At 48.5% G+C, this 72,089-nt stretch overlaps 1 protein-coding gene and 1 pseudogene across 1 annotated transcript; both read left to right on the top strand.

The window, feature by feature from the left end:
* The first annotated feature begins 8,019 nt into the window (after positions 1 to 8,019).
* BMP4 (bone morphogenetic protein 4) lies at positions 8,020 to 22,012 on the top strand. Its single transcript, XM_038756641.1, is given in 4 exon segments — positions 8,020 to 8,092; positions 14,278 to 14,413; positions 14,415 to 14,730; positions 20,925 to 22,012. Coding segments are annotated over 3 exon segments (1,332 nt in total). The 5' UTR covers positions 8,020 to 8,092; positions 14,278 to 14,284; the 3' UTR covers positions 21,812 to 22,012.
* A 14,602-nt stretch (positions 22,013 to 36,614) lies between these two features.
* On the top strand, positions 36,615 to 36,711 carry LOC119937395 (annotated as a pseudogene).
* Positions 36,712 to 72,089: the final 35,378 nt, after the last annotated feature.

The raw sequence follows: 72,089 nt of genomic DNA on the forward strand, positions 1-72,089 counted from the left end.
TAGAGTAATAAATCCGTATAAATATATACAAGTGCTGTGGGGAGGGGAAGGAGGTGGTGGGGGGTGATGGGGAGGGGAGGAGGAGGCTTGATTCATTCAGTCGTATTTATTGAGCGCTTACAGTGTGCAGAGCACTGTACTAAGCGCTTGGGAATGTCTTCTAAGAAGTCAGGGTATCTATCCCCAGCTTGTCCCTAGCGTACTCAACACAGAAGCCTTTCGCGGGCAGGGAACGCGTCTCTTTATTAATAATAATAACAATGATGGCATTTATTAAGCGCTTACTATGTGCCAAGCACCGTTCTAAGCGCTGGGGAGGTTACAAGGTGATCAGGTTGTCCCCCGGGGGGCTCACAGTCTTCACCCCCATTATCCAGATGAGGTAACTGAGGCCCAGAGAAGTGAAGTGACTCGCCCAAAGTCACACAGCTGACAGTCGGCGGAGCCGGAATTTGAACCCATGACCTCTGACTCCAAAGCCCGGGGTCTTTCCTACCGAGCCACGCTGCTTCTCTCTTTATAGCCGTACCGTACTCTCCGAAGCGCTCAGCAACACAGTAAGCGCTCAATAAATACGCTGGAACGATGGAATGAACGACGGAGCAAACATCCCCCTCCGCCTGCCTTGGGTCACACCCTGCCAGGACCAAATGCACTTGTCTATATTTATACGGATTTATTACTCTATTTTATTAATGATGCATATATAGCTATAATTCTGTTTATTCTGATGGCATTGACACCTGTCTACTCGTTTTGTTTTGTCGTCCGTCTCCCCCTTCTAATAATAATAATGATGACGGCATTTATCGGGGGCTTCGCGATGGGTGGAGAAAGTGGCGAGGGCGGGAAAATCCTACGAAAGATGGTCAATTAGCCCGAAAAGAATTCTGAGGGGTAATTAGCTGTAATAACCGCCTCAAAGGTAGTTAGAAGGATCATGGGGGATTGCTCTTCTCTGGGAGAGGAATAAAAATGGGCTTAGGCGGCAGCAGTGTGGCCTTGTGGACCGAACGCGGGCCTGAGTTCTAATCCCGGCTCCGCCACGTGCCTGCCGGGTGACCTTGGGCGTGTCACTTCACTTAACTTGTCACTTGTACTTCCCGAGCGCTTAGTACAGTGCCCTGCACACAGTAAGCGCTCAATAAATACGATTGATTGGTTGATTGATTCTCCGGGCCTCAGTTCCCTCATCTGTAAACCGGGGATGAAGACTGTGAGCCCTCTGTGGGGCAGGGACCGTGTCCGACCCGATTAGCCTGTAATAATGATGATGGTATTTGTTAAGCGCTTACTACGTGCGAGGCACTGTTCTAAGCGCTGGGGGGATGCAGTGTGATCGGGTTGTCTCACGTGGGGCTCACAGTCTTCATCCCCATTTTCCAGATGAGGTCACTGAGGCACAGAGAAGTTAAGTGGCTTGCCCATGGCCACACAGCTGACAAGCGGCGGAGCCGGGGTTCGAACCCATGACCTCTGACTCCCGAGCCCGGACTCTTTCCATTAGCTGCTCACCCTTATGTAGCTACAGTGAAAAGAGCCCGGGCTTTGGAGTCAAAGGTCATGGGTTCAAATCCCGGCTCTGCCGCTTGTCAGCTGGGTGACTTTGGGCAAGTCACTTAACTTCTCTGTGCCTCAGTTACCTCATCCGTAAAATGAGGATGAAGATTGTGAGCCCCACATGGGACAACGTAATCACCTTGTATCCTCCCCAGCGCTTAGAACAGTGCTTTGCACATAGTAAGCACTTAACAAATACCAAAATTATTATTATTACCTTATATACTCCCTCCCTCTAGACTATAAGCTCTCTGTGGGCCGGGAATGTGTACTAGTGCTTAGTACAGTCTTCTGCACACAGAAAGCACTCGATAAATTTGATCGATTGATTGATTGACTGTTCCTCCAATCGTGAATTTATTTAACTTTCTGTTTCCCCAGATAGATTGTAAACTCTCTGAGGGCAGGGATCACACCTAGTAACTCTGTTGTACACTCCCCAGCCCATAACGACCTTAAAGTCTAGAGGGGGAAGATAAATTGGGGATATAATATCCGTTCTCCGTCCTGGATCCGCCTAGATTCTCTTGAATCTACCCCCGCGCTTAGTTCAGTGGATGACACAGTAAGAGCCCGGGCTTTGGAGTCAGAGGTCATGGGTTCAAATCCCGGCCCCACCAATCGTCAGCTGCTTATTATTCTCTGTGCCTCAGTGACCTCATCTGTAAAATGGGGATGAAGACCGTGAGCCCCCCGTGGGACAACCTGGTCACCTTGTAGCCTCCCCAGCTCTTAGAGCAGTGCTTTGCACATAGTAATCGCTTAATAAATGCCATTATTAAAAAAACCCAATTATTATTATTAGTCCGACTCCTTTCTTCCACGTCCCTGTGTGTAAATGGGGAGGAGGATGCTGTCTCTTTCCGCAACAGCAGTAGCAGCACGGTGTGAATTCCTTCATGTCGGTCACTGATTCCGAAGCCTCGAGTTCCGCCCAACTGCTAAAATAATTAACCTCCTCCTCAAGCCCCTTATAAAATCCAAGGGGGTGGAAAAGCATGGGTGGTCTGTCCCTTCACCCATATCTATTCTATTTATTTTATTTTGTTAGTACGTTTGGTTTTGTTCTCTGTCTCCCCCTTCTAGACCGTGAGCCCACTGTTGGGTAGGGACGGTCTCTATATGTTGCCAGCTTGTACTTCCCAAGCGCTTAGTCCAGTGCTCTGCACACAGTAAGCGCTCAATAAATACGATTAATTGATTGATTGATTGATTGATTGATGTCTATCCCCCCGCCCCCAAACCATCGGGGGAGGCTCTGGCCTTGCCCACCACGCTGTCGGATGCCGACTCTGTTTCCTGCAGGCCTCGATTGGGAGATCTGAGGCCCCCACCCCACCCCAAGACAACCCCACGGCACCCCCTCCTCCTCCAAGAAACCCCGGGAAGTTCGGGAATCACCTCCGGGAACCTTCGGGAACGACTCACCCACCAACCATCTGCGGAGGGCCGCTTCCCAAACTAACCAGACTGCTCCTTTCTCCCTAACCTGAGTTTTAGAGATGTTTCATTATCTCTAATTACTCTGGGCAAATTGGGATTACTCAGTGTTTTAATCATGGGTTTGGGCAGTAGTTACCCTAAACCGGGAGAGAGGGGGGTGCCCAGGCTCCCGTGGGTATTTGGGGTAAGCAGGGAGACTGGTCCCGGCATGCTTTCCGGTAGTATCCCGGTCGATCCCGCCAGCCCGGCCGGGGCACGGGCCGGGAAGCTGGGGGACGGGGCTGGGGTTGTTTGTTTTTTTTAATGGCATTTGTTAAGCGCTTACTATGTGCAAATAAATAAATACGATTTATAAATCAATAAATACGAGTGATGATGATGCAAAGCACTGTTCTAAGCGCTGGGGGGATACAAGGTGATCAGGTTGTCCCGCGTGGGGCTCACAGTCATCATCCCCATTTTACAGATGAGGTAACTGAGGCCCAGAGAAGTTAAGTGACTGGCCCCAGGTCACACAGCAGACATGTGGCGGAGCCGGGATTCATTCATTCATTCATTCAATCGTATTTATTGAGCGCTTACTATATGCAGAGCACTGTACGAAGTGCTTGGGGTGTACAAGTTGGCAACATATAGAGACGGTCCCTACCCAACAGTGGGCTCACAGTCTAGAACCGAACCCACGACCTCTGACTCCAAAGCCCGGGCTCTTTCCACCGAGCCACGCTGCTTCTCTGGGGTTTCTGGGTCCTGGGGGGCCGGACGAAGGGGCTCGACAGGAGAAATGGAGAGGAGGAGGAAGGACGGGGTGGGAGAGAGACACAGAGACACAGAGAGACACAGAGAGAGAGGCAGGAGGGAAGGGAAGAAGGGAGGAGAGGCCTAGAAAGAGAACTGGAGAGAGACAGAAGGGAAGAAAGGGAGAAAGGAGGGGGAGGGAAGGAGAGGAGAGAGTGAGATAAGGAAAGGGAGGGAAGAAGGGAAAGAGGAGGGAGGGTGGGGGAGGAGAGGAGAGAAAGACAGAGATGGATGCAGATAAAGGGACAGAGACAGAGAGAAACAGAAGGGAGAGAGACAGGAGGCGAGGGAGGAAGGGAGAGAAAAGGTGGGGGGAATAATAATAATAATGATGGCATTTATTAAGCGCTTACTATGTGCAAAGCACCATTCTAAGCTCTGGGGAGGTTACAAGGTGATCAGGTTGTCCCCTCGGGGGGCTCACAGTCTTCATCCCCATTTTCCAGATGAAGGAACTGAGGCCCAGAGAAGTGAAGTGACTTGCCCAAAGTCACCCAGCTGACGATTGGCGGAGCCGGAGTTCGAACCCGTGACCTCTGACTCCAAAGCCCGGGCTCTAAGGGGATGAGAGGCAAAGAGAGAGACAGAGACAGACAGAGATAGAGACAGAGAGAGAGAGAAAGGAAGGGAGGGAGGAGAGGAGAGACAGAGAGAAAGACAGAGGTGGACAGAGAGAGACAGAGAGAGAGAAAGGAATCAATCAATCGTATTTATTGAGCGCTTACTGTGTGCAGAGCACTGTACAAGTTGGCAACATATAGAGACGGGTCCCTACCCAACAGTGGGCTCACAGTCTAGAAAAGGAAGGGAGGGAGGGGAGGAGAGACAGAGAAAGACAGAGATGGACAGAGAGAGAGAAAGGAGGGGAGGAGAGACAGAGAGAAGGACAGAGATGGCAGAAAGGAAGAGAGGGAGGGGAGGAGAGACAGAGAGAAAGACAGAGATGGACAGAGAGAGAGACAGAGAGAGAAAGGGAGGGAGGGGAGGAGAGACAGAGAGAAAGACAGAGATGGACAGAGACAGAGAGAAACAGAAGGGAAGGGAGGAGGATGAGAGACAGAGTTAGAGACAGAGAGGGAAGGAAAGGGGGAGGGAAAAAAGGAAGGGGCGGTAGGGACCGTCTCTATATGTTGCCGATTTGTACTTCCCAAGCGCTTAGTAGAGTGCTCTGCACACAGTAAGTGCTCAGTAAATACGACTGAATGGATGAATGTGAGGCACAGAAAGACAGAGTTAGAGAGAGACAGAGAGAAGGGAAGGGGGGAATGAGAGGCAGAGAGACAGAGTCAGAGAGAGACAGAGTTGTGGGGGGAAGGGGGGAGAGAAGGGAGAAGTGGAGGGGAAAGAGAGGGAGAAGAAGAGGAAGGAGAGGATGAAGGCATGGAGAAGGGGAGGTGGGCAGGCCCAAAGAGAACCTGGGATCCTTAGCCCCCGGCCTGGGGGGCAAGGCCCCATGGGGCTGCTACAGAGGGGAGAGGAGCGGGCCCGGAGGCCTTGGGGGGGTTTGGGGGCACCAAGACTGCCTCTCTCCATCTCCCTCCGCAAGCCCAGGCCCACTCAGGGGGTCAGTGAGGGGGTCGGGAGAGGAAGAAGGACGAAAGGAGAGGAGAAGCCCCCCAAAGTCCAGGGTCAGATGGTGCTTCACACCACCCACACTGGACCAGTGGCCGAGCAATCTGGGCCGGGTGCTCCGGTGAGGGGGTCAGGAGAGGAAGGAGGAAGAAAGGAGAGGAGAAGCCCCCCAAAGTCCAGGGTCAGATGATGCTTCAGGCCGCCCACACTGGACCAGGGGCCGAGCAATCTGGGCCGGGTGCTCTCTGCCCTTGGGGAGGCCCTTGGGGGGTCTCCGGGGGTAAGGGAGTGAGGGGCAAGGGTTGGGGGGATCGTCCTGCTCTCTACTTGTGGAGGGTCAGCTGGGGGAACAGCAGGTTGGTTAGCCTGGGCCCTGGGGAACAAGCGTGGCTCAGTGGAAAGAGCACGGGCTTTGGAGTCATTCATTCATTCATTCATTCATTCATTCATTCATTCATTCAATCGTATTTATTGAGCACTTACTGTGTGCAGAGCACTGTACTAAGCGCTTGGGAAGTACAAGTTGACGACATCTAGAGACGGTCCCTACCCGACAGTGGGCTCACAGACTGGAAGGGGAAGACAGAGAACAAAACAAAATATATTAACAAAATAAAATAAATAGAATAAATATGTACCAATAAAATAAATGAATGGAGTAATAAATGCGTACAAAAATATATACATATATATCAGTCAGAAGTCAGGGGTTCCAATCCCGGCTCCGCCAACTGTCAGCTGGGTGACTTTGGGCAAGTCACTTCACTTCTCTGGGCCTCAGTTCCCTCATCTGGAAAATGGGGATGAAGATTGGGAGCCCCCAGGGGGACAACCTGATCACCTTGTCACCTCCCCAGTGCTTAGAACAGTGCTGTGCACATAGTAAATGCTTAATAAATAACATCATTATAATAATAATTTCCTCCTTTTCCTTCTCTTCCTCCTCCTCCTCCTCCTCCTTTTCCTCCTTGTCCTTCTCTTCCTCCTCCTTTTCCTCCTTGTCCTTCTCCTCCTTCTCTTCATCTCCTCCTCCTTTTCCTCCTCCTCCTCCTCCTTCTCTATCCTCCTCCTTCTCCTCCTCCTCCTCCTCCTTTTCCTCCTTGTCCTTCTCCTCCTCTTCTTCTTCCTCCTCCTCTTCCTCCTCCTTCTCCTCCTTCTCTATCCTCCTCCTCCTTTTCCTCCTTGTCCTCCTCCTCCTTCTCTATCCTCCTCCTCCTCCTTTTCCTCCTTGTCCTTCTCCTCCTCTTCTTCTTCCCCCTCCTCCTTCTCCTTTTCCTCCTTTCTCCTCCTGCTCCTCCTCCTTGTCCTTCTCTTCCTTCTCTTCTTCCTCCTCCTCCTCCTTTTCCTTCTCCTTTCCCTCCTCCAACCTCCTCCTCCTCTCCTTCCTCCTCCTCCTCCTCCTTTCTCCTCCTGCTCCTCCTCCTTGTCCTTCTCTTCCTTCTCTTCTTCCTCCTCCTCCTTTTCCTCCTCCTTTCCCTCCTCCAACCTCCTCCTCCTCTTTTCCCTCCTCCTCTTCATCCTCCTTTTCCTTTCTCCTCCTCCCTCCTCCTCCTCCTCCTTTTCCTTCTCTTCCTTCTCTTCTTCCTCCTCCTCTTTTTCCTCCTCCTCCTCCTCCTCCTCCTCCTCTTTTTCCTCCTTCCTCCTCCTTTTCCTCTTGTCCTTCTCTTCCTTCTCTTCTTCCTCCTCCAACCTCCTCCTCCTCTTTTTCCTCCTCCTCCTTTTCCTCCTTTCTCCTCCTGCCCCTCCTCCTTTTCCTCCTTGTCCTTCTCTTCCTTCTCTTCTTCCTCCTTCTCCTTTCCCTCCTCCTCTTCATCCTCCTTTTCCTTTCTCCTCCTCCCTCCTCCTCCTCCTCCTTTTCCTTCTCTTCCTTGTCTTCTTCCTCCTCCTCCTCCTCCTCTTTTTCCTCCTTCCTCCTCCTTTTCCTCCTTGTCCTTCTCTTCCTTCTCTTCTTCCTCCTCCAACCTCCTCCTCCTCTTTTTCCTCCTCCTCCTTTTCCTCCTTTCTCCTCCTGCCCCTCCTCCTTTTCCTCCTTGTCCTTCTCTTCCTTCTCTTCTTCCTCCTTCTCCTTTCCCTCCTCCTCTTCATCCTCCTTTTCCTTTCTCCTCCTCCCTCCTCCTCCTCCTCCTCCTTTTCCTTCTCTTCCTTCTCTTCTTCCTCCTCCTCTTTTTCCTCCTCCTCCTCCTCCTCCTCCTCCTCTTTTTCCTCCTTCCTCCTCCTTTTCCTCCTTGTCCTTCTCTTCCTTCTCTTCTTCCTCCTCCAACCTCCTCCTCCTCTTTTTCCTCCTCCTCCTTTTCCTCCTTTCTCCTCCTGCCCCTCCTCCTTTTCCTCCTTGTCCTTCTCTTCCTTCTCTTCTTCCTCCTCCTCCTTTCCCTCCTCCTCCTTCTGCTCCTCCCGCCCCTCCACCTCCCGCTCCAGCTTTTCCTCCTCTTTTCCCTGCTCCCGGTCCTGGTGCTCCCGGCCCGGGGGTGGGGGGCGGTTCCCGGGGGTCTCACGTGAGCCGGAGGGGCTGGGAAGAAAAGCCCGTGGGCCGGGAGGAGGAGGAGGAGGAGGAGGAGGAGTCTCATTCAGTCCCAACGACCGAGTCCCCCCCGGCGGAGCGGAGGCGAGCCAGGCTGAGCCGAGCGGAGCCGAGCCGAGCCGAGCCGAGCCGTGCCGCCCTCGCCCAGCCCCTCGGTGGCCGACAACCATGGACTGTTTTTCTGGGCCTTGCTTCCTGCCAGTGAGTAGCCCCGCTGGGCCGGCGGCGGGCCGGGGACCAACTTGGGCGGCTAGGTGACCTTGCCTTCGGCTTCTCCTCCTCCTCTCTTCACAACCCCCTTCCCCCCCTTCCTCAGTTCCGTTTCCAGTCCTTCATGGATTGAGCGCTTCCCGTGCGCAGAGCACCGGACTGAGCGCCTGGGAGAGGGCAGTTGGGACGGTCCCTCCCCACCAACGGGCTCACAATCAGTCACTCAGTGCTATGTATTGAGCGCTTCCCGTGCGCAGAGCACTGGACTGAGAGCTTGGGAGAGGACAATTTGGACGGTCCTTCCCCAACAACGGGCTCACAGTCAATCAATCAATCAGTGATATTTATTGAGCGCTTCCCGTGCGCAGAGCACCGGACTGAGCGCCTGGGAGAGGGCAGTTGGGACGGTCCCTCCCCACCAACGGGCTCACAATCAGTCACTCAGTGCTATGTATTGAGCGCTTCCCGTGCGCAGAGCACTGGACTGAGAGCTTGGGAGAGGACAATTTGGACGGTCCTTCCCCAACAACGGGCTCACAGTCAATCAATCAATCAGTGATATTTATTGAGCGCTTCCCGTGCGCAGAACACCGGACTGAGCGCTTGGGAGAGGACAATTTGGACGGTCCCTCCCCACCAACGGGCTCACAATCAATCACTCAGTGATATTTATTGAGCGCTTCCCGTGCACAGAGCACCGGACTGAGCGCTTGGGAGAGGACAGTTTGGACGGTCCCTCCCCAACAACGGGCTCACAATCAATCACTCAATCAATGATATGTATTGAGCGCTTCCCGTGCGCAGAGCACTGGATTGAGTGCTTGGGAGAGGACAATTTGGACTGTCCCTCCCCAACAACGGGCTCACAATCAATCACTCAATCAATGATATGTATTGAGCGCTTCCCGTGCGCAGAGCACTGGACTGAGAGCTTGGGAGAGGACAATTTGGACGGTCCTTCCCCAACAACGGGCTCACAATCAATCAATCAATCAATGGTATTTATTGAGCGCTTCCCGTGTGCAGAGCACCGGACTGAGCGCTTGGGAGAGGACAGTTTGGACGGTCCCTCCCCAACAACGGGCTCACAATCAATCAATCAATTAATGATATGTATTGAGCGCTTCCCGTGTGCAGAGCACCAGACTGAGCGCTTGGGAGAGGACAATTTGGACGGTCCCTCCCCAACAACGGGCTCACAATCAATCAATCAATCAATGGTATTTATTGAGCGCTTCCCGTGTGCAGAGCACCGGACTGAGCGCTTGGGAGAGGACAGTTTGGACGGTCCCTCCCCAACAACGGGCTCACAATCAATCAATCAATCAATGATATGTATTGAGCGCTTCCCGTGTGCAGAGCACCGGACTGCGCGCTTGGGAGAGGACAATTTGGACGGTCCCTCCCCAACAACGGGCTCACAATCAATCAATCAATCAATCAATGATATTTATTGAGCGCTTCCCGTGTACAGAGCACCGGACTGAGCGCTTGGGAGAGGACAACTTGGACGGTCCCTCCCCAACAACGGGCTCACAATCAATCAATCAATGATATGTATTGAGCGCTGGCTGTGTGCAGAACACTGGACTAAGCGCTTGGGAGAGGACAAGTCGGCTACAGATAGAAACGGTCCCCACCCAACAATGGGCTCACAGTCAATCAATCAATCAATGGTATTTATTGAGCGCTTATTGTGCGCAGAGCACTGGACTAGGCGCTTCGGAGAGGACACTTTGGACGGTCCCTCTCCAACAACGGGCTCTCAGTCAATCAATCAATCAATGGTATTTATTGAGCGCTGACTATGTGCAGAGCACTGGACTCAGCATTCATTCATTCATTCATTCAGTGGTATTTATTGAGCGCTGACTATATGCAGGGCACTGGACTAAGCGCTTGGGAGAGGACAATTTGGACGGTCCTTCTCCAACAACGGGCTCAGAGTCAATCAATCAATCAATCAATGGTATTTATTGAGCGCTGACTTTGTGCAGAGCACTGGACTATTCAATCGTACTGATTGAGCGCTTACTGTGTGCAGAGCACTGTACTAAGCGCTTAGGAAGTCCAAGTCGGCAACCTAGAGAGACGGTCCCTACCCAACAGCGGGCTCACAGTCTAGAAGGGGCAGACAGACCACAAAATCAATCAATCAATCAATCAATCAATCAATCGTATTTATTGAGCGCTTGCTGTGTGCAGAGCACTGTACTAAGCGCTTAGGAAGTCCACGTTGGCAACATCTAGAGACGGTCTCTACCCAGCAGTGGGCTCACAGTCTAGAAGGGGGAGACAGACAACAAAACATATTAACAAAATAAAATAAATAGACTAGATACGTACAAGTAAAATAGAGTAATAAATACGTACAAACATATATACATATATACAGGCATACATATACAAAACCAAAAGGATGCCGCACCAAGCGCTTAGTCCAGTGCTCTGCACACAGTAAGCGCTCAATAAATATCATTTAATCATCTGTTTATTTTATGGCATTTATTAAGCACTTACTATTCACTGTTCTAAATGAAGGAACGACTCTTCTTCCTCCTCCTCCTCCTTTCCTCCCCCTGCCCACTTACCTCCCCTCGCTGCAGAAAATGGGGGGTGGAGAAATTGGTTTTAAGCCCCCCCACCCCACCCCCAAGGCACATCCAAGCGTTTAGCACAGGGCTCCGCATACTGTAAGCGCTCAATCCATCCGATCATCATCATCAATCGTATTTATTGAACGCTTACTATGTGCAGAGCACTGTACTAAGCGCTTGGGAAGTACAAATTGGCAGCATCGAATAAAGGTCTAGCCTGTGAGCCCACTGTTGGGTAGGGACCGTCTCTAGATGTTGCCAACTTGTACTTCCCAAGCGCTTAGTACAGTGCTCTGCACATAGTAAGCGCTCAATAAATACGATTGATGATGATGATGATGATTGATTGATTGACACGTTCAGTGCCGGTGGGGCAAACCTTTCTAGGAGGGGGCACAGCCCCTCTCCAAATAATAATAATAATGATGGCATTTATTAAGCGCTTACTATGTGCAGAGCACTGTTCAAAGCGCTGGGGAGGTTACAAGGTGATCAGGTTGTCAGTCGTATTTATTGAGCGCTTACTGTGTGCAAAGCACTAAGCGCTTGGGAAGTCCAAGTTGGCAACATATAGAGACGGTTCCTACCCAACAGCGGGCTCACAGTCTTCATCCCCATTTTCCAGATGAGGGAACTGAGGCCCAGAGAAGTGAAGTGACTTGCCCAAGGTCACCCAGCAGACATGTGGCATAGCGGGATTCGAACCCACGACCTCTAACTCCCAAGCCCGGCCTCTTTCCACTGAGCCACGCTGCTTTTCCAAAGCGATAAAGGGTCCCCCCCACCCCCTTCCAACCCGGCATCCTTTATTACCCAAATAATTAGCGCCCCTCCCCCAGGTAATAATGATGGCATTTATTAAGCGCTTACTATGTGCCAAGCACCGTTCTAAGCGCTGGGGAGGTTACAAGGTGATCAGGCTGTCCCACGGGGGGGCTCCCAGTCTTCATCCCCATTTTACAGATGAGGGCACTGAGGCCCAGAGAAGTGAAGTGACAGAGTCACCCAGCTGACAAGGGGCGGAGCCGGGATTTGAACCCATGACCTGTGACTCTAAAGCCCGGGATCTTTCCACTGAGCCATGCTGGTCCCCCCAACCAAATCCCCCACCCCTTAAATTTGAGGGTCACCCCACCGATTCTCCTAACTCAGCCCACAAGGAGAGGGGTTGGGGGTTGGGGAGGTTGGCATTTGAGCGACGCCCCTCCCCTCGCCCCCCGCCATCCATCTATTTTTCCCCCACCCCCTCCAGCCTGAATGGTCCTCTAAGATCTGTTGTCGAGTTGTACTTTCCAAGCGCTTAGTACAGTGCCCTGCACACAGTGAGCGCTCAATAAATACGACTGGCTGAATGAATGAAATCCCCCCCCCCCGTAGCCCCCTGCCCCCCAGGGTGAGATGACCTCTAAGATCTGTTGTCGAGTTGTACTTTCCAAGCGCTTAGTACAGTGCCCTGCACACAGTGAGTGCTCAATAAATACTATGAATGAATGAATGAAATCCCCCCCCCCCCCGTAGCCCCCTGCCCACCAGGCTGAGTTTGTGGCTAAGATCTGTTGTCGAATTGTACTTTCCAAGCGCTTAGTACAGTGCCCTGCACACAGAGAGCACTCAATAAATACGATTGAATGAATGACTGAAATCCCCCCCCATAGCCCCCTGCCCCCCAGGCTGATATAATAATAATAATAATGATGGTATTTGTTAAGCGCCTACTATGTGCAAAGCACTGTTCTAAGCGCTGGGGAGGTTACAAGGTGATCAGGTTGTCCCACGGGGGGGCTCACAGTTTTAATCCCCATTTTACAGATGAGGGAACTGAGGCACAGAGAAGTTAAGTGACTTGCCCAAAGTCACACAGCTGACAGTTGGTGGAGCTGGGATTTAATAATAATAATAATAATAATAATAATGGCATTTGTTAAGCGCTTACTATGTGCAAAGCACTGTTAGATTTGAACTCTAAGATCTGTTGTCGAATTGTACTTTCCAAGCGCTTAGTACAGTGCCCTGCACACAGTGAGTGCTCAATAAATACGATTGAATGAATGAATGAAATCCCCCCCCTCGTAGCCCCCTGCCGTCCAGGCTGAGATGATCTCTAAGATCTGTTGTCGAATTGTACTTTCCAAGTGCTTAGTACAGTGCCCTGCACACAGTGAGTGCTCAATAAATATGATTGAATGAATGAATAGCAGAAGGGACACTCCTCCCCCCACCCCCCCACCGTGCCCTGCCCACAGTAAGTGCTCAATAAATACGATTGAATGAATGAATAGCAGAAGGGACCCTCCCCCAAGTGCCCTGCACACAGTAAGCACTCAATAAATACGATTGAATGGATGAATAGCAGAAGGGACCCTCCCCCCAGTGCCCTGCACACAGTAAGCGCTCAATAAATACGATTGAATGAATGAATAGCAGAAGGGACACTCCCCCCCCCCCCCCCCCGCACCCAGTGCCCTGCACACAGTAAGCGCCCAATAAATACGATTGAATGAATAAATCTCAGAAGGGACCCTCCCCCCAGTGCCCTGCACACAGTAAGTGCTCAATAAATACGATTGAATGAATGAATAGCAGAAGGGACACTCCCCCCCCCCCCCCCCCGCACCCAGTGCCCTGCACACAGTAAGTGCTCAATAAATATGATTGAATGAATGAATAGCAGAAGCCCCCCCCCCCCCCCCGTGCCCTGCACACAGTAAGTGCTCAATAAATACGATTGAATGAATGAATAGCAGAAGGGGCACTCCCCCCCCCCCCCCCGCACCCAGTGCCCTGCACACAGTAAGCGCTCAATAAATACGATTGAATGAATGGATAGCAGAAGGGACCCTCCCCCCAGTGCCCTGCACACATTAAGCGCTCAATAAACACGATTGAATGAATGAATAGCAGAAGGGACACTCCCCCACCCCCACTCCCTCACCCAGTGCCCTGCACACAGTAAGCGCTCAATAAATACGATTGAATGAATGAATAGCAGAAGGGACCCTCCCCCCAGTGCCCTGCACACAGTAAGTGCTCAATAAATATGATTGAATGAAAGAATAGCAGAAGGGACACTCCCCCCCCCCCCCACCCAGGGCCCTGCACACAGTAAGCGCTCAGTAAATATGATTGAATGAATGAATAGCAGAAGGCCACCCCCCACCCCCCACCCCGCCCCTGTGCCCTGCACACAGTAAGTGCTCAATAAATACGATTGAATGAATGAATAGCAGAAGGGACACACACACCCCAGTGCCCGGCACACAGTAAGTGCTCAATAAATACGATTGAATGAATGAATAGTAGAAGGGACCCTCCCCGCCCCCCCCCCCCCCCCAGTGCCCTGCACACAGTAAGCGCTCAATAAATACGATTGAATGAATGAATAGCAGAAGGGACACTTCCCCAAAGAAAGGAAAAGTCCAAGATGAGCAGGGGTCACCCCTTGGGCTGCAAACAATTCAGAGGGAGGACTTCGTGGGCACCCCCGGGGGCGGGGGGGGGGGTCCCCCGTGTCGGTCCCCTCCCCGCTCCCCATTTTCCCCTGATGTGACGGTGTGTTCCTTGTTGCCCCCCGCCCCGCAGAGACACCATGGTTCCTCGTAACCGAATGCTGGTAGCGATCTTCTTATGCCAACTGGTGCTGGGCGGCGGAGGCCATGCCAGCCTGATCCCGGGCCCGGGCAAGAAGCGGACGGCGGCGGCGGCGGAGGAGGAGACGCCCCCCCCCGGGCCGGGGGCCGGGAGGAGGCCGGCGGACCCCCAGCCCACCCCCGGGCCCGGCCCAGGACCTGCTGCGGGGCTTCGAGGCGTCGCTGCTGCACATGTTCGGCCTGCGCCGCCGACCCCAGCCTAGCAAGGCCGCCGTGGTGCCCGCCTACATGCGGGACCTCTACCGCCTCCAGTCCGGCGACGACGACGACGACGACCCCCGCCACCCCCGCCCGGACGAGGCCGGAGGACGCCCCCCGGCCCGCCCCGACTACCCCGACCGGCCGGCCAGCCGCGCCAACACTGTAAGGAGCTTCCACCACGAAGGTCAGCATCCTCCCGGGGCCCCGGGAGGGCACCGGGAAGGGCCGGCCGGGGCAGCCGGACCAATCGGGGGCATGGCGGGGGGACAGGTCAGGGAAGGATAGGAAGGGGGAAGGGCAAGGGAAGGACAGGGGTGCTGGGAGACCGGACGTGGGGCGGGGTAATCAATCAATCAATCGTATTGATTGAGCGCTTACTGTGTGCAGAGCACTGGACTAAGCGCTTGGGAAGTACAAGTTGGCAACACATAGAGACAGTCCCTACCCAACAGTGGGCTCACAGTCTAAAAGGTAATAGTGATCATCATCGTATTTGTTAATAATAAGAATAATTTTGGTATTTGTCAAGCGCTTACTTTACTACGTGCCTACGACGTGCCAGGCACCGGCCTAAGCGCTGGGGTTGGCAAATCAGCAAGCGAGCGGGCGCCGGAAGGCGAGGGACGGGCCAGGGAAGGATAGGGGTGCAGGGAGACCAGACATGGAGCAGGGTAATAATAATAATAATAATAATAATGATGGCATTTATTAAGCGCTTATTATGTGCCAAGCACTGTTCTAAGCACTGGGGAGGTTTCAAGGTGATCAGGTTGTCCCATGGGGGGGGGGCTCATAGTCTGAATCCCCATTTTACAGATGAGGGACTGAGGCCCAGAGAAGTTAAGTGACTTGCCCAAAGTCACGCAGCTGACAATTGGCAGAGCCGGGATTTGAACCCATGATAATAATAATAATAATGATAATCGTCGTATTTAAGTGCTTACTAAGTGCCAGGCACCGGCCTAAGCGCTGGGGTTGGCAAATCAGCAAGCGAGCGGGCGCCGGAAGTCGAGGGGCGGGCCAGGGAAGGATAGGGGTGCAGGGAGACCGGACATGGGGCAGGGTAATAATAATAATAATAATAATAATAATGATGGCATTTATTAAGCACTTATTATGTGCCAAGCACTGTTCTAAGCACTGGGGAGGTTACAAGGTGATCAGGTTGTCCCATGAGGGGGCTCACAGCCTTAATCCCCATTTTACAGATGGGGGACTGAGGCCCAGAGAAGTTAAGTGATTTGCCCAGTCACACAGCTGACAATTGGCAAAGCCGGGATTTGAACCCATGATAATAATAATAATGATAATCGTCGTATTTGTTCAGCGCTTACTATGTGCCAGGCACCGGCCTAAGTGCTGGGGTTAGCAAATCAGCAAGCGAGCGGGCGCTGGAAGTCGAGGGATGGGCCAGGGAAGGATAGGGGTGCAGGGAGACCGGACATGGGGCAGGGTAATAATAATAAAATAATAATGATGGCATTTATTAAGCGCTTACTATGTGTCAGGCACCGGCCTAAGCGCTGGGGTTAGCAAATCAGCAAGCAAGGGGGCGCCGGAAGTCGAGGGACGGGCCAGGGAAGAATAGGGGTGCAGGGAGACCGGACATGGGGCAGGATAATTCATTCATTCATTCAATCGAATTTATTGAGCACTTACTGTGTGCAGGGCACTGTACTAAGCGCTTGGGAAGTACAAGTCGGCAACATATAGAGACGGTCCCTACCCAACAGTGGGCTCACAGTCTAGAAGAGGGAGAATAATGATCATAATCATAATCATCATCGACGGATTTGTTAATAATAATGGCATTTATTAAGCGCTTACTATGTGCAAAGCATCATTCTAAGCACTGGGGAGGTTACAAGGGGATCAGGTTGTCCCACGTGGGGCTTATAGTCTTAATCCCCATTTTACAGATGAGGTAACTGAGGCCCAGAGAAGTGAAGTGACTTACCCAAAGTCACCCAGCTGACAATTGGAAGAGCTGGGATTTGAACCCACGACCTCAGACTCCAAAGCCCGGGCTCTTTCCACTGAGCCGCACTGCTTCTTATAGGGAACGGGGCAGTGGGGGACAATCGCTTACTATGTGTCAGGCACTGGACTAAGCGCTGGGGTTAGCAAATTGGGTCGGCTTCTAGACTGTGAGCCCACTGTTGGGTAGGGACCGTCTCTATATGTTGCCAACGTGTACTTCCCGAGCGCTTAGTCCAGTGCTCTGCACACAGGAAGCGCTCAATAAATACGATTGAATGAATGAATGACCCAGGGTCCCTGGCCCACGTGGGGCTCACAGTCCAGGACAGGGCGGGATTCTATTTTATTTTGTTAATATGTTTAGTTTTGTTGTCTGTCTCCCCCTTCTAGACTGTGAGCCCGCTGTTGGGTAGGGACCGTCTCGAGATGTTGCCGACTTGGACTTCCCAAGCGCTTAGTACAGTGCTCTGCACACAGTAAGCGCTCAATAAATACGATTGATTGATTGATAGGAAGGGGTTCGTGGAGAATGGGGGGCTAACGAGGGGGTGCCAGGCCAGGGTAGGATGGGGGCACTGGGGAAATCGGGGGTCCTGGATGAATGAGGTGAGGATGGGAGCTGGCTGGATAATAATAATAATAATAATAATGATGGCATTTATTAAGTGCTTACTATGTGCCAAGCACTGTTCTAAGCGCTGGGGAGCTTACAAGGTGATCAGGTTGTCCCACGGGGGGGGGGGGGCTCACAGTCTTCATCCTCATTTGACAATTGAGGGAACTGAGGCCCAGAGAAGTGAAGTGACTCACCCAAAGTCACCCAGCTGACAAGTGGCGGAGCCGGGACTGGAGGAGGGGCAACCCCAAAGGTCCGTGCCAGGGGGCTGGCGGCCTACGTCTAGGGGAATCTGTATTTTGAGTAGGATTCCGCTTTTAGCAAGACTGACTGCCCTGGGGGTGCCATTAATAATGATAGTAATAATAATAATGACATTTATTAAGCGCTTACTGTGTGCAAAGCACTGTTCTAAGCTGCTGGGGAGGTTACAAGGTGATCAGACTGTCCCATGGGGGCTCACAGTCCTCATCCCCATTCTACAGATGAGGGAACTGAGGCGCAGAGAAGTGAAGTGACGTGCCCAAAGTCACCCAGCTGACAATTGGCGGAGCCGGGATTTGAACCCATGACCTCCGACGCCCAAGCCCGGGCTCTTTCCACTGAGCCACTCTGCTGCTCTGCCATTGATATGGAGCCAGGAACCCCCCACCCCCAAAAAACACACGAGGCCCCAGACCCCTCCTGGCAGATCAGCACCCCATCCTATCTTAATAATAATAATAATAATAATAATGATAGCATTTATTAAGCGCTTACTATGAGCAAAGCCCTGTTCTAAGCGCTGGGGAGGTTACAAGGTGATCGGGTGGTCCCACGGGGGGGGTGATCCCAGTCTCCATCCCCATTTTCCAGAAGAGGGAACTGAGGCCCAGAGAAGTGAAGTGACTTGTCCAAAGTCACCCAGCTGGCAATTGGTGGAGTCGGGATTTGAACCCACGACCTCTGCCTCCAAAGCCCGGGCTCTTTCCACTGAGCCACGCTGCTTTTCTCTTCTGTCTTCTGCCTTCAGGCCCAGATCCCTGGCCCCGTTTGGGGGCCGGGCAGTGGGAGTGACGACCCCCCCCCCCCCCCCCCCCCCCCACTTCATTCCGGCCACAGCAAAAATCTCTCCTCCCTCCTACAGGCCTGTTTTGGCCACATCAAAGTCACCGGCCGCCTACTTTTTGGAAGTTTTTTTCCCCCCTCTCTGTCTTCCTTTCATTCTGTCTTTCTTAAAAGCACCTACCGAATTTAATACTCCAGCCGCCCGTTTTGTAGGGCCTGTTCAACAGGGGGGCTTGTAATCCGAGCCGAATGTTTCCTAGCGGATGTTTCTCTACCATAGTAAATCTGAGTTATTAATCCACCAGCATCATTACAGCGTTGGAATTTATTTCCCCCTCTGTAATATGATCAACAAGGCAGGCTCTGTGCTTGGGGATCGTCAGGGAAATGTTTAGCCAGAAAGCTGGAAGGGTGAAGAGGGAAAAAGAGGGAGAGAGAGAGTAAAGGGAGAGGGAGAGAGAAGAAAAAGGTTGAGAGAATGAGAGGGAATGGGGAGAGGAGAGAAAAAGAGAGAAAGGGAGAGGAGGGAGGGGGTAAGAGGTGAGATGGAGGGAGTGGAGAGACAGTGGGGAGAGAGATGAGATAGAGGGAGAGGAGAGGCAGAGAGAAGAGAGGGAGAAAGAATGAGAGAGGAAGGGAGAAGGGGGAGAGGAGAGAGTAAAGGGAGAGGGAGAGAGAAGAAAAAGGCAGAGAGAATGAGGGCGAGGGAGGGAGAGAGAAGGGGGAGAGGAGAGAAAAAGAGAGAAAGGGAGAGGAGGGAGTGGGGGAAGAGAGGAGATGGAGGGAGAGGAGAGAGGGGGAGAGGAGAGACAGTGGGGAGAGAGATGAGATAGAGGGAGAGGAGAGGGGAGGAAGAGAGGGAGAAAGAATGAGAGAGGGAGGGAGAAGGGGAGAGTGGAGGAGAGATGAGATGGAGAGAAAAGGGGGAGGGAGAGGAGAGAAGGAGGGGGAGGCAGAGAAGAGAGGGAGAAAGAATGAGAGAAGGAGGGAGAAGGGGGAGAGGGGAGAAGTGGGAAGAGATGAGAGAGGGAGAGAAAAGGGGGCGGGAGAGGAGAGAAGGAGAGAGGGGAGGCAGAGAGAAGAAAGGGAGGAAGAAGGGGGAGAGGGGAGGCAGAGAGAAGAAAGGGAGAAAGAATGAGAGAGGGAGGAAGAAGGGGGAGAGAGGAGAGAAGGGAGAGGAGAGAGTGGGGGGAGAGATGAGAGAGGGAGGGAAAAGGGGGAGGGAGAGGAGAGGAGAGAAGGGGAAGGGAGAGGAGAGGGGAGGCAGAGAAAAGAGGGAGAAAGAATGAGAGTGGGAGGGAGAAAAGGAGAGAAGGAAGAGGAGAGAGTGGGGGAGAGAAAAGGGGAGGGAGAGGAGAGAGGGGAGGCAGAGAGAAGAGAGGGAGGGAGAAGGGGGAGAGAGGAGAGAAGGGAGAGAAGGGAGAGGAGAGAGTGGGGAGAGAAAAGGGGAGGAAGAGGAGAGGGGAGGCAGAGAGAAGAGAGGGAGAAAGAATGAGAGTGGGAGGGAGAAGGGGGAGAGAGGAGAGGAGGGAGAAGGGGGAGAGAGGAAAGAAGGGAGAAGGGGGAGAGAGGAAAGAAGGGAGAGGAGAGAGTGGGGGAGAGATGAGATGGAGGGAGAGGAGAGGAGGAGAGGAGAGAGGGAGGGAGAAGGGGGAGAGAAGGGAGAGGAGAGAGTTGGGGAGAGAGAAGGGAGGGAAAGCAGAGGGGAGGCAGAGACAAGAGAGGAAGAAAGAATGAGAGTGGGAGGGAGAAGGGGGGAGAGGAGAGAAAAGGAGAGAATAATAATAATGATGGCATTTGTTATGCGCTTACTATGTGCAAAGCACCGTTCTAAGCGTTGGGGAGGTTACAAGGTGATCAGGTTGTCCCACAGGGGGCTCACAGTTTTAATCCCCATTTTACAGATGAGGGAACAGAGGCCCAGAGAAGTGAAGTGACTCTCCCAAAGTCACACAGCTGACAGTTGGCGGAGCCAACTGGCGGAGAGAAGGGAGAGGAGAGAGTCGGGGGAGAGATGAGATGGCGGGAGAGAGAAGGGGGAGAGGAGAGAAAAGGAGAGGAGGGAGAGGACAGAGAGTGGGGGCAGAGATGAGGAGATTGAGGGAGGGGGAGAGGGTAAAGTGTCGGCTATGGAGTATGGATTATGCGTGTGTGAATGTAAGCATGTGGGGGTGTGTTTCCTTTCCTCCCCTCTGCCCCCGCTGCTTTTCTTTACAGTCCCCAGTAAAGAACACCATCCCCAAAGCCGAGAGGCTTTTTCAAGGGGAGGCGGAGGATGGCGGGGCGAGGAGTGGACGGACACATGGAAGCTATTAGAAGCGGGATGGAGTGTGAGGGGAGAGGAGCGGGGGGCGGAGGGGGACCGGCTCCCTGCCTCGGTGGGGCCAGCTGTGCACGACAGCCGCCCCCCGCCCGGGTGCCCGGCGGGCCCGGCCGGCAGGTGGACGGCGGCCCAGAACGGTGCCCCGCCCATAGTAAGCGCTCAACAACCACCAAAACGATCATTACGGTCATCATTCCCCACCGTCCAACACGGGCCGCCCAACAGCCGCAACAGAAAAAACGCTCACTTCTCCTTTTCTTCTCTTGTGTGTTGTTGTTTTTTTTCTCTCCCTCCCCGTCCCCCCCCCCGTCCACGTGTGTCCCTTTCTCCCTCTCCTTCTCTCTCCCTCTCCTCCTCTCCCCGTCTCTCTCTATCTCTCTCTCCCCGTTCCCCCCCCGCTCCGCCGCCCTAGAACATCTGGACAGCCTCCCAGGGACCGGCGAAAACGTGGCTTTTCGTTTTGTCTTTAACCTCAGCACGATCCCCGAGGACGAGGTGATCTCCTCGGCCGAGCTGCGGCTGTACCGGGAGCGGGTGGACCAGAGCCCCGAGTGGGAGCAGGGCTTCCACCGGATAAACGTTTACGAGGTGGTGAGGCCGCCGCCGCCGCCGTCGGCGGGCCCCTGCCCCCTCATCACCCGCCTGCTGGACACCCGGCTGGTCCACCACAACGTGAGCCGCTGGGAGAGCTTCGACGTGAGCCCCGCGGTGGCCCGCTGGACCCGGGGCCGGCGGCCCAACCACGGGCTGGCCGTGGAGGCCACGCACCTGCCGCGGGCCGGGCCCGCGCGGGCCCGCCACGTCCGGGTCAGCCGCTCCTTACCTCACGGGGACGGGGACTGGGCCCAGCTGAGGCCGCTGCTGGTCACCTTCGGCCACGACGGCCGGGGCCACGCCCTGACCCGCCGGGCGGGCCGGCCCAAGCGCAGCCCCAAGCGGCCCCCGAGCCCCCCGCACCGGGGCCCGCCGCGGCCCCGCAAGAAGGGCAAGAGCTGCCGGCGCCACGCGCTCTACGTGGACTTCAGCGACGTGGGCTGGAACGACTGGATCGTGGCCCCGCCGGGCTACCAGGCCTTCTACTGCCACGGGGACTGCCCCTTCCCGCTGGCGGACCACCTCAACTCCACCAACCACGCCATCGTCCAGACCCTCGTCAACTCGGTCAACGCCAGCATCCCCAGGGCCTGCTGCGTGCCCACCGAGCTCAGCGCCATCTCCATGCTCTACCTGGACGAGTACGACAAGGTGGTCCTGAAGAACTACCAGGAAATGGTGGTGGAGGGCTGCGGCTGTCGCTGACCCGGACCCCCCTCGCCCACCCGCACGCCCGGGCACGCCGACGCGCCCTCGGACCGCTCCCCTACGGCCGGACTTGGATCGTCCGGGCGTGTTTGGTTTTTTTTAAAAAAAGGAAAAAAACTCCCACCTCGACCTTATTTATGACTTTACGTGCAAATGTCTTGACCATATGGATCATATATTTTGACAAAATATATTTATAACGACGTATTAAAAGAAAAAAAAATAAAAGGAGTCATTATTTTAAAGGGAAACTTCATTTCTTTTGCCCTCCCCTCGCTTTCCCCCCGACTTGAAATCATCATCATCATCAATCGTATTTATTGAGCGCTTACTGTGTGCAGAGCACTGGACTAAGCGCTTGGGAAGGACAGATTGGCAACATCTAGAGACAGTCCCGACCCAACAGTGGGCTCGCGGTCTAAAAGGGGGAGACAGAGAACAAAACCAAACATACTAACAAAATAAAATCATCATCATCATCAATCGTATTTATTGAGCGCTTACTGTGTGCAGAGCACTGGACTAAGCGCTTGGGAAGTACAGATTGGCAACATCTAGAGACAGTCCCCACCCAACAGTGGGCTCACAGTCTAAAAGGGGGAGACAGAGAACAAAACCAAACGTACTAACGAAATAGAATAAATAGAAATAGAATAGAATAAATAGAAATCAATCAGGCGTATTTATTGACTCCGCCTCTTCCCCCCCTGAGTTGAAATCAGTCGTATTTATTGAGCGCCTACTGCGTGCTGAGCACTGTACTGAGACCAGCGTGGGCGGCGGGAGGCCTGGGTTCTGATCCCGGCTCTGCCGCTCGTCTGGCACTTAGAGCAGTGCTTTGCACGTAGTAAGTAAGTAAGCGCTAGGGAAGCAGCACGGCTCAGTGGAAAGAGCCCGGGCTTTGGAGTCCGAGGTCACGGGTTCAAATCCCGGCTCCGCCACTTGTCAGCTGTGTGACTTTGGGCAAGTCACTTCACTTCTCTGGGCCTCAGTTCCCTCATCTGTAAAATGGGGATTAAGAGTGTGAGCCCCACGTGGGACAACCTGATTACCTTGTATCTACCCCAGCGCTTAGAACAGTGCTTGGCACATAGTAAGTGCTTAACAAATACCAACATTATTATTATTATCCACTTGTATCTACCCAGTGCTTAGAATGGTGTTGAACACGCATGTTACCAACTTGTACTTCCCAAGCGCTTAGTACAGTGCTCTGCACACCGTAAGCGCTCAATAAATACGATTGAGTGATTGATTATCCCGGCTCCACCGATTGTCAGCCGTGTGACTTTGGGCGAGTCACTTCACTCCTCTGGGCCTCAGTTACCTCATCTGGAAAATGGGGATTAAGACTGCGAACCCCCCCCCCCCCCCCCCCCCCCCCGTGGGACAACCTGATCACCTTGTAACCTCCCCAGCACTTAATACGGTGCTTTGCGCATTGTAAGCGCTTAGTAAATGCCATCATTTTTAACAAATGCCATCATTATTATTATTATTATTGTCCGCTTTGGGACCTGGGGCGAGTCATTTCACTTCTCAGGATAGAGCACGAGTCTGGGAGGGTCATGGGTTCTAATCTCAGCTCTGCCGCTCGTCTGCTGGGAGACCTCGGGCCAGTCGCTCCGCTTCTCTGGGCCTCAGTTCCCTCAACTGTAAAATGGGCATTAGAGTGTGAGCCCCACGTGGGACAGGAACCCTGTCCAACCCGATTTGTTTGTATTTCCCCCCCAGCGCTTAGTACAGTGTAAAGCGGCAAGCCTTAGTGCAGCGTTAGCACCTAGTAAGCGCTTAACAAATACTACAGTTTTTGTACAGTTTAGTGAAGCAGCGTGGCTCAGTGGAAAGAGCCTGGGCTTTGGAGTCAGAGGTCATGGGTTCAAATCCCGGCTCCGCCAACTGTCAGCTGTGTGACTTTGGGCAAGTCACTTCACTTCTCTGGGCCTCAGTTACCTCATCTGTAAAATGGGGGTGAAGACTGTGAGCCCCACGTGGGACAACCTGCTCACCTTGTAACCTCCCCAGCGCTTAGAACCGTGCTTTGCACATAGTAAGCGCTTAATAAATGTCATCATTATTATTATTATTATTATTACAGTTGTTCTTTGGGCCCCAGTTTCCTCCTCTGTAAAATGGGGATGAAAGACACATTCTCCCTCCTTAGAGCGTGAGCCCCTTGTGGGACAGAAGCAACGTGGCTTAGCGGAAAGAGCCCGGGCTTGGGAGTCAGAGGTCTTGGGTTCTAATCCCGCCTCCGCCGCTTGTCTGCTGTGTGACCTTGGGCCAACCCTTAACTTCTCTGTGCCTCAGTTCCCTCATCTGGAAAATGGGGGTGAAGACTGAGCCCCTCGTGGGACAACCTGATGACCTCGTATCTACCCCAGCCCTTAGAACAGTGCTTGGCACATAGTAAGCACTTAACAAATGCCATCATTATTATTAGTGGTTAGTACAGTACTCTGCCCACAGTAAGCGCTCAATAAATACGACTGAATTGAATGAATATTTTTATTGTGTCTCATCTGCCTGCCATGAATCTGCCACATTGCCTGGCACATAGTAAGCGCTCAACTGACACTACCGTTGTTATTATTGGGCTTTATCGGTAGGAGCCCACTGTTGGGTAGGGACTGTCTCTATATGTTGCCAATTTGTACTTCCCAAGCGCTTAGTACAGTGCTCTGCACACAGTAAGCGCTCAATAAATACGATTGATGATGGTGACAGGGCGGGGAGGGCGGAGTTGTGTTGCCCTGAGGAGCACAGAGATTTTTTTCCCTGCACGCTGTGTGCCAATGAGGAACCGGTCTTTCCTTCCAACTTGGCGTTGGCAAACGTCTAGTGTTCCCTTCCGACTGGATAATAATAATAATAATAATAATAATGGCATTTGTTAAGCGCTTACTATGTGCAAAGCACTGTTCTAAGCGCTGGGGAGGTTACAAGGTGATCAGGTTGTCCCACGTGGGGGCTCACAGTCTTCATCCCCATCTTACAGATGAGGCCCAGAGAAGTGAAATCAATCAGTCGTATTTATTGAGCGCTTACTTTGTGCAAAGCACTGTACTAAGTGCTTGGGAAGTACAAGTTGGCAACATATAGAGACGGTCCCTACCCAACAGTAGGCTCACAGTCTAAAAGAATGACTTGCCCAAAGTCACCCAGCTGACAATTGGCAGAGCCGGGATTTGAATCCATGACCTCTGACTCCCAAGCCCGGGCTCTTCCCACTGAGCCACGAGGGCGAGGGACCGAGTACAAAACAACCAACGAGGCCTGCAGCTTTCCCGTTTAATTTTTCTTATATGGTATTTGCCAAGTGGCTATGTGTCAGACGCCGTACCAAACGTCAAGGTGGATCCAAACTAATGATGATGATCAATCAGTCGTATTTACTGAGCGCTGACTGTGTGCAGAGCACTGTACTAAGCGCTTGGGAAGTCCAAGTTGGCAACATCTAGAGCCGGTCCCTACCCAACAGCGGGCTCACAGTCTAGAAGGGGGAGACAGACAACAAAACAAAACATGTGGACAGGTGTCAAATCATCAGAATAAATAGAAGTAAAGCTAGATGCACATCATTAACAAAATGGGCTCCCAGTCTTCATCCCCATTTTACAGATGAGGGAACTGAGGCCCAGAGAAGTCAATAATAATAATAATGGTGGTATTTGTTAAGCGCTTACTATGTGCAAAGCACTGTTCTAAGAGCTGGGGGGCTACAAGGTGATCAGGTTGTCCCACTTGGGGCTCACGGTCTTAATCCCCGTTTTCCAGATGAGGGAACCGAGGCCCAGAGAAGTTAAAAGTGACTTGCCCTAATCCCCGTTTTACAGATGAGGGAACCGAGGCCCAGAGAAGTTAAGTGACTTGTCCAAGGTCACACAGCATACAAGTGGCCCCTTCCTACTTTTTCTCCCTCCCACCGACCCTTTTCTGTAATCATAGGGAAGATGAATAAATCTTTGAAAGGAAACAGGAGGCCGGTCTCTCCCCTCCTCGGGCAAGCCCTGTGTTGGTTTTCCTCGTTTTCTAATAAGTTCCTGAAATTTCCGTGTCATTGAGGCGGGGAATTTCTTCTGCTCTTTGGCCCCTAACCCTAATTATCCCAGACCCCCAGGGACCACCTCTCCCCCCATCCTCCCTGCCCCCTCATCTTTAGTGGCTTATTTTCAGGAACCGATAATGTTGTTTGTTTGTTCAATCAATCAATCGTATTTATTGAGCGCTTACTGTGTGCAGAGCGCTGGACTAAGCGCTTGGGAAGTCGAATATTTGGCCTGGGGAATTTAGCGTGAAATTCTGTGAATTGCGAGACCTAGTTGAGAAAACAGTCCCGGCCCCCGCAAACGTGAACATTCATTTTTTCATTCGTTCGATCGTATTTATTGAGCGCTTACTGTGTGCAGAGCACTGTACTGAGCGCTTGGGAAGTACAAGTTGGCAACATATAGAGACGGTCCCTAACCAACAGCGGGCTCACAGTCTAAAAGGGGGAGACAGCCGACAAAACCAAACATTTTAACAATAATAAGTGCCATTATTATTATTATTATTATTATTATTAATAATAATAATAAACTTGAATGAAGGAATGTATCCACAAATCATGCTTTGCACAGAGTAAGCGCTTAATAAATGCCATTATTATTAAATCATTAAAGCCATTCATTCAATCGTATTTATTGAGCGCTTACTGTGTGCAGAGCAATCAATCGTATTTATTGAGCGCTTACGGTGTGCAGAGCACTGTACCAACCGCTTGGGAAGTACAAGTTGGCAACATATAGAGACAGTCCCTACCCAACAGTGGGCTCACTGTATTGAGAAGCAGCGTGGCTCAGTGGAAAGAGCCCGGGCTTTGGAGTCAGAGGTCATGGGTTCAAATCCTGGCTCTGCCAGCTGTCAGCTGTGTGACTTTGGGCAAGTCACTTAACTTCTCTGGGCCTCAGTCGCCTCATCTGTAAAATGGGGTTAAAACTGTGAGCCCCACATGGGACAACCTGATCACCTTGTAACCTCCCCAGCGCTTAGAACAGTGCTTTGCACATAGTAAGAGCTTAATATTATTATTATTATTATTAAGCGCTTGGGAAGTACAAATGAGCAATAAAGAGAGACAATCCCTGCCCACAACTGGCTCACAGTCTAGAAGAGGGGGAGATAGGCATCAAAATAAGGAGACAAGTATGAATAGCATCAACATAAATAAACAGAAATTAGAGATACCAGCCTGCTTCTAGTGCCTTAGGCCTGAATCCTGAACTGTTGATGAGGTGATAAGGGATAAAGTGGACGTATTAATCCCCTCTCCTTCCCCATCCCCAACCCATTTCGCTTTCCTATTCATCTTTTTACTAAACAGAAGGGAGATTGAGAGGCAAGCCGCTCAGAGATCTAAACAGTGAGCCCCAAATGGGGCAGAAAAATTCACCGTACTTCATTCATTCAATCGTATTTATTGAGCGCCTACTGTGTGCAGAGCACTGTACTAAGCGCCTGGGAAGTCCAAGTTGGCAACAGATAGAGACAGTCCCTACCCAACAGTGGGCTCACAGTCTAGAAGACTGTACTTGGGTGAGTTGACTACACAGGCGTATAAAAGCAGCGTGGCTCGGTGGAAAGAGCCCGGGCTTGGGAGTCAGAGGTCATGGGTTCGAATCCCGGCTCCACCGCTTGTCAGCTGCGTGACTTTGGGCAAGTCACTTCCCTGGGCCTCAATTCCGTCATCTGGAAAATAGAGATTAAGACTGTGAGTCCCACGTGGGACAACCTGATCACCTGGCATCCCCTCAGCGCTTAGAACAGTGCTTGGCACATAGTAAGCGCTTAAATGCCATTATAATTATAATAATAATTATTATTATTATCATCTCCCATCTACGCTGGCGTTTAGTACAGTGCACGGGAGCGGGGGGGGGGGAGGGCACACGTGGAGGGGCTTAGGGCTGATGGAGGGGATTGAATGAATGAATGAACGAGGGCCCAGTACAGGTGGAGGGATTTTAGGGTTGATGGAAAAGGGGGAGGGGAAGGTGAGGAGGGGGAGATTCATTCATTCAATCGTATTTATTGAGCGCTTACTGTGTGCAGAGCACTGTACTAAGCGCTTGGGAAGTACAAGTTGGCAACATATATTTATTTATTGAGCGCTTATTCTCTGTGCCTCTGTTACCTCATCTGTAAAATGGGGATGAAGACTGTGAGCCCCCCCCGTGGGACAACATGATCCCCTTGTAACCTCCCCAGCGCTTAGAACAGTGCTTTGCACATAGTAAGCGCTTAATAAATGCCATCATTTTTGTTATTATGAGAAGCAGCCTGGCTCATTGGAAAGAGCACGGGCTTTTTCAAATCCCGGCTCCGCCAATTGTCAGCTGTGTGACTTTGGGCAAGTCACTTCACTTCTCTGGGCCTCAGTGACCTCATCCGGAAAATGGGGAGTAAGACTGTGAGCCTCCCCGTGGGACAACCTGATCACCTTGTAACCTCCCCAGCGCTTAGAACAGTGCTTTGCACATAGAAAGTGCTTAATAAATATCATTATTATTATTATTATTAGAAGCAGCATGGCTCATTGGAAAGAGCACGGACTTTTTCAAATCCCGGCTCCACCAATTGTCAGCTGTGTGACTTTGGGCAAGTCACTTCACTTCTTTGCGCCTCAGTGACCTCATCTGGAAAATGGGGAGTAAGACTGTGAGCCCCCCCGTGGGACCCCCTGATCACCTTGTAACCTCCCCAGCGCTTAGAACGGTGCTTGGCACATAGTAAGCGCTTAATAAATGGCATCATCATTATTATTATCATTACTAAGCGCTTAATAAAAGGCATCATTATTATTATTATCATTACTAAGCGCTTGGGAGAAAGAGGGACAATCCCTGCCCAGAAAGGGCCTATATTGTGGGCGGGGGGAGTAGACAACAGAACAAGGAGGCAGGCTTCAAGAGAAATAATTAAGGGCGGGGGCCTAAGCAGGTGGAGGGGATTTAGAGTTGATGGGGAGGGCACAGGTGGAGGGGATTTAGGATTGATGGGGCGGGGAAAAGACGCCGTTTTCCTCTCCCTTCCCAGTCTGCCCACTGAAACCAGCGGGTTTCCTTCTGGGAGGCTGCCCTGGCCCAGCCCCAGAGGTGAGTCGCCCCCCCAGTCCCCTGTTTCAGGGGTTTAAAACCCCAAATCCAGGCCTGGACGTCCAGACAGTCGCCTCTTTGGGTCCCTCCCCCTAGCAAGGAAGCGGGAAAGCCCTTCCCCACAGCACCTGTATATATGTTTGTACATATTTATTACTCTATTGATTTTACTTGTACCTATCTATTCTATTTTATTTTGTAGTATGTTCGGTTTTGTCTCCCCCTTTTAGACTGTGAGCCCACTGTTGGGTAGGGACTGTCTCTAGATGTTGCCAATTTGTACTTCCCAAGCGCTTAGTACAGTGCTGTGCACACAGTAAGCGCTCAATAAATACGATTGATGATGATGATGATCAAGGTGTGGAGAGCACTGAACTAAGCGCTTGGGAGAGGACAGTACAACAGACCCCCTCCTTGCTAATGAGTTTACATTCTAGAGGGGAAGACAGACTATGGGAGTCCACGTGGGGTGGAGAATTAGCCATCTCGGTGCTTAGTACAGTGTCTGGCACGTAGTAAGTGCTTAAATATAAGCGCTTGGGAGAGTACAATACAGCACAAGAGGCAGTGTGGCTCAATGGAAAGAGCCCGGGCTTTGGAGTCAGAGGTCATGGGTTCAAACCCCGGCTCCACCAATTGTCAGCTGGGTGACTTTGGGCGAGTCACTTCACTTTTCTGGGCCTCAGTGACCTCATCTGGAAAATGGGGATTAAGACTGGGAGCCCCACGTGGGACAACGTCATCACCCCGTAACCTTCCCAGTGCTTAGAACAGTGCTTTGCGCATAGTAAGTAATTAACAAATGCCATCATTATTATTATTATATCATTTCTGTCCATAAATGAGTTTACAGTCTAGAGGGGAGATAGACTATGGGAGTCCACGTGGGACAGAGACTTAACCATCCTGGCGCTTAGTACAGTGTCTGGCACATAGTAAGTGCTTAAATGTCATTTCTACCCACAAATGAGTTTGCAGTCTAGAGGGGAAGACAGACTATGGGAGTCCACGTGGGACAGGGACTTATCCATCCCGGCACTTAACACAGTGTCTGGCACATAGTAAGTGCTTAACAAATATCATTTCTGCCCACAAATGAGTTTGCAGTCTAGAGGGGAAGACAGACTATGGAAGTCCACGTGGGACAGGGACTTATTCATTCATTCAGTCGTATTTATTGAGTGCTTACTCTGTGCAGAGCACTGTACTAAGCACTTGGGAAGTACAAGTTGAACATATAGAGACAGTCCCTACCCACCAGTGGGCTAACAGTCTAGCGACTTATCCATCCCAGTGCTTAGTACAGTGTCTGGCACATAGTAAGCGCTTAACAAATGTCATTTCTGCCCACAAATGAGTTTGCAGTCTAGAGGGGAAGACAGACTATGGGAGTCCACGTGGGACAGGGACTTATTCATTCATTCAATCGTATTTATTGAGCGCTTACTCTGTGCAGAGCACTGTACTAAGCACTTGGGAAGTACAAGTTGAACATATAGAGATGGTCCCTACCCAACAGCGGGCTTACAGTCTAGACTTATCCATCCCAGTGCTTAGTACAGTGTCTGGCACATAGTAAGCGCTTAACAAATATCATTTCTGCCCACAAATGAGTTTGCAGTCTAGAGGGGAAGACAGACTATGGAAGTCCACGTGGGACAGGGACTTATTCATTCATTCAGTCGTATTTATTGAGCGCTTACTCTGTGCAGAGCACTGTACTAAGCACTTGGGAAGTACAAGTTGAACATATAGAGACGGTCCCTACCCAACAGCGGGCTTACAGTCTAGACTTATCCATCCCAGTGCTTAGTACAGTGTCTGGCACATAGTAAGCACTTAACAAATGTCATTTCTGCCCACAGATGAGTTTACAGTCTAGAGGGGAAGACAGACTATGGGAGTCCACGTGGGACAGGGACTTATCCATCCCGGTGCTTAGCACAGTGTCTGGCACATAGTAAGCGCTTAACAAATATCATTCCTGCCCACAAATGAGTTTACAGTCTAGAGGGGAAGACAGATTGTGAATCCACGTGGGACGGGGACTGCATCCAACCTGATTTGCTTGTATCCACCCCAGCGGTTAGTACAGTGCCTGGCACACAGTAAATGCTTAACAAATACCACTATTATTATTGATATTATTTGGGAGAGGACAGAGGTGTTCCTTCAGTAAGGCCTGTTGTTGGGTAGGGACCGTCTCTACATGTCGTCGACTTGTACTTCCCAAGTGCTTAGTACAGTGCTCTGCACACAGTAAGTGCTCAATAAATACCATTGAATAAATAAGGCTTTGAAGGGACAGGGAGAGGAATTGTCTGTCAGATGTGAGAGAGAGCCAATGCAAGGGGCTGGAGACCGGAGAACAATCAATGAATGCTATTTATTAATAATAATTATGGTATTTGTTAAGCACTTACTATATGCCAGGCACTGTACTAAGCGCTGAGATGGATATAAGCAAATCAGGTTGGACACAGTCCCCTGTCCCACGTGGGGCTCACAGTCTCAATCCCCATTTTGCAGATGAGGCAACCGAGGTACAGAGAAGTTAAGCAACTTGCCCCAGATCCCTTAATTTATTAATTTAATTTATTGCCCAATTGAGCGTGTACTGTGTGCAGAGCACTGGACTAAGCGCTTGGGAGAGTATAATAGAATAATTTACAGACCCATGGAGTTCTGGGTTCTAGTCCCAGCACTGGCTTGCTCTGTGACCCTGGGCAAGTCACCTAACCTCTCTAGGCCTCTCGACAGTATCAATCAATTGTATTTATTGAGCAGTTTCATTCATTCAATCAGTTGTATTTATTGAGCAGTTTCATTCGTTCAATCAATTGTATTTATTGAGCAGTTTCATTTGTTCAATCGGTTGTATTTATTGAGCAGTTTCATTCGTTCAATCAATTGTATTTATTGAGCAGTTTCATTCATTATTATTATTATTATTATTCGTTCAGTTGTATTTATTGAGCAGTTTCGTTCAATCAGTTGTATTTATTGAGCAGTTTCATTCGTTCAATCAGTTGTATTTATTGAGCAGTTTCATTCGTTCAATCAGTTGTATTTATTGAGCAGTTTCATTCGTTCAATCAGTTGTATTTATTGAGCAGTTTCATTCGTTCAATCAGTTGTATTTATTGAGCAGTTTCAATAGTTCAATCAGTTGTATTTATTGAGCAGTTTCAATAGTTCAATCAGTTGTATTTATTGAGCAGTTTCATTCGTTCAATCAATTGTATTTATTGAGCAGTTTCATTCGTTCAATCAGTTGTATTTATTGAGCAGCTTCATCCGTTCAATCAGTTGTATTTATTGAGCAGCCTCATCCGTTCAATCAGTTGTATTTATTGAGCAGTTTCATTCGTTCAATCACTTGTATTTATTGAGCAGTTTCATTCGTTCAATCACTTCTATTTATTGAGCAGTTTCATTCGTTCAATCACTTGTATTTATTGAGCAGTTTCATTCGTTCAATCACTTCTATTTATTGAGCAGTTTCATTCGTTCAATCACTTCTATTTATTGAGCAGTTTCATTCGTTCAATCACTTCTATTTATTGAGCAGTTTCATTCATTCAATCACTTCTATTTATCGAGCAGTTTCATTCGTTCAATCAGTTGTATTTATTGAGCAGCTTCATTCGTTCAATCAGTTGTATTTATTGAGCAGCTTCATTCGTTCAATCAGTTGTATTTATTGAGCAGCTTCATTCGTTCAATCAGTTGTATTTACTGAGCAGTTTCATTCGTTCATTCACTCGTATTTATTGAGCGCTTACTGTGTGCAGAGCGCTGTACTAAGTGCTTGGAAATTACAAGTCGGCAACGGATAGAGATGGTCCTTACCCAACAATGGACTCACCGTCTAGAAGGGGAAGTACAGAGCACTGTACTAAGTGCTGGGGAGAGTACGATAGAACAGCATAACAGACACATTCTCCGCCCACAAGGAGCTTACCTTCTAAAGGGGGAAGACGGACATGAACGTAAATCAGTTATGGTGCAATTACCCCAGGTGTGACATCCGTGTGACATTTGAGGATGGAAATACCTCAGAAAAGTTGATCTGCAGTGAACATGTGTGGGCTGCTGTGTATTTCCAGGAAAGTTTCCGGTTTAGAGCATCGATACATTAATGGTTTCCAGGTTCGTTTTTCCACCAGGCCAGCAGTTTGCCCTCTTGTGAAAAGCAAGGAAAGGATGTTGTTAAAATAAGCACTTAGGTGTGCCTGGATCGCATTTATGAAACCAGAGTCCTACTTCTATAATAATAATAATTATTATAATGATGGCATTTATTCTTGTACTTCCCAAGCGCTTAGTACAGTGCCCTGCACACAGTAAACACTCAATAAATATGACTGACTGAATGAAGTGCTTATTTATGTGCAAAGCACTGTTCTAAGGACTGGGAGGTTATAAGGTGATCAGATTGCCCCACGGGGGGCTCACAGTCTTCATCCCCATTTTACAGTTGAGGGAACTGAGGCCCAGAGAAGTGAAGTGACTTGCCCAAAGTCACCTAGCTGACAATTGGTAGAGCCTGGATTTGAACCCATGACTTCTGACCCCAAAGCCCGAGCTCTTTTCACTGAGCCACACTGCTGCACACTGAGCCTGTGCAGTCAAGTCACCCAAGTACGGTGAATTTATCAGAGATGACACAAGCAGCATTCAATGCTCTTAAACAGCTTTCTAGCCTTCCAGCAGAGAGGGAGTGGGTATTTATTCTGAATTTTCCAAAAACATTCTAGCCCTCCAGCAGAGAGTGAGTGGGTATTTATTCTGAGTTTTCCAAAAACCTTCTAGCCTTCAAGCACAGAGTGGTTATTTATCCTGAATTTTCCAAAAAGCTTCTAGTCTTTGCACACAGAGTGGGTATTTATCCTGAGTTTTCCAAAAACCTTCTAGCCTTCAAGCACAGTGTGGTTATTTACCCTGAATTTTCCAGAAAGCTTCTAGTCTTTGCACACAGTCTTTGCACACGGTGCCAGCACTGTGCTAAACTCTGAGATAATAGATCGGACACAGTCCCTGTCTCAGAAGGAGGGAAGTACAGGTATTTTTCAATGGTATTTATTCAGTGCTTACTATATGCCCAGCACCCGTTCTAAGCGCTGGGGTGGAGCCAACCTAATCAGGTCAGACACAGTCCGTGTCCCACATGGGGCTCACGAGCTTAATCTCCATTTTCCGGATGAGGGAACTGAGGTTCAGAGAAGGGAAGTGACTTCTCCGAGGTCACACAGCGGACAAGTGACAGAGCTGGAATCGGAATCCAGGTCCTTTTGACTCCTGGGCCCATGTTCTAACCACTAGACTACGCGGTTTTTATTAAACGCAGTCAGCGGCAACTTTTCATTTCGAGACTCCTTCCTCTCCCCCTCGTCCCCCTCTCCATCTCCCCCGTCTTACCTCCTTCCCTTCCCCACAGCACCTGTATATATGTATATATGTTTGTACAGATTTATTACTCTATTTTACTTGTACATATCTATTCTATTTATTTTATTTTGTTAATATGTTTGGTTTTGTTCTCTGTCTCCCCCTTCTAGACTGTGAGCCCACTGTTGGGTAGGGACTGTCTCTATATGTTGCCAACTTGTACTTCCCAAGCGCTTATTACAGTGCTCTGCACACAGTAAGCACTCAATAAATACGATTGATTGATTGAGAGTGGGATGCACAGCTTTTTTTTAGTGGAAATGTCCAGGGGGGCTGGAGCCAGGGGGAGGAAAACGGGGTGAGGACAGGCAGACCTGTTTTGGGGTCTCTCCGCCCCAGATGGGGAGCTTTTTGCTTGGAGACTGTAAGCCCCAAGTGGGACCTGTCTACTTCATCATCATCATCAATCGTATTTACTGAGCACTTACTGTGTGCAGAGCACTGTACTAAGCGCTTGGGAAGTACAAGTTGGTAACATATAGAGACAGTCCCTACCCAGCAGTGGGCTCACAGTCTAAAAGGGGGAGACAGAGAACAAAACCAAACATACTAACAAAATAAAATAAATAGATAAATACTTGTAAATAAATAAATACTTGTTTGGTTTTGTTGTCTCTCTCCCCCTTCTAGACCGTGAGCCTGTTGTTGGGTAGGGATTGTCTCTATCTGTTGCCGAACTGTACTTTCCAAGCACTTAGTACAGTGCTCTGCACACAGTAAGCGCTTAATAAATATGCTTAATGAATTGAACGAACCCGAATTGAATGAATTGAATGTCAACCTGATGACCTTGTATCTCCTCTAAGGGTCTCCTCCTTGTAAATACACATAAAAAAGGTGCACAGTTCAGTCAGTTGTATTTATTGAGTGCTTAGTGTGCACAGCACTGTACAAAGCAGTTGGGAGAGGATAATACAGCAATAGAACAGTCACATTCCCTGTCCCCAACGAGCTTACAGTCTAGAGGGGGAAACAGACATGAATAGAAATGAATAAGTGACAGATATGAATATAAGGACTGTGAGGCTGGGATGGGGTTTGAAGGAAGGGAGCAAGTTCTGAGTCTTGTCAGAGAGCCAGAGCAGGTCACTGTACTTCCCAAGCGCTTAGTACAGTGCTCTGCACACAGCAAGCGCTCAATAAATATGATTGAATGAATGAAAAGACAACCCTGAGTAGGAAATCGGAGGGGCCTGGTCTACCCCCGCCCTGCCAACTTTGACCTCCTTGACTAGTGCCCGCTTGGTGAAATCAGAGGGAGGGGTGCCACGATTAATTTATCCTCAGCTGGGTGGCACCTTGCAGCGCTCTCATTCTCATTTTTCACCTAATCCGACGGCTTTGAATTCCTTCCCGCGCGTTCCCTCTATATAAAGATCAGAAACCACCTCTGGCTCCGTAGCCGTTACATGCTAGTAGGTAAAATTTAATCTTTTTGTAAAAGGGTTCACCCACGGCGTTCCTTTCCGTTTGCTGCAAACGGGCTCCTGGTTGAATTTGGAGGGTCACGGCTGGGGTTGTTCGTGGGGAACAGAAGTTGCATGGTCCGTTTTCAAACCAGAAAAATCCCCTTTTTTTATCACAGACAGGAGCAGTTGTGGCTATTAAGCGCTTACTTCGTACCAGGCACTGTGTCGCATGCTGGAGTCGATAGAATTTAAATCAGATCGGAGACATTTGCTGTCCCACATGGGTCCACGGTCTAAGAGGGAGAGAGAACAAGTTAGTTTATGCCCCATTTTACAGGGGAGGCCCAGAGAGGCTGAGCGATTTGCCGGAGGTCACACAGCAGGCCAGCGGCAGAGTTGGGAGTCGAACCCTGGCCTCCCGAGCGTAAAATTAAATCACGAGGGAATAATTTTCCTGCATTTTCTCTCATTAGGAGGCTAAAAGGATGTGCAGGTGACTGCCTTCATCTCCTGTTTCCTGGTCATTAAATTGGGGTGAGGGTCAGAAGTTAAAGGGAGAGTGAGGGGTGATCTGATTTGGGGATTCAGCAGCAGCGGCGGTGTGTGTGTTTTTGTTTAATTGACTATAATTTGGTGATTTATTTTGATTGCTCTAGTAGATTGTATGGTTGGTTATGTATTTTGTTGGCTGTAGTTGTGAATACGCACCTATAGTTGTCTTTTGTGCTCTGCACACTGTAAACGCTCAGTAAATACAACCCATCGACTGACTCTGTGTTCAGAGCAGCCACCAGTGACGGCGAAGTCACAGGACGTATACTTAAATTGGAACGATACAGGGAAGATTAGAGTGGCCCTAAGCAAAGGTGACACACAAATTGGAGAAGCGTTCCGTATTTTTATTTGTATTGATGTCCGTCCCCCCCGCCAACCCCCTGCTCTAGATTTTGAGCTTGTTGTGGGCAGGGAATGTCACTGTTTCTTGTCATGTTGTACCTTCCCAAGTGCTTAGTACAATGCTCTGCACACAGTGAGCGCTCAGTAAATACGATTGAATAAATGAAGGAATTTCTGTGACTGAAAAAGCAGATGTGGGATGCCCCAACCTGGTCAGAGTGGACCCACAAAAAGGTTGTCCTGTGTGGTAAAGTTGGAAGTGGCTCTCCCTCCTCCTGCTCCTGGCCCCCCTCCCAACTCCACTCCTCTTCACCTTTCGTTCATTTGTTTAATTGTATTTATTGAGCGCTCACTGTGTGCAGGGTGCTGTGCTGAGCACTTGGGAGAGGACAATACAACAATAAACAGACATTCCTTGCCCACAATGTGCCCACAACGCACTTTCCTCCTTCCTTGCTCCTTTTCCGACCCCCTCTCCCCCTTCTTTCCTCTTCCGTACATTTCCCACCTCCTCTGACTTTCCTCCTCCTCCTCCTGTGGCTCCGTGGAAAGAGCCCGGACTTGGGAGTCAGAGGTCGTGGGTTCAAATCCCGGCTCCACCGCTCGTCAGCTGTGTGACTTTGGACAATAATAATAATAATAATAATGGCATTTATTAAGCGCTTACTACGTGCAAAGCGCTGTTCTAAGCGCTGGGACAAGTCACTTCATTCATTCATTCAATCGCATTTATTGAGAGCTTACTGTGTGCAGAGCACTGTACTAAGCGCTTGGGAAGTACAAGTCGGCAACACATAGAGACGGTCCCTACCCAACAACGGGCTCACAGTCTAGAAGGGGGAGACAGACAACAAAACAAAACATGTAAGTGCTTAATAAATACAATAATAAAAAGAATCAATTAATCATATGTATTGAGCACTTAACTATATGCAGAGCACGGTGCTAAGCGCTTGGGAGGGTACAATACAACAGAATTAGCAGACACATTCCCTGCACTGGTAATAAAAATAACAGTACATCCACTTCACTTCTCTGGGCCTCAGTTCCCTCATCTGGAAAATGGGGATGAGCCCCCTGTGAGACAAACTGATCACCTTGTAACCACTCAAGCGCTTAGAACGGTGCTTTGCACATAGTAAGCGCTTAATAAATGCCATCATGATTCTTCCATCTCCCTCCTCCTCCTGCTTTTCCCCTCCTCCTGTCCTCAACTCCAAGAAGGTCTGCACCTTCCCCCCGGCCACCCCTTTCAATCGCTCGTGCATTAAAGCCAGGCAAGTCTTTGCCTGCTCATAGATCTTTCTGAGCTCCATCCGTTCGCTAGAAGCCATGTGTGAGCTTGTCGTGGGCAGGGAATGTGTCGGTTAATTGTTATTTTGTACTCGCTTAGTACAGTGCTCTGCACACAGTAAATACGCTCAATAAGTACAATGGACGGACCGGTGTGAAATAGCGAGAAGCAGCGTGGCTCAGTGGAAAGAGTGCGTTGTGGGCTAGGAATGTCCGTTTATTGTTGTATTGTCCTCTCCCAAGTGCTCAGCACAGCACCCAGCACACGGTGAGCGCTCAATAAATACAATTAAACGAATGAACGAAATCATGGGTTCAAATCCCTGCTCCGCCAATTAGCTGTGTGACTTTGGGTAAGCCACTTCACTTTTCTGTGCCTCAATTACCTCATCTGTAAAATGGGGATTAAGAATGTGAGTCCCACGTGCGACAACCTGATCATCTTATATTCTCCCCAGTGCTTAGTACCGTGCTTTGCGTGTATTATTATATTATTATTAGTAAGTCTCTGATGGCAGAGTTGAAAATCCTCCTTTCCAGAAATGTTGAGTAAATGGACTTTGGGATTTCATGGAACTCAAACTTAACTAGACTGGATGCTCCTTGTGACCAGGGAATGTGTCTATCAACTCTGTTTTGGGTTTTTTTTAATGCTATTTGTTCAGCGCTTACCATATGCCAAGCACTCTACTAAACGCTGGAGTAGACATAATAATAATAATGGCATTTATTAAGAGCTTACAATGTGCAAAGCACTGTTCTAAGCGCTGGGGGGAACACAAATTGATCAGGTTGTCCCACGTGGGGCTCACAGTCATCACCCCCATTTTACAGATGAGGTAACTGAGGCTCTGAGAAGTTGTGACTTGCCCACGGTCACACAGCAGCCAGGATTCGAACCCATGACCTCTGACTCCAAAGCCCGGGCTCTTTGCACTGAGCCACGCTGCTTCTCGTAGTCGGACAAACGGCTCACAGTCTTAATCCCCATTTTACAGACGAAGGAACTGAGGCCCAGAGAAGCAAAATGACTTGCCCAAGGTCACACAGCAGACAAGTGGCAGAGCCGGGATGAGAACCCGAAGTCCTTCTGACTCTCAGGCCAGGGCTCTATCCGCTAGGCCATGCAGCTCTGTTGCATCGTACTCTTCCAGGTTTTTAGTACAGTGCTCTGCACACAGTCAGTGCTCAATAGGTATCATCAATTGATTGTGTGAGCCCACTGTTGGGTAGGGACTGTCTCTCTATGTTGCCCACTTGTACTTCCCAAGCGCTTAGTACAGTGCTCTGCACACAGTAAGCGCTCAATAAATACGATTGATTGATTGATTGGCAGGGATCCCATCTACCAACTCTATTTTGGTATTTTACACTCCGAAAGCGTTCTTTCCAGCGCTCTGTGCAGAATAAGCGGCGATAAATTCTACCGCTGATCCAACGATGCTCTGTTGATTCGCCAAGCCCGTGGGGTTCTATTTTAAGTTCCCCGACACCCTCTGGGTGATACTCCGAGTCTTGGGGTGCGATGTTTATTTATTTATTTATGTATTATTTATTTATTTATTTATTTTGCTTGTACATATCTATTCTATTTATTTTATTTTGTTAGTATGTTTGGTTTTGTTCTCTGTCTCCCCCTTTTAGACTGTGAGCCCACTGTTGGGTAGGGACTGTCTCTATACGTTGCCAACTTGGACTTCCCAAGTGCTTAGTACAGTGCTCTGCACACAGTAAGCGCTCAATACATACGATTGATGATGATGATATTTACTATTCTATTTTATTTTGTTAATATGTTTTGTTGTCTGCCTCCCCCTTCTCATCATCATCAATCGTATTTATTGAGCGCTTACTGTGTGCAGAACTCTGTACTAAGCGCTTGGGAAGTACAAATTGGCAACACATAGAGACAGTCCCTACCCAACAGTGGGCTCACAGTCTCCCTTCTCGACAGCGAGCCCGTTGTTGGGTAGGGACCGTCTCTATAGGTTGCCAGCTTGGACTTCCCAAGCGCTTAGTCCAGTGTTCTGCACACAGTAAGCGCTCAATAAATACAATTGAATGAATGATGTAGCGGTTCCCAGCTCTCAGGGTTTAAGAGGTGCCTGTCCCCCCGTCTCATTAGGGGAAAATCTGCTAACTTGGCACTCCGTGCTCCTCCGTAATGAAGGCAGACCGTCAGAGGGGCAGGGGTTGAGGAGGGAGTTGGTATCCCGTCCAGGTGCAGTGCATCTCAGATCAATTAGTCTTGCTTTGAATTCGGCTTGAGCCAGATCTTCAGTGAGAAGGAAGTTTTCCAAATCATTGGTCTGTGAACACCGCCGGTGATTAATTACCCTTTTATAATCCAAGGAATTCCGCCCCTCGCCGTATTTTGAATAACTCAGACTCCAGCGGGAGTTGGGTTTTGGCTGGTATATTTGGAAACCGTTCATAAACACCCACTTCCTGGTTTCCTCGCTACCGTGCGTAGCAACGCGGCCCGCTCGATTCTCTAAATGACCCTGACGGATGTTAATAATAATAATGATGGCATCCGTTAAGCGCTTTCTATGCACCAAGTGCTGTGCGAAGCGCTGGGATAGATACAAGTTAATCAGGTTGGACACAGTCCCTGCCCCGCACGGGGCTCACGGTCTTAATCCCCATTTTGCAGATGAGGGAACTGAGGCCCGGAGAAGTGAAGTGACTTGCTCCAAGGTCAAACAGCAGACAAGTGGCAGAGTCAGGATTAGAACCCAGGTCCTTCTTACTGTCTTCTAGGCCATGTGTGTTAATTGGCATCAAGTAGGGCTTCTGGAGGGAAGTTTCCTCATGAGGGGAGCCACATTTTAGACTGTGAGCCCACTGTTGGGTAGGGACTGTCTCTATATGTTGCCATCTTGTACTTCCCAAGCGCTTAGTACAGTGCTCTGCACACAGTAAGCGCTCAATAAATACGATTGATTGATTGATTTCACTGGACTTTATGCTCCTAAAGGGCAAGGTTCACATCTACCAACTCTGCTGTCCTCTCTCAAGCTCTTAGTATTCATTCATTCATTCAATCAATCGTATTTATTGAGCGCTGACTGTGTGCAGAGCACTGGACTAAGCGCTTGGGAAGTACAAGTCAGCAACCTATAATAATAATAATAATAATAATGGTATTTGTTAAGCGCTTACTATGTGCAAAGCACTGTTCTAAGCGCTGGGGAGGTTACAAGATGATCAGGTTGTCCCCTGGGGGCTCACAGTCTTCATCCCCATTCTACAGGTGAGGTAACTGAGGCCCAGAGAAATGAAGTGACTTGCCCGAAGTCACACAGCTGGCCGTTGGCGGAGTGGGATTTGAACCCATGACCTCTGACTCCAAAGCCCGGGGCTCTTTCTACTAAGCCACGCTGCTTCTGTAGAGACGGTCCCTACACACCAACGGGCTCACAGTCTAGAAGGGGGAGACAGACAACAGAACAAAACAGACAGGTGTCAAAACCGTCAGAATAAATAGAATTATCCGTCTCAGTTACCTCATCTGTAAAATGGGAAGAAAGGCGGTGAACCCCTTGTGGAACAGGGAGTGTGTCCAACCTGATTATCTTGTATCTACCCCAGAGCTTAGAACAGTGCTTGGCACATAGTAAGTGCTTAACAACGCTACTATAGCGTGGCTCAATGGAAAGAGCCTGGGCTTTGGAGTCAGAGGTCATGGGTTCAAGCCCCAGCTCCGCCAATTGTCAGCTGGGTGACTTTGGGCAAGTCACTTCACTTCTCTGGGCCTCAGTTCCCTCATCTGTAAAATGGGGATTAAGACTGTGAGCCCCCCGTGGGACAACCTGATCACCTTGTAACCTCCCCAGCGCTTAGAACAGTGCTTTGCACATAGTAAGCGCTTAACAAATGCCATTATTATTATTATTACTGTTTGGCCACGCAATGCAATAATATTCAGCGTGGCTCAGTGGAAAGAGCACAGGCTTTGGAGTCAGAGGTCATGGGTTCAGTTCCCAGCTCTGCCCATTGTCAGCTGTGTGACTTTGGGCAAGTCACTTCACTTCTCTGTGCCTCAGTTCCCTCATCTGTAAAATGGGGATTAAGACTGTGAGCCCCCCGTGGGACAACCTGATCACCTCGTAACCTCCCCAGCGCTTAGAACGGTGCTTTGCACATAGTAAGCGCTTAATAAATGCCATCATTATTATTATTACTCAAAACCATTTTTTCTTGAGCCTTTTAATTTTCTGACCCAACCAAAGTACAGATCCAGAAAAGGAAGCCCAGAGAGGTCGAGCCACTTTCCCAACGTCCTGCAGCCAGCCAGGGGCAGAGCAGGGATTAGAGGATAATAATAATAATAATGGCATTTATTAAGCAGTGTTCTAAGCGCTGGAGAGGGTACAAGTTGATCAGGTTGTGGGGCTCACAGTCTTAATCCCCATTTTCCAGATGAGGGAACTGAGGCCCAGAGAAGTGAAGTGACTTGCCTAAAGTCACACAGCTGACAATTGGTGGAGCCGGGATTTGAACCCATGACCTCTGACTCCAAAGCCCGGGCTCTTTCCACTGAGCCACGCTGCTTCTCTGTCCCTTGCTCTGCCCACTAGGCCACATGGCTTCCCTTTTAGAGCAGGGCAGCTCTTCTCCGTGACCTCCCACCTTGCTCCACATGAATATCCCCGCTTGCCACGTACCTGCTGGGTGATCTTGGGCAAGTCACATCACCTCTCTGGGCCCTAGTTCCCTCATCTGTAAAACAAGGATGGAGACTGTGAGCCCCCCGTGGGATGGGGACTGCGTCCAACATGCTTTGCTTGTATCCACCCCAGTGCTTAGCACAGGGCCTGGCACATAGTAAGTGCTTTACAACTCATCATCATCATCATCAATCGTATTTATTGAGCACTTACTGTGTGCAGAGCACTTTACTAAGCGCTTGGGAAGTACAAGTTGGCAACATATAGAGGCAGTCATCATCATCATCAATCGTATTTATTGAGCGCTTACTGTGTGCAGAGCACTGTACTAAGCGCTTGGGAAGTACAAGTTGGCAACATATAGAGACAGTCCCTACCCAACAGTGGGCTCACAGTCTAAAAGGGGGAGACAGAGAACAAAACCAAACATACTAACAAAATAAAATAAATAGAATAGATATGTACAAGTAAAATAAATAGAGTTGTTATTATTATTGATACGCGGGCTCCTTTCAGGGGCTCACTCCCTATATCCCACCTCCAGACCGGTTTTCAGGGAGCGGCCAGGGCAACCCCAGGCCCGGAACCCCCTCAAGAGACCCTGGGAAATATCATTTGGATGGGAACACTGGGTCCCCGCGGCAGGAAAATCCTTCTCACACCTTCCAGTGCTCCTGGAATACAACACTGGCTTTGTCGGACTGCCCTGTTTCAAATCGAGTTCAGGCAGGCGATGAGTTCATTACCGCTAATTACGAGCCTTGCTGTTTGGAAAGGCCTATTAAATCCCAAATCTGCGTGTCGTGTTGGGGGTGCAACCTAAGGTGAATTAAGATGATTTGAGCTCCTTAAGTTTTGCCCACATGGCTACAGCCGACCGTGCATAAAAGCCCAGTCACATGCACATTTTCTGGAGAGAATTCCGTATGTATTTTCGCTTTCGAAGATGCTGCTGTCTTGTAAGATGGTGTGGCTCTTACTAGGGGATTTATTCAGTGCTCGCTAATGCACCCAACACAGTGATAAATACAGGAAGAGAAGATTGGTCGGAATCTGTCCCACTCGGGGCTCACAGTCTATCAGGGAGAGCAAATATCTTCTCCCCATTTTACAGCTGAAAATACCGAGGCTCAAAAGTGTTAACTGGCTTGCCCAAGCTCACACAAGGCGGATCAAGGGTATAGCTGGGATGACAGCCTGGTTTTTTTTGGGGGGGGGGAGGGGGTTGCTTTTTAATGGTATTTTATTTTGTTTGTTTGGTTTTGTTCTCTGTCTCCCCCTTTTAGACTGTGAGCCCACTGTTGGGTAGGGACTGTCTCTATATGTTGCCAACTTGTACTTCCCAAGCGCTTAGTACAGTGCTCTGCACTCAGTAAGCGCTCAATAAATACGATTGATTGATTGATTTGTTAAGCGCTTACTATGTGCCAGGCACTGTTCTAAGCACTGGGGTAGATACAAGCTAATCAGGTTGGACGCAGTCCCCGTCCTAAATGGGGCTAACACTCTTAATCCCCATTTGACAGATTAGGAAACTGAGGCCTAGAGGAGTGAAGCGACTTGCCCAAGGTCACACAGCAGATGGGGATTAGAACCCAGATCCTTCTGATTCCCATTAGGCCATGCTGCTCCTCTGAAGCAGTTCCCACCAAGCCAAACCGCCTTGCATCCATCATCATCATCATCAATTGTATTTATTGAGCGCTTACTATGTGCAGAGCACTGTACTAAGCACTTGGGAAGTACAAGTTGGCAACATATAGAGACAGTCCCTACCCAACAGTGGGCTCACAGTCTATGTATGAAAGCTGATGAAAGACAAATTTCTTCCACAGAATAATAATAATTAAGGTATTTGTTAAGCATTTCCTATGTGTTAAGCGCTGTACTAAGTCCTGGGGTGGATACAAGATAATCAGGGTGAACCCGATCCCTGTCCCACATATGGCTTACAGTCTTCATCCCCATTTTACAGATGAGGCAACTGAGGCATCATCATCATCATCAATCGTATTTATTGAGCACTTACTATGTGCAGAGCACTGTACTAAGCGCTTGGGAAGTACAAATTGGCAACATATAGAGACAGTCCCTACCCAACAGTGGGCTCACAGTCTAAAAGGGGGAGACAGAGAACAAAACCAAACATACTAACAAAATAAAATAAATAGAATAGAATAGAGATGTACAAATAAATAAATAAATAGAGTAAAAAATATGTACAAACATATATACATATATATATGAGGCACAGAGAAGTAAAGTAGTAAAGGTGGCTGGGATTAGAACTCATGACCTTTTGAGTCCCAGGTCCATGCTCTAACCACTCCACTTCCCGGAGACCTCAATCCAAGGTCAAGTCGGTGGACAGTAAGCGCTCAATAAATACGACTTAATGAATGAATGGACCAGGATACGATCGCTTCAGAATAGCCAAGGGGACCGAAGCTCAGTCAGCCGCTCAATCGTATTGACTGAGCGCTTACTCTGTGCGGAGCACTGTACTAAGCGCTTGGGAGAGTAGAATAGAATCATAAACAGACACATTCCCAGCCCCCAAAGTCTAGAGGGAGGAAATGAGTCTGGTCGGCTGGGTCAAGAATGAATTCATTCAATTGTATTTATTGAGCGCTTACTGTGTGCAGAGCACTCTACTAAGCACTTGGGAAAGTAAGATACAACATAAAGTGGCAATCCCTGCCCACAACAAGCTCACAGTCTAGAGTCCTGAGGAGAAGGTCAATTCCGTGGTGTGAGCCTCTTGTGTGACCAGGATCGGGTCTGGACTGATGACATCATAGATATTCCAGCCCTTAGTACAGTGCTGAGCACATAGTGCTTAATAATAATAATAATTTTGGTATTCGTTAAGCGCTTACTCTGGGCAAAGCACTGTTCCAAGTGCTTTGAACCCTTAAGAGGTCATGGGTTCAAATCCTGACTCCGCCAATTAGCTGTGTGACTTTGGGCAAGTCACTCAACTTCTCTGTGCCTCAGTTCCCTCATCTGTAAAATGGGGATTAAGACTGGGAGCCCCACGTGGGACAACCTGATCACCTTGTAACCTCCCCAGCGCTTAGAACAGTGCTTTGCATATAGCAAGCACTTAATAAATGCCATTATTATTATTATTATAGACGTGGGAGTCTGGAGGACTCCACCGCTGGTCTGCTGTGTGACCTTGGGCAAGTCACTTCATTTCTCTGGGCCTCAGTTATCTGTAAAATGGGGATTAAGACCGTTGTCCCCATGTGGGACAGGGACTACATCCAACCCGATTTGCTTGTGTCTACCCCAGCGCTTAGTACAGTGCCTGGCACCTAGTAAGCGCTTAACAAATCCCGCGATTATTATTATTATTGGTTCCAGGGAGGGCTGCCAGCCGCAGTGTGGATTTTAGCCGTCTTTCGGACTCCGTATCTGGAGCACGGTCAGACAGACAGGTCGTTGCTCACCCTGCTAGCGTTCTCGTCGTCCGAGCCGGCCTCGAATACATCGTTTCAGATGCTCCACTAAGAGGGGAGGAGGGCGAAAGAGAGCTTTGGAGCGCAGAAGGGAGCGGAGAAGAAAGCACTAAACCATGTATGCGAGCCGGAGTCATTGGCAATGAGGAGCCAAGGACTCCGAGGCCCACCTGCTCATCAGAATAAGCAGATACTTGCACCGCTTTCCAGCTGCTAAACATGATCTCAATCCAAAGAATTTCTCATGTTTTTATTAAGTAAAAAAAAAAAATACCCAGGCAGCAGATTTTGGGTCATTCAGATACTCTTACCCAATGACATCTGGTTTCTGTCCTTGCTTATTTAAGCAATCCTTTTTTTAAAAAAAAAAAATACTTGCCAAGGGGAGTAATTCTACACTTGTAGTTCTCCACCGTACCGAAGCGTACAGTTTGGGTTACGAGGGAATGGGCAAGAGTTTCATTCTAAGCCACGCAGGTCTTCGTTTTCAGCTGGCAAGTATGACTTTCAGGCGAACGTGATTGATGTTATGTAATCAGTGGAGGGAAATAATCATAACGATGGCATTTATTAAGCGCTTACTGCAAAGCACTGTTCTAAGCGCTGGGGAGGATACAAGGTGATCAGGTTGTCCCACGGGGGGCTCTCAGTCTTAAACCCCATTTTCCAGATGAGGTAACTGAAGCACAGAGAAGTGAAGTGACTTGCCCAAAGTCACATAGCTGATAAGTGGTGGAGCCGGGATTTGAACCCACGACTTCTGACTCCAAAGCCCGGGCTTTTTCCACTGAGCCACGCTGCGACTGGAGGTCCGTTTAGATGGGCCTAGATTCAAGGCCCTACTGAGAGCTCACCTCCTCCAGGAGGCCTTCCCAGACTGAGCCCCTTCCTTCCTCTCCCCTTCGTCCCCCTCTCCCTCCCCCCATCTTACCTCCTTCCCTTCCCCACAGCACCTGTATATATGTATATATGTTTGTACAGATTTATTACTCTATTTATTTTACTTGTACATATCTATTCTATTTATTTTATTTTGTTAGTATGTTTGGTTTTGTTCTCTGTCTCCCCCTTTTAGACTGTGAGCCCACTGTTGGGTAGGGACCGTCTCTAGATGTTGCCAACTTGGACTTCCCAAGCGCTTAGTACAGTGCTCTGCACACAGTAAGCGCTCAATAAATATGATTGATGATGATGATGATTCAGATCCTGGGGTTGGAAGAGAGCTCAGGTCTACGGCGGGAGTTGGCTGCCTCGGTTGATGGAGGGACAAACGCCACCTCATCGGCTCCCGTGGGGTGGGAGAGAGGGCTTCGGGGTTCCCGGTCCGATTGGCGCACAGACTAACCTTATGGAAAAGATCAGCATGAAGCCTTCCAGAAGACAAGTGGAATGTGTTCGATGCGGTCTATTTGTGAACAAAACCAGCGGGCTGCTCGGCTCTCGTGCGGCACATTTCTGAGCTTGGGCAGGGCTGTTGGTGCGTTGGACTCTGGGAAATGTCTTCTCCAGGGACCAGACTGGTGTAGAAAAGCCACGGGGAAGCGGCGTGGCCTAGGGAATAATCATCATCATCATCATCATCAATCGTATTTATTGAGCGCTTACTGTGTGCAGAGCACTGGACTAATCGCTTGGGAAGTCCAAGTTGGCAACATATAGAGACAGTCCCTACCCAACAGTGGGCTCACAGTCTAAAAGGGGGAGACAGAGAACAAAACCAAACATACTAACAAAATAAAATAAATAGAATAGATATGTACAAGTAAAATAAATAGAGTAATATGTATAAACATATATACATATATACAGGTGCTGTGGGGAAGGGAAGGAGGTAAGATGGGGGGATGGAGAGGGGGACGAGGGGGAGAGGAAGGAAGGGGCTGAGTGTGGGAAGGCCTCCTGGAGGAGGTGAGCCCTCAGTAGGGCCTTGAAGGGAGGAAGAGAGCTAGCTTGGCAGATGGGCAGAGGGATTGGGGGCATTCCAGGCCCGGGGGAGGACGTGGGCCGGGAGTCGATGGCGGGACACGCGAGAACGAGGTACGGTGAGGAGATGAGCGGAGGGTGCGGGGTGGGCTGGAGAAGGACAGAAGGGAGGTGAGGTAGGAGGGGCCAGGGGATGGATGGACAGCCTGGAAGCTCAGGGTGAGGAGTTTCTGCCTGATGCGCAGATTGATTGGTAGCCACTGGAGATTTTTGAGCATAAGGCACGGGCCTGGGAGACAGAGGGCCTGGCTTCTAATTCCAGCCCTGCCACTTGCTTGCTGTGGGGCCTTGGGCAAGTCACTGCTCTGTGCCTCAGTTTCCTCAACTGTAAAATGGGGAATCGATACCAAATCTCCCTGATACTTGACTGTGAGACCCAAGTGGGAAGCAGCATGGCTCAGTGACGAGAGCCCGGGCTTGGGAGTCAGAGGTCGTGGGTTCTAATCCCGGCTCCGCCACTTTTCCGCTGGGTGACTTTGAGCAAGTCACTTCACTTCTCTGGGCCTCAGTTCCCTCAACTGTAAAATGGAGATGGAGACTGTGAGCCCCACGTGGGACAACCTGATCACTTTATATCCTCCGCAGTGCTTAGAACAGTGCTTTGCACAGAGTAAGTGCTTAACAAATGCCATTATTATTTAATTAATTAATGTGGGACAGGGACTGTGTCCCATCTGATTAACCCCAGCGCTTAGGACAGTGATTCATGCCTAGTAAGTGCTTAATAGATAGCATTAAACAAAAGAGCTCCATTTCCTAAGGTTGACAAGGAAAAGTGTTCACTGAGAAGATGTGTGGCCTAGATTGGGAGTCTAATCCTGGCCCTGCCACTTGCCCGCTGTCTGACCTTGGGCAAGGCACTTAACTTCTCTGTGCCTCAGTTTCCTCATCTGCAAAATGGGGACTATATATCTGTTCTCCAAGCCCCGTGTGGGACAGGAACTGACTGACCCGATTATCTTGAATCTATCCCAGCGCTTAGCACACAATCCTTGGCCCATAGTGAGTGCTGAACAAATACCACAATCATCATCATCATTATTATTATTATTCTTTTCTAAAGGACTCCCTTTGCTCAGCAAATACCACTGATTGATGATGATGATCCCTGAGAACAAAGTATTTCCCCTTCTAGTAGGGTTCTTCAAAATTGGCTTTTTTCTGCTTGATAGCCCCCCATCTTTTCCGTTGGTATGCAGAGATCCTTATGTTCACATCTTTATGCTCTACTGCTTCTTCCTATTTCATTTTAGTGTCTCTCTTCCCCATGAGATTGTAGCCTCCTTGAGGCTGGGGATCATGTCTACCAATTCTGGGGGGCTCTTTCATGTGCTTAGAACAGTGCTCAGCGCTTAGAACAATGGTTTGCACATAGTAAGTGCTTAATAAATGCTATCATTCTCTCTCTGGACAGCAGGTGCTCCTTAAATTGTCCTGATTAACTGGAAACTACCCGGGGACAGTGGTGACTAACATCTCTTCTGCTTTAGCCAAAGAATATTCACCTAGTGTACCCTCCCTGGTGCCTACTACAGTGTTCTACACATAGTAAGCGCTCAATAAGTACCACTGATAAATGAAGGTTGAATTTGAAGTAGTAACTTCCCCTCTAGACTGACAGCTCGTTGTGGGCAGGGAATGTGTAAAGAATACAATTGTTGTATTGTAGCCTCTCAAGCGCTAGGTACACAGCATCATCATCATCATCAATCGTATTTATTGAGCGCTTACTATGTGCAGAGCACTGTACTAAGCGCTTGGGAAGTACAAATTGGCAACATATAGAGACAGTCCCTACCCAACAGTGGGCTCACAGTCTAAAAGGGGGAGACAGAGAACAAAACCAAACATACTAACAAAATAAAGCGCTCAATAAATAGGATCAAAGGAAGGAATGAAAGTAGTAGTAATAGGGTAGTGATGGTGGTAACAGTAGCAAGTTTTGGGAAACTAGGGAGGAATCATCCGAACGGCAAGCCAACTCCAGTGGATCAAACGCATTCCTCGATCCGAGCTTGAAGATTCAAGCACGGACCTGGAGTTAGTTTGGTTGGAAATCTTTATTGCCAGACTGTGGAGGGAATAATAATAATGAGGATGGTATTTAAGCGCTTACTATGTGCCAAGCACTGTTCTAAGTGCCAGAGTACATACAAGGTAATCAGGTTGGGACAGCAAGTGGGTAAGGGGAGAGGCAGAGAGGTCCATCAAGCTTGTTGTGGGCAGGAAATATATCAATACCATTGAAAGATTGATTTTTCAGAGGGAGCCTTGAGGGCAAGGATTACGTCCCCTGATACTACTTTACTGAAATACTGACAATAAGAATGATGGTATCTGTTAAGCACTTACTATGTACCAGGCACTGTCCTAAGCGCTGGGATGGATACAAGCAAATGGGGTTGGACACAGTCCCTGTCTCATGTGGGGCTCGCAGTCTCAATCCCCATTTTACAGGTGAGATAACCGAGGCCCAGAGATCATCATCATCAATCGTATTTATTGGGCGCTTACTGTGTGCAGAGCACTGTACTAAAAGCTTGGGAAGTACAAGTTGGCAACATATAGAGACAGTCCCTACCCAACAGTGGACAGAGATGAGAAGTGACTTGCCCAAGTTCACACAGCAGACAAGCGACGGAGCCGGAATTAGAATCGATCCGTCAGTGGTATTTATTGAGCACTTACTATGTGCAAAGCATTTGGGAGAGTACTAAACAACAGAAAATAGCACCCAGGTCCTTCTGACTCTGTGCTCTGGCCAAGCGCTTAGTGCTGTACATCCATTCATTCGTTCATTCAATCATATTTATTGAGCACTTACTATGTGCAAAGCACTGTCCTAAGCGCTGGAGAGGTTGCAAGGTGATCAGCTTGTCCCACGGGGGGCTCACAGTCTTCTTCCCCATTTTACAGATGAGGGAACTGAGGCCCAGAGAAGCTGTGACTTGCCCAAAGTCACCCAGCTGACAATTGGCGGAGCTAGGATTTGAACCCATGACCTGTGACTCCAAAGCCCGGGCTCTTTCCACTGCGCACGCTGCTGTTCACTTCTGGTAGTGAACAGATGAGCTAACAAAGGCAGAGAGAATCAATCAGTTGTATTTATTGGGTGCTTACTATGTGCAGGGCACCATACTAAGCACGTGGGAGAATGCAACGCAACAGAATTAGCAGACACAATTCATGCCCATAACGAGCTTACAGTCTACCAACTCTGTTCTACTCTAGTCTTCCCAAGCGCTTCGTACAGTGCTCCGCACACAGTGAGCGTTCAGTAAATGCCCCCGATGGATCGAAGGATCGCACAAACGATGAGCCCCACCTCTTTCATGAGAAGGAGCAGGTGACGGCCCCATGTTCTTCCTCCACGGGCTGCAGTCTGACAAGGGGGTTTACGATTCATTCAGCCGTATTTATTGAGTGCTTACTATGTACAGAGCACTGTACTAAGCTTTCGGGGGAGTACAGTATAGCAATAAATGGACACATCCCCTTCACAATGAAACTTCCTCTCCCCATTCCCCCTCCGCCCTACCTCCTTTCCCTCCCCACAGCATCTGTATATGATGATAATAATAATAATGATGGCATTTGTTAAGCGCTTACTATATGCAGAGCACTGTTGGGGGGGACACAAGGTGATCAAGTTGTCCCACGTGGGGCTCACAGGCTTCATCCCCATTTTGCAGATGAGGTCACTGAGGCTCAGAGAGGTTAAGTGACTTGCCCAAGGTCGCACAGCAGACATGGCGGAGTAGGGATTCGAACCCATGACCTCTGACTCCAAAGCCCGTATATGTTTGTACAGATTTATTACTCTATTCATTTTACTTGTACATATCTATTCTATTTATTTTATTTTGTTTGTTTGGTTTTGTTCTCTGTCTCCCCCTTTTAGACTGTGAGCCCACTGTTGGGTAGGGACTGTCTCTATATGTTGCCGACTTGGACTTCCCAAGCGCTTAGTACAGTGCTCTGCACACAGTAAGCGCTCAATAAATACGATTGATGATGATGATGATACCACAAAGAGCACAGGAACCCAAGTCCCGGAGCAGATGTGAAGTGATCCTCATTAAGGCCGAACACGGGCCCCCATGTGATGAGATCGCCAACGTAGTTTCCTTTTTTCTTCCTTTCTCCCAGGGGACCTGCAAAATTCCAGCTAGGGGAACATGGAAGACTCATAGGGTTTTCCCCTTCCCTGTAAATGCAGGGACAAACACAGTCTCATCACCTTGAAAAAGAAAGCTATCGGCCTTAATCTCGCCACTCCGTCGGGAAGCGCGTCGGCAAAAAAGCAACACCATTTGATCCCTGGCTGGAATATCACGCGCAGGTAAGGAGAGGACGAACTCCTTTGGACGGGCTACTTTTTTGGGTGGGAGGGGGAGGCGATGTGAGACTTTCCAGATGGTGAGCACAAATTAAAACCACGCGGGGCAAGGGCCCGGGCTCGGTTGGGAACATCAATTAATGTAGCGTTTTCCCGGCGAACGATGTCACTTAATTATCTCCAAGGGCATCGCCCGGAGAATGGTCCGTCCCCAGCCGGGGTCGGCTGAGAGAAAATGAATTCAAGCTGCGGTGAGAGGAATTTAGGTTGGACATCACGAATCACCGGCCGACAGGGACAATAGGAGAAGACCTGAAATGGAGGTTAGGGAATTCCCTCCTCTGGAAGCCTTTGGGATGAGAGGGATTTCTCTCCTACCCTCCCCGCCTGGTTGATGTAGACTAGGTGATGATGATTATGATGATGATGGCATTTAAGTGCTTACTTCATCATCATCGATCGTATTTATTGAACGCTTACTGTGTGCAGAGCACTGTACTAAGCGCTTGGGAAGTACAAATTGGCAACATATAGAGACAGTCACTACCCAACAGTGGGCTCACAGTCTAAAAGGGGGAGACAAAACCAAACATACTAACAAAATAAAATAGATATGTACAAGTAAAATAAATAGAGTAATAAATATGTACAAACATATATACAGGTGAAAAGTGAAGTGACTAACCCAAGGTCTCACAGCAGGCAAGTGGAAGAGCCAGGATTAGAACCCTGGTCCTCTAACTCCTAGGTCTATACATTCCAAGCACTTAGTGCAGTGCTCTACAAACAGTTGGTTACTACGTGCCAAGCGCTGGAATAATAATAATGATGGCATTTATTAAGCGCTTACTATGTGCAAAGCCCTGTTCTAAGTACTGGGGAGGTAACAAGCTGATCAGGTTGTCCCACAGGGGGCTCACAGCTTTAATCCTCGTTTTACAGATGAGGGAACTGAGGCCCAGAGAAGTTAAGTGACTTGCCCAAAGTCACGCAGCTGACAATTGGCGGAGCCAGGATTTGAACCCGTGACCTCTGACTCCAAAGCCTGGGCTCTTTCCACTGAGCCATGTATAAAAGTCCATGAGGAGCAGTGTTGCCTAGTGGCTAGAGCCCGGGCCTGAGAATCAGAAGGTAATGAGTCTTAATCCCGGCTCCGCCACTTGTCTGCTGGGTATCCTTGGGTGAGTCACTTCACGTCTCTGGGCCTCAGTCCCGCTAGGCCATGCCGCTTTTGCGTTTGTTTATCCCACCATACATTCAATCGATCAATCGATGGCATTCATTGAGCACTAACTGGGGATGGAGCACTGTACTGAACCTTTGGGAGAGGACAACATAATCAATCAATCAATTGTATTTATTGAGCGCTTACTGTGTGCAGAGCACTGTGCTAAGCGCTTGGGAAGTACAAGCTGGCAACATTTAGAGACGGTCCCTACCCAACAGTGGGCTCACAGTCTGAGTTAGAAGATGAGCTCCCTGCCCACGGGGAGCTTACGGACAAGAGTCGGGAGCAGACGTTAAAATAGATTATGGAACGGTGAAATAATAATAATAATAATAATAATAATGACATTTATTAAGCACTTACTATGTGCAAAGCACTGTTCGAAGCGCAGGGTGATCAGGTTGTCCCACACGGGGCTCACAGTCTTCATCCCCATTTTACAGATGAGGTCACTGAGGCACAGAGAAGTAAAGTGACTTGCCCAAAGTCACCCAGCAGGCATGTGGCGGAGCGGGGATTAGAACCCATGACCTCTGACTCCCAAGCCCAGGCTCTTTCCAGACTAGACTGTGAGCCCACTGTTGGGTAGGGACCGTCTCTGTATGTTGCCAACTTGTACTTCCCAAGCGCTTAGTACAGTGCTCTGCATGCAGTAAGCGCTCAATAAATACGATTGACTGATTTCCACTGAGCCACGCTGCTTCTCGATCTTGTCGTTTTTTTTGTTCTGATTGGAAGAAGGCTCTGTCCCTGAGTCCGTACACAAGTCTGGAAGAGTCTTTGATTACAGAGTGGGTTTCAGTTGTTTTAAAAGCATTTCTTTGGGAAAGTTCAACATCATTTTAAAAGTGGCGGCCTCCGTATCGATCGATCTATGAGTATCTTTCAGCTCTAAGCGCTTGGGAACTACAGAATAAAGAAGTGACGCTTTCTCTGTCCACGAGTAACGGAAAAGCAGCGTGGCATAGTGGGTAGGCCTGGGAGTTGGAAGGACTTGGGTTCTAATCCTGGCTCTGCCATACGTCTGCTGTGTAACCCCGGACAAGTCGCTTCACTTCTCTGGGCCTCAGTTCCCTCCTCTGTAAAATGGGGATTGAGACTGTAAGCCCCATGTGGGACAGGGACTGCGCCTAACCTCATTAACTTGTATCATCCCCGGTGCTTAGAGCACGGCTTAGCACACAATAAGTGCTTAACAAATACCATTATTGTTATTATTATTACAAGGAAGTGAACTTTCCTAATCTGTAAAATGGGGACTAAATATCTGTTCTTCCTCCTACTTAGACTGAGAGCCCATGGGGGACTTAGGAGACTTGGCGCTTACGGGAGTGCTTGGCACGTAATAGGCACTGAGCGAATACCACATTTGTTGTTGTTATTTTTAATATCTATTTTTAATATCTAAGGGGAGAGAACTGCAGGCAGGGAAGAATCCACGGATACCTGTTTTCACTTTAAATAATAACAATTCTGATATTTGTTAAGCGCTCTGTGCTAAGCACTGGGGTAGATACAAGGTATTCAAGTTGACCCACGTGGGGCTCACCGTCTCAGTCCCCATTTTACAGATGAGGTAACTGAGGCACAGAGAGGTGAAGGGACTTGCCCAAGGTCACGGAGCAGACAAGCGGAATTAGAACCCACAACCTCTGACTCCCAAGCACATGCTCTTTTCCCTTAGCCACGTGGCTCTGCAGATGGTACGTACTAATCGGAACAGGTCACCCTCAGACTAACCCCAGCAGGAAAAAGAGCAATCTGTTTTTCCGAATTGCTTCCACATTTCATGTTTCAGATTTTTATTACATATAACACCGCATCATCATATATTTATGTCAAGTGCCAGGATCCATTGACTTAGTGTATGCATGATGGTTAACATATAAAACACTTTGCAAGGGAGGAAAGACCCCCTTTCTTCATCTGCTCCGTAGTATATTTTTTAAAAAATGGTATGTGTTGGGGCTTACTGTGAGCCAGGCACTGTACTGAGCGCTGCGGTAGATTCAGCCCCCCAGCACATATGCGTGTTATGTAATTTATTTATTTTTGTATATTAATGTCTGTCTCCCCCTCCGGACTATGAGCTTGTTGAAGGCAGGGAATGCGTTTACTCTCCCAAACGCTGAGTACACTGGTTTGCCCACAGTAAGCGCTCAATAAATACTCTTTAATGAACGAATACCAGTTAATCAGGTTAGACACCGCCCGTGTCCCACACGGGGTTCACGGTTTCTGTCCCCATTTTCGAAATGAGGGAACTGAGGCTCCGAGGAGTGAAGTGATTTGCCCGAGGTCACCCAGCAGACAAGCGGTGGAGCCGGGATTGGAACCCAGGTCCTTCTGAAGAGAAGCAGTGTGGCTCAGTGGAAAGAGCCCGGGCTTTGGAGTCAGAGGTCATGGGTTCGAATCCCGGCTCCGCCACATGTCTGCTGTGTGACCTTGGGCAAGTCACTTCTCTGAGCCTCGGTTAGCTCATCTGTAAAATGGGGATTAAGACTGTGAGCCCCACGTGTATCCCCCCCAGCACTTAGAACAGTGCTCTGCACATAGTAAGTGCTTAACAAATGCCATTATTATTATTATTATTATTATTGTTGTTCTGATTCCCAGGCCCGGGCTCTACCCACTCGGCCATGCTGCTTTCCCTGCTTGCTGTCGGCAGGGAGTGAATCTATCGCCTTTATTGTATTGCCCTCTCCCAAGCGCTTAGTCCAGTGCTAAGCACACAGTCCGTGCTCAATAAATAGCACTGTTGATTTGGAGACCGACACAAAAGAGAGGTGCCGACGGTCGTTTCATAACCCAGTCTCGTGTGAGGGTCTTGCGGGGGTCGTGTCTCAGCGGTTTGGGGCCTCCACCCCAGCCCTCAACACATCGTAAACTCTAAACGAATGTCATGATCATTAGTGGTGGTAGTATCATTATTATTATTAATATCATCATCATTAGGGCTATAGGAAGGACTCGCCCTCAGTCCATTTTCTCTCTGCGTTTGTACAGATTTATTACTCTATTTTACTTGTACATATTTACTATTCTATTTTGTCAATGATGTGCATCTAGCTTTACTTCTATTTATTCCGATGACTTGACACCTGACCACATTCATTCAATCGTATTTATTGAGCGCTTACTGTGTGCAGAGCACTGTACTAAGCACTTGGACCACATGTTTTGTTGTCTGTCTCCCCCTTCTAGACCGTGAGCCCCTTGTTGGGTAGGGCCCGTCTCTGTATGTTGCCAACTTGTACTTCCCAAGCGCTTAGTACAGTGCTCTGCACACAGTAAGCGCTCAATAAATACGATTGAATGTATGCTTGGGGCTACTGATGAAAGAACAGAGCACAGTTTTGAGCTCCAAAGTAGTTAAAGAAGGTGTGCCTGGGTGAGTTTGCAAATGAAACAGAGTGCAGCCAAATCAATCAATCGTATTTATTGAGCGCTTACTGTGTGCAGAGCACTGTACTAAGCGCTTGGGAAGTACAAGTTGGCAACGTATAGAGACAGTCCCTACCCAACAGTGGGCTCACAGTCTAAAAGGGGGAGATGGAGAACAAAACCAAACATACTAACAAAATAAAATAAATAGAATAGATACGTACAAGTAAAATAAATAGAGTAATAAATATGTACAAACATATATACAAGTCAAGTCTTCTATATGTTGCCAACTTGGACTTCCCAAGTGCGTAATACAGTGCTCTGCAGACAGTAAGCGCTCAATAAATATCGAATGAATGAATGCTTGGGGCTAATGATGAAAGAACAAAGCACAGTTTTGAGCTCCAGAGTAGTTAAAGAAGATGTGCCTGGGTGAGTTTGCAAACAAAACAGAGTGTGGCCAAATCAAGTCTTCTGTATGTTGCCAACTTGTACTTCCCAAGCGCTTAATACGTTCTCTGCACGCAGTAAGCGCTCAATAAATACGATTGAATGAATGTATGCTTGGGGCTAATGATGAAAGAACAGAGCATGGTTTTGAGCTCCAAAGTAGTTACAGAAGGTGTGCCTGGGTGAGTTTGCAAACGAAACAGAGTGCGGCCAAATCAAGTCTTCTGTATGTTGCCAACTTGGACTTCCCAAGCGCCTAGTACAGTGCTCTGCACACAGTAAGCGCTCAACACGATTGAATGAATGAATGAAAAGTCCGGTTTCCTAGAAATTAAGGGAAGTGAAGAGGTATTAGGTCATATTGCCCACTCCACCCCATTATCTCATTCTCTCTCCCAGCACCCTTCTCTCCCCCCAGCAAATCTCACTGATGTTATGCTTCCTTAAACTCTGTCATGGAAGGCTGCGTCTGATTTTGCAGAGCCCTCCCCGCTTCGGATAACGAAGCGCGTGGCTTTGTCCGTTGTTCCATCTGCCTATTTTCATTTCTAAGTAACACGTAACACCCTCTGAGCCCTGCGAGGCCCTGTTATTTTTGCATCTCTGGAGATGATTATTGAAGCCTCAGGATGAGGCTGAGAAGCAGCGTGGATCAGTGGAAAAGTCCCGGGCTTGGGAGTCAGAGGTCGTGGGTTCGAATGGCGGCTCCGCCACTTGTCAGCTGGGTGACTTTGGGCAAGTCGCGTCACTTCTCTGTGCCTCAGTTACCTCATCTGGAAAATGGGGATGAAGACTGTGAGCCCCCCGTGGGACAGCTTGATCACCTTGAGACCTCCCCAGTGCTTTGAACAGTGCTTGCACACAGTAAGCGTTTAATAAATGCAATTATTATTATTATTATAAGATGGGCAGGTCTGGAGCCAGACTTCCACCCATGTCTCCTCTCCTGTCCTCTCCAAATGGTTTTTCCTTTCGCTTTTTTCTCCGTTCTGTCCACCTCCCAACGGTACCTTCCAGGATGGGGAGGGTGAGAGGTTAGGTTCCTTTTTTGGGGAGGTGAGGGACGTGGTTTCTTCTACCACAGCCTCTAGACCCAATCAATCGTATTTATTCCATCCCCCCATCTTACCTCCTTCCCTTCCCCACAGCACCTGTATATATGTATATATGTTTGTACATATTCATTACTCTATTTTACTTGTACATATCTATTCTATTTATTTTATTTTGTTAGTATGTTTGGTTTTGTTCTCTGTCTCCCCCTTTTAGACTGTGAGCCCACTGTTCGGTAGGGACTATCTCTATATGTTGCCAATTTGTACTTCCCAAGCGCTTAGTACAGTGCTCTGCACACAGTAAGCGCTCAATAAATACAATTGATTGATTGTTTGAGCGCTTACTGTGTGCAGAGCACTGTACTAAACGCTTGGGAAGTACAAGTTGGCAACATATAGAGACGGTCTCTACCCAACAGTGGGCTCAGAGTCTTTGTCCCAGGCTCCAGAACAAAGGAAAATGGAGGGCCCCTCCTCTCCTCTCCTTGGACATTCATTCAATCATATTTATTGAGCGCTTACTGTGTGCAGAGCACTGTACTAAGCACTTGGAAAGTACAATTCGGCAACAGAGACAATCCCTACTCAGCAGTGGGCTCACAGTCTAGAAGGGGGAGACAGAGAACAAAACAAGTAGACAGGCATCAATACCATCAAAATAGATTAAATAGAACTATAGATATGTACACATTATAGATATATACACATGGGACATATATGTCCCACAGTTATGCAACAGTTCTTTTAGACTGTGAGCCCACTGTTGGGTAGGGACTGTCTCTATATGTTGCCAACTTGTACTTCCCAAGCGCTTAGTACAGTGCTCTGCACACAGTAAGCGCTCAATAAATATGATTGATTGATTGATTATCCCCTCTTTGTGTCCTCAGAGCGTGCACGATTCTGCTTCTAGTACTTCCCAGCCCCAGAGCACTTATGTCTGTCTCTGTAATATATTTATTTCTATCATTGTCTGTCTCCCCGCTCCTGGACTGTAAGCTCGATGTGGGCAGGGGATGTGTCTGCTTATGGCTGTATGATACTCTCCTAATAATAATAATAATAATAATAATTGTTGTATTTGTTAAGCATTTATTATGTGCCAAGCACTCTTCTAAGCGCTGGGGTAGATACAAGGTAATCAGGGTGTCCTACATGGGGCTCATTCAATCGTATTTATTGAGCGGTTACTGTGTGCAGAGCACTGTACTAAGCGTTTGGAAAGTACAATTCGGCAACAGAGACAATCCCTACCCAGCAGTGGGCTCACAGTCTAGAAGGGGGAGACAGATAAACAAGTAGACAGGCATCAATACCATCAAAATAGATTAAATAGAACTATAGATATGTACACATTATAGATATATACACATGGGACATATATGTCTTAATCCCCATTTTACAGATGAGGTGTCCGAGGCACAGAGAATCCAAGTGATTTGCCTAAAGTCACGCAGCTGATAAATGGCAAACCAGGGATTAAAACCCACGACCTTGGACTCCCAAGCCTGTGCTCTTTCCACTAAGCCACGCTGCTTCTCGAGCGCTTAGTACAGTGCTCTTCACACAGTGAGCGCTCAATAAGTATGACAATGAATGAATGATTGCCTGCTCCTCTCAAGGGAGCTGGTGGAAGAACAGGAGGAAGAGGGGTGATGGGGAAAGGGGAGGTGGGGTAGGGACTGTCTCTATATGTTGCCAACTTGTACTTCCCAAGCGCTTAGTAATAATAATAATGATGGCATTAAGCGCTTACTATGTGCAGAGCACTGTTCTAAGCGCTGGGGGGGATACAAGGTGATCAAGTTGCCCCACGTGGGGCTCACAATCTTAATCCCCATTTTACAGATGAGGTAACTGAGGGTCAGAGAAGTTGAGTACAGTGCTCTGCACACAGTAAGCGCTCAATAAATATGATTGAATAAATGAATAAAGTCAGTCCTATTTCTTGAGCACTTACTGTGTGCAGAGCACTATACTAAGCGCTTGCTCGTTGGAGGCAGGGAAAGCGTCTGTTGTTCACTCAATCGTATTTATTGAGCGCTTACTGTATGCAAAGCACCGTACTAAGCACTTGGGAGAGTACAATATAACATCAATGAGCTCACAGCCTAGAGATAATAATAATGATAATAATGATAGTATTTGTTAAGCACTTACTATGTGCAAAGCACTGTTCTAAGCACTTGGGAGCTTCCAAGGTGATCATGTTGTCCCATGAAGGGCTTACAGTTTTCATCCCCATTTGACAGATGAGGTAACTGAGGCCCAGAGAAGTGAAGTGACTTGCCCAAAGTCACACAGCTGACAGTTGGCAGAGCCGGGATTTACAAGGTAATCAGGTTGTCCTATGTGGGGCTCACAGCTTCATTCCCATTTTCCAGATGAGGGAACTGAGGCCCAGAGAAGCGAAGTGACATAGCCATGGTCACCCAACAGCAGACAAGCGGCGGAGCTGGGATTAGAACCCACGTCCTTCTGATTCCTGGGCCCGGGCTCCATCCTCTAGGCCGTGCTGGTTTGGATGAGAAGCAGCGTGGCTCAGTGGAAAGAGCCCGGGCTTTGGAGTCAGAGGTCATGGGTTCAAATCCCGGCTCCGCCAATTGTCAGCTGGGTGACTTTGGGTGAGTCACTTCACTTCTCTGGGCCTCAGTTCCCTCATCTGGAAAATGGGGATGAAAACTGTGGGCCCTTCATGGGACAACCTGATGATGATGATGATGGCATTTATTAAGCGCTTACTATGTGCCAAGCCCTGTTCTAAGCGCTGGGGGGATACAAAGTGCTGAGGTTGTCCCACGTGGGGCTCACAGTCTTCATCCCCATTTTCCAGGTGAGGGAACTGAGGCCCAGAGAAGTGAAGTGACTCGCCCAAAGTCACCCAGCTGACAAGTGGCGGAGCTGGGATTTGAACCCGTGACCTCTGACTCCAAAGCCCGGGCTCTTTCATCATCATCAATCGTATTTATTGAGCGCTTACTGTGTGCAGAGCACTGTACTAAGCGCTTGGGAAGTACAACATATAGAGACAGTCCCTACCCAACAGCGGGCTCACAGTCTAAAAGGGGGAGACAGAGAACAAAACCAAACAGACTAACAAAATAAAATAAATAGAATAGATATGTACAAGTAAAATAAATAAATATTTATTTCCCACTGAGCCACGCTGCTTCTCTAAACCTGATCACCTTGTAACCTCCCCAGTGCTTAGAACAGTGCTTTGCACGTAGTAAGAGCTTAATAAATGCCATTATTATTATTATTATTATTATTATTATTATTATCAGCCCGCTGGTTCCCAACCCTGGGCTTCACCTGGAATCGAGAGCGAGTGAGCAAGTGTGTGTCCCAGGGCCTCTCCTTACCCGGCAACTGTTCTCACTCGCGTGGCGCCTGACATGAGCTGCGTGTGTCTGGGAGTGACCGCCGCTTGCCTCAGCGCCGGGCCGTTAATCACCGGCAGAAATTGCCTTCCCAGTCGATAAATTCCCGGGAAAACTCAATTTCCCACCTGGTCCGTCCGGGGAACGCGAAGAAGCTGCGGAGGTTGATTTACGGGCTCTTGGGCTCCGTGATTCGGTGGAAAGTCGGGGTTGGCGGACAAACACATTTGCGCCTTCCGTCCTGGCTGGCTCAGAGAATAATAATAATAATAATAATAATAATGGCATTTATTAAGCGCTTACTATGTGCAAAGCACTGTTCTAAGCATTGGGGAGGTTACAAGGTGACCCACGGGGGGCTCACAGTCTTAATCCACATTTAACAGATGAGGGAACTGAGGCCCAGAGAAGTGAAGTGACGGGACTGTCTCTATATGTTGCCAATTTGTACTTCCCAAGCGCTTAGTACAGTGCTCTGCACACAGTAAGCGCTCAATAAATGTATATATGTATATATGGTTGTACATATTTATTACTTTATTTTACTTGCACATATCTATCCTATTTTATTTTGTTAGTATGTTTGGTTTTGTTCTCTGTCTCCCCCTTTTAGACTGTGAGCCCACTGTTGGGTAGGGACTGTATGTGTTGCCAATTTGTACTTCCCAAGCGCTTAGTACAGTGCTCTGCACATAGTAAGCGCTCAATAAATACGATTGATGATGATGATGATAATAAATACGATTGATGATGATGATGACTTGCCCAAAGTCACCCAGCTGACAGTTGGCGGAGCTGGGATTTGAACCCATGACCTCTGACGCCAAAGCCCGGGCTCTTTCCACTGAGCCACGCTGAAGCAGCGTGGACTGGTGGATAGACCCCGTGGGCCTGGGAGTCGGAAGGACCCGGGTTCTAATCCCGGCTCGGCCGCTTGTTTGCCGTGTGACCTTGGGTGAGTCGCTTCACTTCTCTGGGCCTCAGTTCCCTCATCTGGAAATTGAGGATGAAGACTGTGAGCCCCCTGTGGGATGGGGGGCCGTGTCCAACGGGATTACCTTGTATCTATCCCAGTGCTTAAAACGCTGCTTGGAACATAGTAAGCAGCGTGGCTCAGTGGAAAGAGCCCGGGCTTTGGAGTCAGAGGTCATGGGTTCAAATCCTGGCTCTGCCAATTGTCAGCTGGGTGACTTTGGGCTAGTCACTTCACTTCTCTGGGCCTCCGTTACCTCATCTGGGAAATGGGGATTAAGACTGTGAGCCCCCCGTGGGACAACCTAATCACCTTGTAACCCCCCTAGCACTTAGAACAGTGCTTTGCACATAGTAAGCGCTTAACAAATGCCATCATTATTATTCTTTGGGCCTCAGTTCCCTCATCTGTAAAATGGGGATAAAGACTGTGAGCCCCAGGTGGGCAACCTGATCACCTTGTATCCTCCCCAGAGCTTAGAACAGTGCTTTGCACATTGTAAGCACTTAACAAAAGCCATCATTATTATTATTATTGTAAATGCTATATATGTTGGCATATGTGGCCAACTTGGACTTCCCAAGCGCTTAGTACAGTGCTCTGCACACAGTAAGCGCTCAATAAATACGATTGATGATGATGATGCTATCATTATTATTATTCTATAAGCTTCAGTTCCCTCATCTGGAACTGGAGATTAAGACTGCGAGCCCCATGTGGGATGGGGACTGTGTAACTTGTATCTACCCCAGTGCAAAGAACTGCCCGGAAACATAGTAAGCGCTGAAATTTCATTGAAAAACAAACAGAAAAACAACTTCTATGAGGGGGGATGTGCGTGAGAGACAAATAAAGAGAGAAGTAGGGACAGAGAGAGAAATCAGAATTTTCCCAAGGATAGTGACACAATGAAAAGAGATCTTTCGGCCCCCCGGCCTGCATAGTCAGACTGTTTCTTGGAAAAAGCTGAGATTCCCATTTCAACTATTTTTCAAGGGCGTGTTGTACAAAAACGGGGCTGGGACGTGTTATTTCTAAGTCCGAACTCTTTTGCCTATAGCTATGTTTATTGCAAAGAGCCCGCTAGGTCCTGGATGATGGCTTTCATTTCACTTCTTTATTTAAGAAACTCGATAATAGTAGTGGGAAAACACTCTCCCATCACCAGGAAACGAAATTCTTGAAACGGTCTCTCTGTAGTGATTTTTTTTTTTTCCCCCCTCAAGGAGCGTGGCCTTGTGGAAGAAGCCCCAGCTTGGGAGTCAGAGGACCTGGGTTCTAATCTCGGCTCTGTCGATTGCGTGTTGTGTGACCTTGGGCAAGGCACTTCTCTGTGCCTCAGTTTCCTCGACTGTTAAGATCAATCAATCAATCGTATTTATTGAGCGCTTACTGTGTGCAGAGCACTGTACTAAGCGCTTGGAAAGTCCAAGTTGGCAACATATAGAGATGGTCCCTACCCAACAGTGGGCTCACAGTCTAGAAGGGGGAGACAGATAACAAAACATATTAACAAAATAAAATAAATAGAATAGATATGTACAAGTAAAATATATAAAGTAATAAGGGGGCGAAGAGGCCTAAAGGCGCTTAACAAATACCGTCATTATTATGATTAAATACCAGAATGATTATTATTAGTATTATTATTATTGAAGCGAGGCTGGGTAGGTAGTGAAGGGGGCGAGGAGGCCTACAGGCGCTTAACAAATACCATCATTATTATGATTAAATACCAGAATGATTATTATTAGGACTATTGTTATTGAAGTGAAGCTGGGTAGGTAGTGAAGGGGGCGAGGAGGCCTACCGGTGCTTAACAAATACCATCATTATTATGATTAAATACCAGAATGATTATTATTATTGTTATTGAAGCGAGGCCGGGTAGGTAGTGCAGGGGGCGAGGAAGCCTATAGGCGCTTAACAAATCAGTCAATCAATCAATCATATTTATTGAGCCTGGAATGCCCCCAATCCCTCTGCCCATCCGCCAAGCTAGCTCTCTTCCTCCCTTCAAGGCCCTGCTGAGAGCTCACCTCCTCCAGGAGGCCTTCCCAGACTGAGCCCCTTCTTTCCTCTCCCCCTCGTCCCCCTCTCCATCCCCCCGTCTTACCTCCTTCCCTTCCCCACAGCACCTGTATATATGTATATATGGTTGTACATATTTATTACTCTATTTATTGATTTATTTATTTATTTTACTTGTACATTTCTATCCTACTTATTTTATTTTGTTGGTATGTTTGGTTCTGTTCTCTGTCTCCCCCTTTTAGACTGTGAGCCCACTGTTGGGTAGGGACTGTCTCTATGTGATGCCAATTTGTACTTCCCAAGCGCTTAGTACAGTGCTCTGCACATAGTAAGCGCTCAATAAATACGATTGATTGATTGATTGATTGAGCGCTTACTGTGTGCAGAGCACTGTACTAAGCACTTGGATGGTGAGTCAATCCTTGTTCCCCCCTCTTACTCCAACTGTGAGCCCCATGTGGGACATGGACTGTGTCATTCATTCAATCGTATTTATTGAGCGCTTACTGTATGCAGAGCACTGTACTAAGCGCTTGAGAAGCACAAGTTGGCAACATATAGAGACGGTCCCTACCCAACAACGGGTTCATAGTCTAGAAGACCAACCTGTTTAGTTTATATCTCTCCTAGCTGTAAGAGCACAGACTTGGGAGTCAGAAGGACCTGAGTTCTAATCCCTGCTCTGCCACTTGCCAGTTCTGTGGGCAAGTCACTTCACTTCCCTGGGCCTCAGTTCCCTCATCTGTAAAATGGGGTTGAAGACTGCGAGCCCCATGTGGGACAGGGACTGTGTCCAAACAAATTACCTTGTACCTACCCCAGCGCTTAGACCTGTGCTTGGCACGTAGTAAGCACTTTAACAGTGCTCTGTTCACAGAAAGCACTCAATAAATACGATTGAGTGAATGAATGAAAGTACCATAATAATTGTTAGTATTAGAGAATCAATCGTATTTATTGAGCGCTTACTGTGTGCAGAGCACTGTACTAAGCCCTTGGGAAGTACAAGTTGGCAACATATAGAGACAGTCCCTACCCAACAGTGGGCTCACAGTCTAAAAGAAGTAGAGAAGCAGCGTGGTTCAGTGGAAAGAGCCCGGGCTTTGGAGTCAAAAGGTCGTGGGTTCAAATCCTGCCTCTGCCAATTGTCAGCTGTGTGACTTTGCGCGAGCCACTTAACTTCTCTGGGCCTCAGTTACCTCATCTGTAAAATGGGGATGAAGACTGTGAGCCTCCCGTGGGACAACCTGATCACCTTGTGACCTCCCCGTGCTTAGAACAGGCCTGGGCACATAGTAAGCGCTTAACAAAGACCAACATCATCATTATTATTATTGTTAACAAATACCATAGGGAAAAAACCAATGAAAAAAATCCTTATTGGAATACCAACATCATCATTATTATTATTATTAGCAAATACCACAGGGAAAAAACCAAATGAAAAACCCCCAAAATCCTTATTGGAATAAAGCTCTAGAGGCCTGAAATTAGACTGAACCTGCTGGCGTAAGGTTGTGCCCTCCAGTGATTTATGAGCTCGCTAAAGGTTGAATTCTCTAGGGTTGGGGGGGCCATCAAACCTTCCAGAGCTAGGGAGCCGGCTTTTTAAAATGAGTTGAGACCCTGGCTTTCATCCCACCCGTTTGAGTTTGTATCTGCAGGCGTTTTGGGATCTCCTGTTGTGCTTTTCACTCTCTCAGAGCCTCAAGGGACTCCTTTCCTCTTCTGTTGTTAATGTGGGGGGAATGGAAGGGACAGCCTTAATGAGACTTCAGATAATAACCCCACCCGCTTAGCATATCAATGCCGGGGGTGGGTGGGGGGCTTGTGAAGACTAATAATAATAAGAATGGGATTTGTTAAGCGCTTACTATGTGCCAAGCACTGCTCTAAGCGCTGGGGTATTCAATCAATCAATCAATCGTATTTATTGAGCGCTTACCGTGTGCAGAGCACTGGACTGTGAGCCCACTGGTGGGTAGGGACTGTCTCTATATGTTGCCAACTTGTACTTCCCAAGCGCTTAGTCCAGTGCTCTGCACACAGTAAGCGCTCAATAAATATGATTGATGATGATGATAAGCGCTTGGGAAGTACAAGTTGGCAACATATAGAGACAGTCCCTACCCAACAGTGGGCTCACAGTCTAAAAGCAGGAGACAGAGAACAAAACCAAACATATTAACAAAATAAAAGAAATAGAATAGATATGTACAAGTAAAATAAATGGAGTAATAAATATGTACAAACATATATACATATATGTTTGTATATATATTCATATATACACATATATATGAATATATACTCATTCGATCGTATTTATTGAGCGCTTACTGTGTGCAGAGCACTGGACTAAGCGCTTGGGAAGTCCAAGTTGGCAACATCTAGAGACGGTCCCTACCCAACAACGGGCTCACAGTCTAGAAGGGGGGGGACAGAGAACAAAACAAAACATATTAACAAAATAAAATAAATAGAATAAATATGTACAAATAAAATAAATAAATGGAGTAATAAATACGCACAAACATACGTATATACAGGTACAAGGTCATCAAGTTGTCCCACGTGGGGCTCACAGGCTTCATCTCCATTTTACAGATGAGATAACTGAGGCACAGAGAAGTGAAGTGACTTGCCCAAAGTCACACAGCTGACAGGTGGTGGAGCTGGGGTTTGAACCCATGAGCTCTGACTCCAAAGCCTGGGCTCTTTCCACTGAGCCACGCTGCTTCTCTAGAATAGAAATAGAAATAAATGTACTGTGGGGCTGAGGGAGGGGGGAAGAAAGGGGGCATATTCAAGTTCTAGACTGTGAGCCCACTGTTGGGTAGGGACCGTCTCTATATGTTGCCAACTTGGACTTCCCAAGTGCTTAATACAGCGCTCTGCACACAGTAAGCGCTCAATAAATACGATTGATTGATTGCAAGGGGGACATGGACGGGAGGGGGAGAAGAGGAGATAAGGGTTTGATGCTGGCTCATATTCATTCAATCGTATTTATTGAGTGCTTACTGTGTGCAGAGCACTGTACTAAGCACTTGGGTCGGTGGCTAGGCTGGGGAGTGATGACTCCTCTTCATATCCCACAGGCCATCGCTCTCCCCACCTTCAAAGCTTTATTCATTCATTCATTCAATTGTATTTATTGAGCTCTTCCTGTGTGCAGAGCACTGGACTAAGCCCTTGGGAAGTACAAGTCGGCAACAGATAGAGAAGGTCCCTACCCAACAAGGGGCTCATCACAGTCTAGAAGGGGGAGACAGACAGCAAAACAAAACATGGAGACAGGTGTCAAAATCGTCAGAATAAATAGAATTATGGCTATATGCATATCATTAACAAAATAAGAGAAATTAACAAATAACAAAATTAACAAAATAAGGAGAAGCAGCGTGGTTAAGTGGGAAGAGCACGGGTTTTGGAGCCAGAGGTCATGGGTTCAAATCCCGGCCCTGCCAATTGTCAGCTGGGTGACTTTGGGCAAGTCACTTCACTTCTCTGGGCCCCAGTTCCCTCATCTGTAAAATGGGGATTGACTGTGAGCCCCCCGTGGGACAACCTCATCACCTTGTAACCTCCCCAGCGCTTAGAACAGTGCTTTGCACATAGTAAGTGCTTATCACCCTCAAAAACCCACCCTACTCAAAAAAGTTAAGCTCAGTAGAACAGAAAGCGCTCTGAGCAGCAGATGAAAGGGACCGAGTGTCACTTTTTTCAGGTGCAGGAACTATGGCACGAAGCTCGTTGCGGGTAGTGAACATCTCTGTTAACTCTGTTGTATTTTTCCCAAGCGCTTAGTACAGTGCTCTGAACATAGTAAGCTCTCAGTAAATAGCATTGATTCGATTTAAGCAACGTGGCCAAGATCACACGGCAGGCCAGTGGCAGAATGAGGATTAGAGGCCAAGTCCCCCTGATGTTCAGGTCCCGGCTCTTGTTTTGGATAATAATAATGATAGCATTTATTGAGTGCTTACTGTGTGCAAAGCACTGTTCTAAGCACTGGGGAGGTTTCAAGGTGATCAGATTGTCCCACAGGGGGCTCACAGTCTTAATCCCCATTTTACAGATGAGGTAACTGAGGCACGGAGAAGTGAAGTGACTCGCCCAAAGTCACACAGCTGACAATTGGCGGAGCTGAGATTTGAACCCCTGATCTCTGACTCCAAAGCCCGGGTTCTTTTCACTGAGCCACGCTGCTTCTCCAAAAGCAGCGTGGATATGAGGAGGAGGAGATTGAATTGCGTACAAAGAACTGAGTGCCTCTTTAATTGTTGTTATTATTATTATTTTTATTGCATTTGTTAAGTGCTTCCTAAGTATCCAGCACTGTTGTCAGCGCTGGGGAAGATACCAGTTAATCGGGTTGGACACAGTCCCTGTCCCACATGGGGCTCACAGTCTAAGTAGGAGGGAGTTCAGGTATTATTTTCAGGATTTCCCTCTAATAGCTTTTGTGCTTTATTGGTTTAGACTTTGAGAAGTATTCCTTTCCTTGTGTTATCCAAAGGAGGGTTGCCCCACCCAGCCGGGGTGTGTGTGTGTATGTCCGTCCAGGATCTCCGATAGAAGTGACTTCAGACCTCTGGATGGATGCTTCTCTTTGGTGAGTTGGAATAATAATAATGTCATTTATTAAGCGCTGACTATATATAAAATATATAATTATAAATATAATAATATAATTAGAATAATAGTCTTTTAGAATAGTCTTTTAGACTGTGAGCCCACTGTTGGGTAGGGACTGTCTCTATATGTTGCCAATTTGTACTTCCCAACCGCTTAGTACAGTGCTCTGCACATAGTAAGCGCTCAATAAATACAATTGATGATGATTATTCTAATGGAATAATAATAATGCAGTACTTGTTAAGCACTCCTCTCAGGGTCACACCTGGAGAGTTTCCAGTCCTCTAAAAGCCTCGACCATGGGAGGGAGAGTCAAGCGGAGGCAGACCCGTTCCATCATCATCATCATCAACAATCGTATTTATTGAGCACTTACTGTGTGCAGAGCACTGTACTAAGCGCTTGGGAAGTCCAAGTTGGCAACATATAGAGACAGTCCCTACCCAACAGTGGGCTCACAGTCTAAAAGTTCCACTAAAAGTCTAAAAGTTTTAGCAGGACCAAGGCCCTGCTGAGAGCTCACCTCCTCCAGGAGGCCTTCCCAGACTGAGCCCCTTCCTTCCTCTCCCCCTCCTCCCCCTCTCCATCCCCCCATCTTACCTCCTTCCCTTCCCCACAGCACCTGTATATATGTATATATGGTTGCACATATTTATTACTCTATTTATTTATTTATTTATTTTACTTGTACATTTCTATCCTATTTATTTTATTTTGTTGGTATGTTTGGTTTTGTTCTCTATCTCCCCCTTTTAGACTGTGAGCCCACTGTTGGGTAGGGACTGTCTCTATGTGTTGCCAATTTGTACTTCCCAAGCGCTTAGTACAGTGCTCTGCACATAGTAAGCGCTCAATAAATATGATTGATTGATTGATTGATTGAAAAGTTCCACTCCTAACTTGGCCAGTGGCTAGCGGGTGGAAGGCAATCTGTTCCAAGTCAAAACTTCCCCGTGCCGGGCGGCAGCAGCACGGGCGGAGATTCAAGTTGACCGTGCGGAAGGAGGCAGTGGTCAACCACTTGTGGATTTTTACCGAGATAAGTCTATAATAATAATAATAATAATGACATTTATTAAGCGCTTACTATGTGCAAAGCACTGTTCTAAGCGCTGGGGAGGTTACAAGGTGATCAGGTTGTCCCACGGGGGGGCTCACAGTCTTCATCCCCATTTTACAGGTGAGGTAACTGAGGCCCAGAGAAATGAAGTGACTTACCCGAAGTCACCCAGCTGACAGTTGGCGGAGCTGGGATTTGAACCCATGACCTCCGACTCCAAAGCCCGGGCCACTGCTGGAAGGATCGCAGGTGGAGGTGGGTATTCTGGGAGAGATGTGTCCATGGCGTCGCTATGGGTCGGTGGCGACTGGACTGAACAGGAGAAGCAGCGTGGCTCAGTGGAAAGAGCCCGGGCTTTGGAGTCAGAGGTCATGGGTTCAAATCCTGGCTCCACCACTTATCAGCTGTGTGACTTTGGGCAAGTCACTTCACTTCTCTGGGCCTCGGTGACCTCATCTGTAAAACGGGGATGAAGACTGTGAGCCCTGCCGTGGGACAACCTGATCACCTTGTTAACCGCCCCAGCGCTTAGAACAGTGCTTTGCACATAGTAAGCGCTTAATAAACGCTATCATTATAAGACTCGTTAAGCGCTTACTACGTGTCAAGCATGTCCTAAGCGCTGGGGAAGATCCAAGCTAATCGGGTTGGACACCATCCCTGTCCCATGTGGGGCTCACAGTCTCCATCCCCATTTTCCAGGGAGTAGGGACCAGGAGCAAGAACCAGGCCCCTGAGGTGCTGGTACAGTGCTTAGGACAGTGCTCTGCACACAGTAAGCGCTCAATAAATATGATTGATTGATTGGTCGCCATCTCCATGGAAACGGGCCTGCAAAGAGCCGATGCCTGGCCAGGGCTCTGAGGTAACACATTCCAGAGGGCCGGAGTTCCCTGTTAGGCAATCTGCTTCCCCGGACATTCTCACACAGTTTACCGGCCCTAATGGATGGGCTGATGTCAAAATCAATTACGCTCCGGGCCCTGCCTCGAAACGTGGAACACTATTTATTATAGGGGCCATGAAACAGATGTGGTCATTTCTGTCCTGACTTAATAAAAAATAAAAAAAAGCCTGCTCAGCAGGCGGGATATGATTTTTCCCATAGACCCCCAGTTTGAGTTTCGATGTGTCTGGTTCAAAAGTAAAATTCACACGGAATGTGTCAGCCTAGGTTGGCGTTCAAAAATGTGGAGGCTTTGGAAGCTGAACAGGGAAATGTAAAACTGATTCATGGGTTGGTTTTTTTTTTTTTTCTTCCCTCCCTGTCTTTGAAAACGCCCTCCTTTTCAGGACAGCTGATCCCGGGAGAGGAAGGACAGGAGGCTGCATTCCCGGAGTGGACACGGTAAGTCCTAGCTGGCGTGTCTTCCCCGACGACAGGTCGGGTGGAGTAGGAGGTGGAGACGAGGCGAGTTA

The sequence above is a fragment of the Tachyglossus aculeatus genome, chromosome 14 (genome assembly GCF_015852505.1).
Source record: "Tachyglossus aculeatus isolate mTacAcu1 chromosome 14, mTacAcu1.pri, whole genome shotgun sequence".
NCBI classification, from domain to species: Eukaryota; Metazoa; Chordata; class Mammalia; order Monotremata; family Tachyglossidae; genus Tachyglossus; species Tachyglossus aculeatus.